We start from the raw sequence: 72,089 nt of genomic DNA, 5'->3' as shown, positions 1-72,089 counted from the left end.
GGTGAGGTTGCGGAGAAAGGGGAACCCTCCTACACTGCTGGTGGGAATGTAAATTAGTTCAACCATTGTGGAAAGCAATATGGAGGTTCCTCAAAATGCTCAAAATAGACTTACCATTTGACCCAGGAATTCCACTTCTAGGATTTTACCTTAAGGATGTAGCACTCCAGTTTGAAAAAGACAGATGCACCCCTATGTTTATCGCTGCACTATTTACAAAAGCCAAGAAATGGAAGCTACCTAAGTGTCCATCAGTAGATGAATGGATAAAGAAGATGTGGTACATATACACAATGCACTATTATTCAGCCTTAAGAAGAAAACAAATCCTACCATTTGCAACAACATGGTTGGCGCTTGAGGGTATTATGCTCAGTTAAATAAGCCAAGCAGACAAAGACAAATACCAAATGATTTCACTCATCTGTGGAGTATAAGAACAAAATTAAAACTGAAGGAACAAAACAGCAGCAGAATCACAGAACCCAAGAATGGACTAACAGTTACCAAAGGGAAAGAGACTGGGGAGAATGGGAGGGTAGGGAGGGATAAGGGCGGGGAAGAAGAAAGGGGGTATTATGATTAGCATGTATAATGTTGGGGGTTGGGGGAAAGGGGAGGGCTTTGCAGCACAGAGAAGACAAGTAGTGATTCTGCAACATCTTACTGTGCTGATGGACAGTGACTGTAATGGGGTTTGTGTGGGGGACTTGGGGTAGGGGAGAGCCTAGTAAAAATAATGTTCTTCAAAAAAATTAATTAATAAAAAAAAAAATTCACTGAAAGGGTAGATCTTGTGTTTATATATCACAAAATAATTGTTAATGAGGTGAGAAGAAACTTTCAGAAGTGATGGATCTGTTTACAGCATAGATGATTTCATTGATGTACATTTACCTCCAAACTCATCAAGTTGTACACATTAAATATGTATAGAAATTTTTGTCGACCATACTTAGGTAAAATGGTTTAATAATGATAAAATGAACTCTGATTATCTGAGTGGGCTCTAAATCCAACTGTAGAGAAGTGGAGGGAGATTTCATGTACAGAATAGGACAACCCAGGGTGACCATGGAGGCAGAGACCCAGGTGCGGCAGCCGTTGGAGATGCAGACGGAAGCTGGAAGCGGCAAGGAATAAATTCTCCACAGCTTTCAAAGGGAGCAAAGACCCACCACAACTTAACTTCAGCACAGTGAAACTGATTGCAGACTCCTGGCCTCCAGAGCTGTGACAGAATAAATTTCTATTGTTTTAAGCCATCAACTTTGTGATAATTTGTTACAGCACATGCAGGAAACTAACACAGTAACAATACACTTTAATAAAAATATGCGTCACAAAAAAATGGAATACTTGATCTGTTGTAAAGAAGAAAAGAAAGGAGAAATAAATGTGGAACAGACAAGATCAAGATTTACATGCAAACATATAAGCAGCCTGTTTCCTGGGGAAAACATGAGTCTTCACAAATTTTGCCCCATTCTTGGTAATGGCATGCCCTGGGAAACAGCTACCTAGAACATCAGCTCTTCATTCTATGCTTTTCTCCTCCTTAAATAGTGGCCCCTCTAACCTTCGTTATCTAAGCAACCCTCTAATGATTAATATATGCCAATTATATATGGTGCCATAATGCGTTTTTCATATAAGCAATCAACACTAAAGTTGCAAATTTTATTATTCAAGAAAACCTCCTTGAAATAGAGGTATTCAAATGGAATTTAAATCTTTGTGTATTTTCCCAAGTTAATGAATAAGCTAAATAAATTTATAGGATGAACATCAAGACTAATTAATAAACAGATATCAGTTACCAAGATGACTAATTTTATTTATTCCAGAAAAACAATTCATGTTAACACTGTTATTCAAGAAGTTTTTTTTCCATAAGAATATTTTGAGTTACTGGAAACAAATGAAATTATTCAACAAGTTAAATAATGAGCTTTGAGGCATACACTTGATAGAGAAGAGTGGGGGAGTTTCAAGATGACCTACAGGTTTAATCCCTTCTTACATGAAAATCTAAGAAGCTGAGATACATTGTAAGCCAAAAGATAATTTGAATTGTCAATAAAAAGTGAAACAATATAATCAGCAACTTACTAATCAGCTAAATGCACTATGGATTTATAAAGACATCACATTGAAAGTCAGATATGCAAAGTATTTATACTTACATTATCCTATTATAAAACTCAGTCACATGTTGACTTAAGGTTTGTTAACTTTATGGTCTTTAAATATTCAAAACCAGCCACTTGGAATGTTATTTAAATCTCACTCTCATGCTGTCAGGACCTATCTTTCAGGAATTTATTGAAGAATATTGAGACAAATAACTTCTCTGATTTTATTAGCCTTATTATATGAAGATTCAGAAATGGTACCACTTTTGAGAAAGACAGGGGAATAGTGGGGAAAACAGTAATTGTGTTTTAAAGTTAATGTGATTCAAAATAAATCCTGAATCAACTCAGTTATTACCTTTCTCTATAAAATGTTTCTTAGTCTTTAGGTAGACTTATCAATTCTGTTTCATATGTTTCATGATATATGTACCTTTATAATAAAATTTATTATTAATATTGCAGTTTAATTTTTTGTATACCATATACCATGAATGGTCAGTTTTTGAGACTGGCTTAACAATATTTTTGTGTTCAAAGCTATATGATTCTTTAACATGAAATCCTCACTAGCAGACAAAAAAGACTAAGTTCATTTTATTAACTTAAAAATAATCTCAGCAGTATGGCTAATCCTTTCATTAGATGATTTTAAAATTGGATGCATTTTTTAATGCCACAAACATAGTATGCAATTCACTGTCTTTTCTCCCTTTTTTAATTATAGGACCAAAAATCTTCATCCTAATTATCTATTGTGCTTATTTACTCATTTAATGAGGGCATAAATTATGTTTATCCTTTTGTTCTTAGATTACCAATATCATCCAGGATAAAGAGTAAAATATAAAATCATATAATGAGACAGTTATCCAGTTCCCGTATTCCTGTGTGGATACTTTATTCTCCTACTGTTCTAAAGCAATATGGTGAATATAAAACAAATCCTTAAAAATGTCCTCTCTCTTCTTGAAATTCCTTAACCACACGCATTCAGAAGATAAATATTTTACTTCTCTAGTCATAATGATAAAGTAATTAATATACTGTATGTGGATGGCATTATTTAAGATAGAATGTCAATTTCAATTTGAAAGTTGAAATATGAATAAAACATACAAAGATACTACTTAATTTTAAAGACAACATTGGATTATATATCAAACAAGATAATTCATCCTCTATGTCAGTTGCCAAACTAATTCTTTTAATTTAATATTTCCAACTAAATTATATTTGATATTTATGCTATTATGTTTATCATTATATATAATGTGTATATCACTTATTGTGTATATATGATATATACATAATATTCAATACTTATGCTATTAAACTGGATTGTAGAGTTTTAATTTATAATACAAATGGTTCTTACATTCTATGAATTTTTAATATGGTCTATCATCAATATCAAATAATTGTCTGATAAAAACTTCCTTATAGATGACTACAAACTGAACAAAAACTCTGTTGATAAAATGATTTACATTATTTTTTATATTTAAACTTGGACCAAAGGAAAATGCTTTATATAATTTTATTCATTAGTATATAAAATAAGTTTAGTTATGATTTAGCCATACTAATAATACTTTTTATATTAGTAGAGTCAATGAAAATTGGTCTTGAGAAACTCTTTCTCCCTAATGATGAAAGATTGATAGGCCATAAAGTACTTCCTTGACTCTGAAAAATTTGTAGATATGTCAGCCTATTTTCTTTTTATTAGAAAATTTTGGAAACAATTATCTTTATATATTATTGAAACACATAAAATATATTGAATGTTATTTTCAACATAGCAATAGAAAAACAGAAAGAACAGATATCAAAAAAACACAGGACTAATGATGTAAAAATTCAAAGAATCATTCATGAGATGAATACAGTTCCTTAAGCCTATTCTGTAATTTGCCAGTAAATTTGGTGCTTTCATTCGTTGATTGAAGATATATTATAATGAAGGTTTCTTCCAACCTTATGAAAAATTCAGCATTAAAAAAAATGAAACAAAAATCCCAGTGCACTATACTTCATAGCTGAGTTTCTTTACTTCTCTCTCCTTTCTTATAGTGGCGAGCATTACATTTTTTTCATCTGTTATATATCATGAAAAAAATGCTTCTATTTCTAAGTTTCAGTAATTTTCATAAAACATATTTTTTTAAAAAACCAAGTCAATTACAGACCTCTTCTTTTTGTTTACCTTATCAGATTCTCTTAATGTACTTACCATTATAGTTGAGAGGTACTTTCATAACGTCAATCTGTTTATATAGCAGTGTCTTCACTGCTTTGACATACCTGTGAAATGTCATTTAAAAATGTCTACCATGTATTATTTATAACTACATGCATATATCTCAGCTTAACAGTTAAATGTGTAATGAGTAGATAAAGAAGTAAATTGCAAATGGAAAGAATTTTTCATCCAAATTTTGTAGTACTGTTGAACTAGACAAGGAAATATTTTTATGTTCAAAATTGTGATATTTGTGTGAACATATTGTTTAAAAAGTTATTATTTATGTTCTATGATAATTTTATACCAAGAAATAAGAGAATTTCAGTTCAACTTATATAAGAACAGCTTATACTTCTAACAATTTATTTAAAGAGTCCAGAAACCATCCTTTGCTTTCTCAAAAAAAAATCTCTGAAAAAGTTAATGTTAATGTCAGGACTAGCTTTATGGCTTACTGCAATTCAATTTTCAATCCAGTTGTTTATTCCCTTATCCATTGCTGTCTATTTTATACCTGGTAGAATGTTACAATTAATATAGCTGATAAATGTTCAGTGTTTGTTATGTGCAGGCATTTTATGTGGGTAATCTAATTTAATTTAATCACTACATCAACTCATTTTGATTAGGATTGCACAGCCAGTACGAGCAGTTGTATTACCCCATGGACTCTTATTCCACAAGGTGCTTTGCACAGTTTCTCCCATTTTTAGATCTTTAGGATCAGAATGACAATGACTTTAGTCATTGACAGACACTGGTATATGAACAGATTGACAGTATGAAAGTACCTCTCAACTATAGTGATTTTTAAACACATTTAGAAAATCAAAAAGGGTAAAAGAAAAAGAGCTCTGTAATTGACTTGATTTTTTAAAAATCTCTGATCAGTGGCAGAGCAGGAAGCATGGGTCCTCATGCAAATAAAAAGCCTTTTATAAAGTTGCCTTACATTATGAACTTAATATGTTCCAAAGTAGACTGAATTATCTGATGATAGTATTTTAAAGACTATTTCATTACATAAACATTTGTGCTATAATGCATAAAATAAAAACATTTCAAGTGAGTTCATCCAAGATTTGTTCTTGAAAGCACGCTGTGTGAGTTTGCAGGCTGAGAAATGGTTGAACTTATTTGGAACCTGATAACAGATGAACTACAAACCTGAAATTTTCTATAATCCTGGGGTAAAGCATAATGTTCACAATTATATAAAAATACCCTTCATAAGTTAGAAATAATTGATGGACTATATACTGTGACAATCTCAATCAAAGTAAGCTCGTTGGTGATGCCTTTAACAAAACATTGAGAGGCCCTTAGAGACACTGAAGACACCAATCTAAGGGATTCCTAAAGGAGGCAGATCATCACTAGGTTTGGCAGGGGTGCATAGCAAGATAATCATTTTCAAAGCACAATCAAGAAGAAATGAATTGAGCCTAATCCCCGGGCTGCATATATTCCAGATCAGCTAGTACTATTTTAATAACCTGTTAGAGAAAATATTTTAAAATGTTACTTCCTTTAGTTAGCTCATTATAAAAGCATCCCTCACACATTAACTTTATAAGAGGCGAGAAGCCAGAATGTACACTGCATGTGAAGCAGTGGGGGAGGAATTAATCTATGCCATCTATTAAATAACTACTTAAAACCTATTTTTAATTGTATTTTGTAGTTTTACCTGAATATCAGTACAGTGTATATTTTTAAGGAAAGGAGTCCACAAACACAAGAAAGAACAAATGCCAAGAAAATCTGTTTCATACCTTGTAAATCTTTACTTAACCCTTTTCTTGTTTAGTTTTTCCAAGCTTTCCTTTTTCCCATGTCTTTTCTGTCTACTAGAGTTTTCTCCTTTCTCCAATGATGATACCCCAGTTTTGTTCTTTTTCTGCCTAGACATCAATAATAGGTTATAATCAATAAGTTGGTCTGTAGTCCTGTGGTCTATAAACCACTTGCTTAATCTTATTATTTTACAAAGAAAGCCAACCTATGTTATTGTTGCATTTTATTTTCTTCAGTGGCACATGACATATTTCTCCATCACTGGAGAAATAAATTGTTCTTATTCTCAACTTTAAAACTAATTGGGGAAATAGAGCATGGGTGAATGTACCTCTGGCATATTACTATTAATCTGTTATTTTAAAATCCTAATGTTATTTAAAAAATAAAAAGTGTTCCTTTGCATGAGAGTTAAAGGCAAAAAATGGTATTGGATGTCAGGGAAAAATCAATCCTTTTAAGGTAGAACAAGGAGTAGATGATAGATACCAGTAGAGTTCATTCATTCCTTTTTTCATTAAAAAAAATTGAATTAAGCATGTAACATGTACCACACTCCACTCAAGTTTCCAGGAAAATACCTTGAGTGTCAAGACAAACATTGTCTCTGCCCCCATAAAACTTAAAAGTTGCTGAAATTTAGAGACATGGGAAACATACATGCAAAGTAGAGGATAGAGAACAAAAAAAATGTAGAGAAATGAGGAGGCAAACTCATTATTTGGAGTGCACTACTACTACTACTAATAATAATAATAATAAAGCAGTTGTGTACTTCCAAACTTCCACATAATGTGCTTAATCAAAATAAGACTGCAGAGAGTTAACCAGGGAAGACTCTAAAATAAAAAGCTTAAATCATACAAATTTTGTATAGGCCATGGGGAGGTGTTGATAGTTTTTCAACAAAGCATTGACATAGCAAATAAGTTTTGAGGAAAATGAGCAGCATATAGGATGAACACAAAGAAAGGTTGGAAAGGGAAAAGTTAGAATAACAGCAGGATACCTGGTGATTAACTCCTACATAATTAATAGACACATTCCCAGAGAAAAGTCTGCACACCAGTGATTATAGCAAGTTTGTTAATAATTGCTAAAACCTGAAACCAAACGATCCTTCAAACTGTGAATGAACAAACTGTGGTGCATTTATGTAATAGACTCAGTGATGAAAAGGAATGAAATAATGACACATTAAAATTTAAAAAGGAAATAATGACATTTCAAAATATGCTAAGTTAATGTAAAGAGACATACAAGGCCATATATATTCTATAATTACATTTACACGACATTGTGCAAAAGGCAAAAATATAAGGATAGAAAACATCAATGGTTGTGAAGGGCTGGGAGTGTGAAAAGGGATTTGATTATAAAGACATGAGGCTCTTTTGGGGGATAAATATTCTCTATCTTAATTCTGCCGGGAGTTTGTATGATTTTGTTCATTTGTCAAAGTTCCTAGAATTGTATACATAAATGGAACGCAAGTTACTGTACCTAAGTTTTAATTCATAAAAAAAAAAATTCCATGAGTAGGCATTGTAGAATGGTGGATGGTGACTATGGGCCCTTTGGGGAAAGACCTCCAACTGTTAGTATCTACTGGGAATGAATAGATTTAGATGTGTCTTTTGAACAGTCAAAAGCTTTTACAGCTTAAAATAATTAACTTCCTTATGCTTCAGTTTTCTAATCCATAAATTAAAAATACAAACATTCCTTCATTCATCTACTATTTATTGGTCTTTTGCTATTGTAAGACATGTTTTTATACTGGGAACAAATCAGTAAGAACATGACTAGATCCCTAATTGTTAGAAACTTGGGACTTTTCCTCTTGGAACTCTCTTTGTATTGGGAAAGGTGATAGAAAGTAAAATAATAGTAAGAGTCCTAATTAATAGAATTGTTAAGGTTAATAATTATTATATATTTAACTTTAGAAAGATGTATAAACATAGCACATATTAAGTGCAGATATCAATGACAAATCTTCCAATATCAGGACAAAGTAGAATATAAGCTATCTTCATTCTGTGAGATGAGTGACACAAAGGGCTGGATAGGGACTGGAGGCAGTCTCAGTTGACAGTAAGTGAATGTATTATTTCTCGTGTCTTCAGTTTTCTTCACGCCTTTGTTTCTGAGTACAAACTCCTGGCTTAATGCCTCCAGCTCTTCTTATAGGGTGAAATTATATCACGAGGTGGCAGTAGGTGTGAGGGCAGGATCTAGGAGTGCTACGGCTTCTTACACAGGTTTTCAGTCTGCCCTTCTCTTTTCAGCCACACCTCCTTCCCACTTACCCGATTTTTGAAACCTTTCCAAATTCTGTGATATGTGAACTAGTGTTTTCAGGGGCCCCGTTCTCCCAGCTTGGATTGCTCTGCTAAATTTGTGACCATTTGTTGTCTTGTCTCCTTTATTTTCATTTTAGGTTTATGATATTTTTTTCCCTTTACTATTACTTAAGTGATACAAACCCTTCTAAATCCTTGTAAATTAAAGTACTTAGAAGGTATATGAGTTCACTGGGGCTGCAATAGCAGAGTACTGCAGTCTAGGTGCTTAAGTGATAAAAATATTTTTTCTCACAATTTTGGAGACTAGAAGTATGAGATGAAGATGTTGGCAGAATTGGTTTCTCCTGAAGCCTCTCTCCTCGGCTTGAACTTGGCCATCTTCTGCCTGTCCTCACGAGGACTGACCTCTATATGTCAATCCTAAGCTCCTCTTCTTATAAGGACAGCAGTCATATTGGATTAGGGCCAACAGTATGACTGCATTTTAATTTAATTACCTCTTTAAAGACATTATCTCCAAATACAGTCACATTCTGAGGGACTGGAATTAGGACTTCAACATAGGAATTTTGAAGAGAGACATATCAACCCATTAAAGGAAGAATATGAAATCAGTTATTTCTATCAAGGAAACTTTACTCAACATTTTATATATTTTATGCTACCAACTATATGTAAGTAAGAAAATAAACACACCATTTAAGACTGATCGAGTAAAGAGAGCCAGACATTTTTTTAATTAGATTGGATTTCTCATATAACCTAAAAATAGCTATGTTCCTTATAAACTCAAAGAACTTTGTAACAAATTTAATCCTAAAATATGAATCTGAATGATCTGCACTTGAGATTAATGTCACTAGCTCTCTAAAGTTTTATAGATAACACTGAATTATGGAAACTAACAATCTTAAATAAGTATTTCTTAAGTGAATAAATGAGTAAACAACCTAGAATATCTGTGCTATTTTGAGCAATAAATTTTGTCTAGATTATATTTAAACATGCTAATTAACCCACAAATAATTACATGTTTGCCTTCTCTTTGTGTCAGAACCCCTTTAAAATAACATTAAGGTAGTTTTTAAAGAGACAAATGTTTAGGATAAAACAAATCGATAGGATATATTGATGTATATTCAATTATATATTTGGAAGTCAGAAAGGGCATGGATTGTGCCAGGGTAGATTCTTCTCTAGAGAAACTAGATATTCAAATTAAAAACTCTACTGTTAGTGACACTTGTGTGTTTTACAAAAATGTTGCCAACTTTTTCCCATGCCACCCTAGATATGTGGTTCTCAACTAGGGACAATGTTGCCCAAAGGTGATATTTTAGAAAGTCTGGAGATATTTTTGATTGTCACAAGTGAGAGGGTGCTACTGATATCCAATGAGCAGACACTATGGACAGTTTAAACATCTTAAATTTACAGGACAGCCCCATAACATGTTTGGTTTAAATGTCAGCAATGCTGCTGCTCAGAAATCCTATGTTAAATAAATCCCACCACTTCATGTCAAATTTGAATTGGCTTATAGTGCTTTACTATTAAATATAAATTTAGTGTTTGAAGGAAGCTATATAAAAGCAATGAAAACAATTTTCAAAAATCAGTACTACAGAGAATATAATAACTCCGGATATTATTGTCTTAATGGGGTTAGGAGTGTGTCTTGCTGATGGGTTTCAGCCCCAGGCAGGTTCACTATGGATTCAGGGAGACTGAGGAATGACAATGGAACTGTTCTTGGGGTGAAAGGGTTTATTACCTGGCTTGTTCTACTGGCAGTAGGTCAAGCACTAGAACTACATCTGCATCCAGCTGTCTGCAGGTCTGTAATCCTCCTTCATCTCTGCCTCCACCCAAGGCACTGGGCAGATCTCTTTATACAGTGACTCAGTCAGTAATAGCTTATTGCCTACTGGTGTGGAAGCAGTGGCCTAGCAGCAGGCCAGTTACATTATCAAGTAGTTAGGGTTCAGGTGAGGATCCTGGCTATAGGAAACTTCACTTTATCCACAGAATTATTAATAATGCCCTCCTTCCCTACCAATATCAAACTAATTGAGTAATAATTCTGATAGTTGGAAAACAGAAGATTGAAATGTCATCTTTATGACTGTCAGTAAAGTGAAGGCACCTGTGGCCAGGATTCTCAGCTGGGCCTGGTTGGCTAGTTCACTACACACGTGTGGGCAATACATCATTATCAACTCTATACTCTATATAAAGAACCCTGTTCAGTGCTCTGCATGACAGGGTGGCACAGCTGCAAGGATGCAGGAGAGCAGAGCAGAGGCTGGAGTGGTGGCAGCCCAGAGGACAGAGACTGAGACAGCTGTGGGGGTAGAGAAGCCCAGAGGCAGAGACTGGCTTGCTGCATGCATACTCACTCTGAGTTGACAGGATTCTAGTGATTGACCTGCCACCATGGGAATAAAGTTGGGTATAACCCTTTCACCCCAAGAACATTCTACTATCATTTCTTTAGTCACATTGAATCCATTGTGAACTTAACTGGGGCTGAAACCCAAGGGCAAATGACTAAAAGAATGAAACCATCCCTGGACACTTCAACTTAGAACTACAAGTAAGTGTGTTTCTAAATATGAGATCTCAGAATTACCCAGACATGACAATAGAGAACAGGTCCTCATCCAATATCCCTTCACCCCTGCCTCCAAGGGGCCGAGCTTGCACCTGGAACACAACTATGCATGACTTAGTCATCCTGCTTCCAAGAAACAGGAAAAAGGAGGGCACATAGTTATTCATGCTTATTTTCTCCTTCAAAACTCACCATTAGGTTTTCACAACTCACCTGCCTTGGATTACATATTTTTTAAAGGCTGAAAGAGATCAGGTGTGTTAGGCTAAAAGTATCCTTCTACACAAAAGAAACCACCAAAGATGGGAAATGAACATTCTCTCAGGCACAGAAAACAGAAAAAAGCATTAAGCAAAAATGTAATATAGACAAATTAGAAGATGTGGGTATTTAGAAAACAAAAATAACCTAGAATGAAACTTCTAAGAAAAGTTATTAAGAATAAAAAATACAAATATGAACTAAAAGCAATCACTAGAATGATTAAAAGATAGAGTCAAAGAAATGCCAAATGAAATAATGTTCCCAAAATATGGAAAACCTAGAGACTTAAGATAAAAAAAATTGGGCGATACATTCAGGAAACTTAACAGGCAGTTATCTGCACCAGAGAGAACAGAGACCTGAAGTGTGGAATTAATCTAAGATATAAGAACTCTCTGAATAGCAAGTGTTTCTAATGAAAAGACTGACCAAGTGAGGACAGAAAACAAAAATTAATCTATTTTAGGAAACTTTATTTTTAAATTTCATAATTTCAGGAAAAAGAGGAAATTCTGCTATGTAACAAAATTGAACAATGTTATTGCAAATTATTATATGTATAAGTGAGTGTGTATGTATATATATATATAAAACATTTCTGTGTATATGCATATATATGTGTATATATATATAACATACATATATGTCATACACATGCATAGTAAAGGTGGTAGGGAAGAGCTTAATACTAAACTACTGTAATAGTGAGTCAACACAATACATCTAAAATTAAAATATCAAGTAATTGTAATAGGAGGGCAAAACAAAGTTAAAGATCTCAAAAAGATGAAACAGATTATTTCTGGGAATCTACATAATAGGAATCAGAAAGTTGAGGAAGAAGACTGCTGTTTTTTTATTGTAAGCTTTCAGAAATATGTTAAAGGAAAAAAATATATATACATATATAATTTTTTAAATTACAAGATATTTATGTTTCAGAATGGCTTAAAGATGATGGCATGACAGGTGAGATAGAAACCTCCTCCCCAAACCATATATAATATGAAAATATAGCAAATACAACAAATCCTGCAAGACCAACAGGAAAGAATGCTGCAACAGACTGTATATATCTAGGGAAAAAGCAGACCTCACAGAAAAGGGTATGATCTGGTGGGCCCCAAGCCCTTCCCCCATCCCAGCTCACCAGTGGGAGGAAGAGAAACAGAGTGGAGAGGGGGTGGAGGGCTAGGACTGCTGAACACTCAATGCTGGGGTTTTGCTCTAGGGGCAAGAACCTACATTACATGGTGCTCTGGTAATTAGTGGGGTTGGAAAGCTAAGACAGGTGGAATACTTGGAGAGACAGGGATCCCAGGTGCTTGTGGAGAACAGATACCTATAATTAACTGCTCTAGAAAAAAATAAAGACAGATACTCTGAGAGACTTCCCAACAGTGAGAGGGCTGCTAAAGGGGAAAGGACTGCACACAGCTTGCTGCTCAGGAGAAAGGGAAGACAGACAAAATTGTCCAGCCACAATCAGCCCAGCAGATTGGGAACTTTCAGGAGCATCAGGCACTCCATCCCCCTGGCTGGCTAAGCAGTCCAGAGGCCCCTAACCACAATACACATTCTACCGCTCTGTCCTACTGACTGGCATTGGCTCACAAATCTGCTGCCCCTAGCCACTGTGACATGGCAGCCAGAGGGTGATCCTGCCTAAGGCAGCTACAATATTGAGAGAACTGTGTGACCAATCCAAATGGAATAATATTCACACTATAGGGGTAAGAGAAGAAGAAGAAAGAGAAAAAGTGAGAGAAAGTGTCATTGAGGAGGTAATTGCTGAAAACCTCCACAAACTGGTGAAAGAGATAGTGTCTCAGGCCATGGAAGTGCACAGATCTCACAACACAAGTGACCCAAGGAAGAAAACACCAAAATATATAATAACTAAAATAGCAAATAACAAGCATTAGGACAAAATATTAAAAGCAGCCAGAGAGAGAAAAAAGATCACATACAAAGGAAAACCCATCAGGCTATCATCAGACTTCTCAGCAGAAATTTTACAGGCCAGAAGGGACCAGCATGATATACTTAATGCAATTAAAAAGAAGGGCCTTGAACCAAGAATATTCTACCTGGCAATATAATCAATTGAACTTGAAGGAAGAATTAAACAATTTCCAGATGAGCAAAAGTTGAGGAATTTCCCTCCCACAAACCATCTCTACAGTGCATTTTGAATGGACTACTATACATGGAAGTGTACCTAAGGCTAAATAACTGTTACCAGAGAAAATAAAACTGCAATAAAGGAAGTAGACCAATTAATTACTAAGGAAATGCAAAATTAAATCAACTACCTGCAAAGACAGTCAGTGGATACACAAAGAGTACAGAATATGACACCTAACATATGAAGAGTGGAGGAGGAAAAAAAGAAGGATAAAAAGAAAAAAGAACCCTTAGATTTTGTTTGAAATAGCATTCTAAGTGAGTTAAGTTAGACTGTTATATAGTGAAGAAGATACCCTTGAACCTTTAGTAACCATGATTCTAAAGCCTGCAAAGGAATAAGTACATATCTATTGAAATCAGCCTATTGCATATCAACTGAATGCAATAATCAAAAGACATAGAGTCACTGAATGGATAAAAAAAGAGAACCCACCTATATTCTGCCTATAAGAGACTCACTTAAACCCAAAGACAAACACAGACTAAAAGTGAAGGGATGGAAAAATGTATTTCATGCAGCTAATACGGAGAAAAAGCAGGAGTTGTGGAACTTTTATCAAACAGACTTCAAAACAAAGAAAGTAAGAGACAAGGACATTACATAATGATAAAGGAGTCAGATCAACAAGAGGATATAACCACTATAAATGTCTACGTACCCAACACAGGATGACCTACGTATGTGAAACAAATAAAGGTGAAAATAGAGCACAGTGCATTCACTTTAGGAGAGTTTAACACCCTACTCACTCCAAAGGACAGATCAACCAGACAGAAAGTAAGTAAGGAGACAGGGGCACTGAACAACACATTAGAACTGATGGACCTAACAGGCATCTACAGAACACCCAATTCAAAAGCAGCAGGGTACACAGTCTTCTCAAGTTTACATGAAACATTTTCAAGAATAGATCATATATTAATCCACAAGATGAGCCACAGTAAAGAAGGATTGGAATTATACCAAACAGCTTCTCAGACCACAAAGGTATGAAACTAAAAATAAATTATGCAAAGAAAACAGAAAAGCCCACAAGCACATGGAGGCTTAACAACATGCTCCTAAATAATCAATGGATCAATGACCAAATAAAAACAAAGATCAAGAAATATAGAGGCAAATGACAACAATAACACAACACCACAAAATCTGTGGGATGCCGCGAAGGCCATTCTAAAGGGAAGTGTATTGCAATACAGGCCTACCTCAGGAGAGAACATTCCCATATGAACACTTTACACTCACAATTAATGAAACTAGAAATACAGGAATATATGAATCCCAAAGTCAGTAGAAAGAGGGACATAATAAAGATTAGAGCAGAAATAAATAAAATTGAGAAGAATAAAATAATAGAAAGAATCAATGAAAGAAGGAGCTGGTACTTCAAGAAAATTAACAAAATAGATAAACCCTTAGAAATTCTTATCAATAAAAAGAGAGTCTACACACATAAACAGAATCATAAATGAGAATGGAAAAATTGCTATGGACACCACAGAAATAAAAAAGATTATTAGAGAACACTATAAAAAATTATATGCTAACAAACTGGGTAACCTAGAAGAAATGGACAACTTTCTAGAAAAATACAACCTCCCAAGGCTAACCCAGGAAGAAACAAAATATCTGAGCAGACTAATTACCAGCAACAAAATTGAATTGGTAAATAAAAAACTACTTAAAACAAAATTCCTGGACCAGATGGCTTCACTGCTGAATTTTATCAAACATTTACTGAAGACCTAATCTGCATCATCCTTAACATTTTCCAAAAAGTAGAAGAGGAGGAAATACTTCCACTCATTCTATGAGGCCAGCATCACTCTAATACCAAAACCAGGCAAAAACATACAAACAAGAAAATTATAGACCAATATCCCTGACAAACATAGATGCAAAAATTCTCAACGGAATATTAGCAAACCAAATTAGAAAATATAACAAAAAGATCATCCATCATGATCAAGTAGTATTTAATCCAGGAATTCAAGGATGTTACAGTATTCAAAAATCCATCAACATTGTACATCTCATTAAACATGAATGACAAAAATCACATGATCATCTCCATAGATGCTGAAAAAGCATTTGACAGTATTCAACATCCATTCATGATAAAAACTCTCAACAAAATGGGTATAGAGGGCAAGTACCCCCAATATAATAAAGGTCATATATGACAAATCCACAGCCAACATCATACATAACAGTGAGTAGCTGACAGGTTTTCCTTTAAGATTGGAAATGAGACAAGGATGCCCACTCTCCCCACTTTTATTCAACACAGTACTGGAGGTCCTAACCACAGCAGTCAGACAACACAAAGAAATAAAAGGCACCCAGACTGGTAAGGAAGAATTTAAACTGTCACTGTTTATGGATGACATGATATTGAACAGAAAAATCCCTGAAGAAACCACCCCAAAACTACTAGAACTAATATTGGAATTCAGCAAAGTGGCAGGATACAAAATCAATACATATAAATCTGTTGCATTTCTCTATATTAATGGTGACCTAGCAGAAAGAGAAATCAGGAAAACAATTCCATTCACAAATACATCGAAAAAAATACCTAGGAATAAATCTAACAAAGGAAGTGAAAGACCTATACCCACCCTGAAAATGACAAGACACTCATGATAGAAATTAAGGACACCAATAAATAAAAATATAACCCCTGCTAATAGATAAGAAGAATTAATATTGTCAAAATGGCCATCCTGCCTAAAGCAATCTGCAGATTAAATGCAATTTCTTTCAAAATACTTCAATCAACTAGAACAAATAGTTCTAAAATTCTTATGGAACCACAAACGACCCCAATAGCCAAAGCAGTCCTGAAAAGGAAGAATAAAGCTGAGCAATTATGGTTCCCAACTTCAAGCTCTACTACAAAGCCACAGTAATCAAGACAATACTGGCAGAAAAACAGACCCATAGATCAATGGAACAGAATTAAGAGCCCAGATATAAATCCAAGCATATATGGTTGATTAATACATGATAAAGTAGCCACGGATATACAATGCAGAAATGATAGCCTCTTCAACAACTGGTTTTGGCAAAATGGGACAGCTACATGAAAGATAATGAAAATGGATTACTAACTCCATACACAAAACTAAACTCGAAATGAATCAAGGACCTGAATGTAAGTCATGAAGTCATAAAACTCTTAGAAGACAACATAGGCAAACATCTCCTGAATATAAGCATGAGCAACTTCTTCCTGAACACATCTCCTAGGGCAAGGGAAACAAAAGCAAAATGAACAAATGGAACTACATCAAAATATAAATCTTTGGTACAACAATGGACACCATCAGTAGAACAAAAAGGCATTCTACAATATGGGAGAATATATTCATAAATGACATATCTGACAAGGAGTTCACATCCAAAATATATAAAATATTCACATGCCTCAACACCCAAAAAGCTAATAACCTGATTAAAAAATGGGTGGAGGATATGAACAGACACTTCTCCAAAGAAGAAATTCTAATGGCCAATAGACACATGGGAAGATGCTCCACATCACCTATCATCAGGAAAATGCAAATTAAAACCACAATGACATATCACCTTATACCACTTACAATGGCTAACACTACAAAGACAAAGAACAACAAATATTGCTGGAGATGTGGAGAAAGGGGAACCCTCCTACATTGCTGGTGGGGATGTAAACTAATTCAACCATTGTGGTAAGCAATATGGAGGATCCTCAAAAAACAAAAGTATAAATACCGTTTGACCCAGGAATTCTACTCCTAGAAATTTACCCAAAGTAAAAAAGATCTCAGATTCAAAAAGACATATGCACCCCTATGTTTACTGCAGCACTGTTTACAATAGCCAAGACATGGAAGCAACCTAAGTGTCCATCAGTAGCTAAATGTATAAAGAAAAGGTGGTACATATACACAATGGAATATTATTCAGCCGTAAGAAAACAAATCCTACCGTGTGCAGCAACATGGATGGAGCTAGAAGGTATTATGCTCAGTGAAATAAACTAGGCAGAGAAAGACAAGTACCAAATGATTTCCCACATTTGTGGAGTATACAAGGCAAAAATGAAGGAACAAAAAGCACCAGACTCACAAACTCGAAGAAGGGACCAACAGTTATCAAAGGGGAACGATGGTGGAGGTTGGACTAGAAGGGAGGGAAAAGGCGATTTATGGGTATTATGACTGGCAGCTATGGTGTGCGGGTGGTCATGGGGAAGACAGTGTAGCACAGAAAAGACAAGTAGTCACTCTGTAGCATCTTACTATGCTGAGGTACAGTGACTGAAGTGGTGTGTGGGGGGGACTTGATAATATGGGTGAATATAGTAACCACAATGTTTTTCATGTGAAACCTTCATAAGATTGTACATTAGTGATACCTTAATAAAAAAATAAAATTAAAATTAAAAAAGGTATTTATCTTTGTTTTGTTAGTTGATTATATGCAAGTAACATATATACAATTGTACAGCCATTTTCGAGGTAGTGTGGCAGTTTTGTAAAAAGCTAAACAGTCTTTCTGTAAAATCCAACAATCATGCTCTTAAATATTTACACAAATGAATTGAAAATTTAAGTACACCCGATAATCTGAAACTACTGTTTGTAGAATTTATTCATAATAATCAAAACATGGAAGCAACCAAGATGTTCTTTAATAGGTAAGGGGATAAACAAACTGGTATATGTGGTACATCCATACAATTGAATATTATTAAGAGAAGGAAGAAGATGATCTATCAAACAATGAAAAGACATGAAGGAACCTTAAATGCATATTGCTAAGTAAAAGAAACCAGTCTGAAAGAGATACATACTGTAGATTCCAATTTATGATATTCTTTAAAAGGTAAAACTATTTTTCAGGGTTTCAAAAGGAGGATGGGAGGGGTGAACACATGGACCACAGGAGATTTTAGGGCAGGGAAGCTCTTCATGTCAGACTGTGATGGTGGATACAGGCACTTGTCAAAACCCACAGAATGCACAACACAAAGAGTGAACCCTAACACAAACCATGGACAACTGGTAATAATGATGGATCAATATTGGTACATCAATAGCACCAAATACACCACTGTAATGCAAGATTTTAATAATAGGAGAAACGTGTGAAAGAAAAGTGGTAGTATAGTGAAACTTTCTGCTCAAATTTCTAGATACCTAAAACTTCTCTAAAAATGAAGTTTATTAATTTTTTTAAACTTCACTGTTTAATTTCTACATATGTGGGATTTTCCTATTATGACATATTATATCCACTCATTTTTAATCTTTAATTGATAAGTTGGAACTAAATATTACACACTAATATTAATCATGATAATCACTCACAAATTTTATGGCTCTGAAATATATGAAGTGTTAGTTGTATGGGAGAAACCACAGCTGATTAAAGGAGGTTCACATGTAAAAACGAAATATGGGGTTATCAGGATTACCAACAATATAGTCGACTTGCAGGTGCTCTCTGTTAACGCATGACACTTTTTTAGTAAGTAATTAAAAGATATCCATTGACTTTCATGTAAACTTTACTATATAACTATTGTGGTGATAAAAATCTGTTACTGTTGTCAAAAATTATTAGCCGTTCAAACAAGTTAGTCATTGTTTTCCTACTGTGAGTTTAGTAATGTTAAAACAAACTATATTACCCCTTTCAGTCTGTGACATTATAAAGCACAACATCATATTTCCTTGTTTACTCCTGAAAATTACGGAGAGAGTTAGGTAAAATACAATTTTCTCTTACAATGAGTATAAATAATATAATGCCAATCCTCTACTTAACCCTCATCTAAGTTGAGGCATTCTTGGCAATAATGAAGGTTTTTAACATATCTGCATTTTAATTTAGTATCCAAGACTGTTTTCTTTGAGATAACTAGCCTCCAGGAAGAACATTGTATGAATGTCCTGGTGGCTCTCTACTATACTATGCTCTCATTGAGATATTCTAGGTACGCTCCACATATCAGTAAGTTCCTCAGAAAAGACACAATTTCACATATTACTCAAAAATGCTGAGTTTAGGTTTGTATCATTCTGGATGGAGAATTTTGAGACACGGCCAATAAAGTATTTGTATTGGTTTCTGAGATATTTGTTTGGTCTTGGTATTAGTTTGAATTCAAGTTTGGTGGTTCTCCCACTTTCTCATATTCACCTAAAACCAGGCCCTGGTACCATTGACAGAAGGAATAATGTTTTACTGTCAAATTCAGTACCTGGATGGGCTCAGATTCAATGGTAATTCTTTTTTTTTAATAATATTTGATAGTTCTTGTTTTGTGATTCATTCAACTGAACATTCAGGGAACAGCTGTTCAAGAAAAGGAACTTCCTTTTTGGCAAAGATTACAGGTTCCACATTTTTTTGTTGAGCAAGTTGACAGTTTTGAGATCGCTTATCAGATGAGTCAGCAAATCAGGGAACAAAGCATCTGTCGCTAAGGAGCAGAAAGTTTCTAACTGATATTCTCTCTTAAAACAGTCACCTTAAAACTGAATATGAGAAAAATCTGTCATGGACAAATTTCAAGGCCATTTCATGTATAATCAATGTTTATTGAACACTGTGGCTTCAAAGTTTGTAGAATGTCTCCTGGATGTTTTCACAGTGTATACCAAATCTGTGAATTTATGTAGCATGTGAAATAGCGTATATTATTTTTCCTCCCTTTCACTTCCATCACAATTGTAATAAAGTTTATTTTTATTAGACATAAGCATTTTGTTGCACCTACAATGTCATAATTAATACTTTTCATAAGAAAAATCTGAACTATCGTAAAAATGAATAAAGAAAAAGTACAGCCCAGAAAGACCAACTCTTGATGTATACATATAAAACATTGACCAACATACTAAGGAGTCTGGACAGGTAAAACAAACATGTTAGATGACATGGTGTTGAGGCCATTGGAACCCTGGAAATTAGGGAGATAAATGTTGATTTACATTTTACAATTAAATGAACATGTCAGGCACTTTATAAGAATTGTGAAGTATGATTTCCCAGTATTAAAATAGCCATGTTTATTATATTTCCACATAAAACCAATGTAATTTTATGTTAATTTTTCATATACTGTATTTCATTATGCTGGTTTCAAACATTTAGAAAGTTCTGGAAAAGTATAATTTCAATAAAACCCACTGCATTAACTAAATGTTTATGTTCTAGAAAGATTTCACTGTTTCATGTTTGGGTTTTTCAAAACATCTATAGAAAAGACATTAGTGAAAATGTAAGAAAATGTCCATCTTATATCCATCTTATTTTAATCCTGGATGAAACTAATTTATTCACAGAACTGACACACAGAAAGCACAGGAAAGCAAATAAGGTAGAAGAATGCCAATTAGAACATGATTATATGTGCTTCAACTCACTTCACATTTTTTGGTAGTGTTGAAATTTCCAGGTTAAGGAATTACCATTACTCATTACCACACTGCCATATTTCTCTCAAAGAGATAATATTTCTGATTCCCAGTATTTATAATTCAATCAAGTAGGTAAGTGGTTAATAGAAGCACTGTCAAAAATTGAAACCATTTATAATATTAATAATTTCACAAGTTCAGGAATTTGTACTATCCAGTATCAGCTTGTGAGGTAGGATAACTTATGTAAGTGCAATATAACTCTTTGGTAAGTTTTCGGGGCTCAGGAAGATATAGATTGATGGCATTTGGTGCTAAGTTCCAAACTCAGCACTTACAAGATATTTCTTAAATCTTTCTTACACTTTCTGTTGAGTCAATTGCCAAAAAAAAAAATCTGTCCTTAGAGTAATTGAAAACTGCTCTAGATCGTCACTGAAAGATATACAGCCATACACTTTGAGAATAGTAAAAGACATTTTTATTTTTTAGTAACAACTGCATTAAACCATGAAAATAAATGATTTGTCAACTGTTGACAAGTAGATAATTGGTGCAGTTTGTTCAACTAAAATTATGTCTATATTTTAGATTTTCTGCAAGATTAAAAATATTAATGCAGTAAGTCATGTTCCAGTGGAAATTTGATAGCTGTACAGTGTATTCTAAAGTCTAGTCAAACATTGTTTTGCTTCATTGCTATATATTGTCTGTTAAAAGCAAAAATCTCATAGCCCAGCAGTACTGACAGGACAACATATGATTTATTTGACCATGGCTTGGGAACCATTTGATAAGAGTACTATGTATTTCACTATGTTGGCTTCAAACATTTAGAAAGTAGTCTGAAAGTAAAATTTCAATAAAACCCGCTGCATTAACTAAATGTTTATGCTCCAGAAAGATTTCACTGTTTCATGTTTGGGATTTTTCAAAACATCAATAGAAAAGACACTAGTAAAAATGGGCTCCAAAACTAGTATAATTTCACTAACATACAAATGTATGTTAAACTACAAATATAGTAATATAAAATTTATTTTTGGGTCCTGCAAGTTATTGTAAGTCCTTAAATGTCTACAGGATAGTCCAAGGAATGTAACTAGGAGAAATCTGGGAGTCAGATAATGCTAATTGTTACAAATTCTGACAACCGATTACAAATAAGAATTCAACAAATGTAATTTTGATTCTTGTATTACATGCGATATGTGTGGGTGTGTGTATATATGTATAATGTGGATAGATATAAAATATTGTATATACATAAACACCCATATAAATTCATATTTTATATCAGACCAAAATATGTGAGAGAATGTTAAAGACTTTATTTAGTATTTTTGTATTTTTACAAATTAAAACATGACTTTTCAAAATTATATAAAATGATATAAAGTAGAAAATAGCTTACATACATCAAAGGACATTAAAGAAAATATATGTTATACTAACACATTTTTCAGTCACAAGGATTGCAAGTACCCTGTTATGAAAAACTACTCAAAGCTGACAAACTAAAAGGCAAAGAATAATGAAAAATATTTTAAAATATGGTTTTAATTGATAATGATATTATATTAATTAACCATGGTTGTTGCATCAATTATATTGCAAATGTATATCCAATGAAGATTGCTAAATAAAATTTGCATTTATTTCCTAAAAGAGCATATGAAACATAAGTAGATATAGCTATGTTCATATAAATTACATATGGTCATCATTTTAAGTAACAACATATAAATATACAAATATAAAAAAATAATTTTAATGCATTTCGGAATTATAGGACTAAATTGGTAAGAATCAGCATAGTGAGATAAATAGTTTGCCAAAAATAAATTTATCCATCTGTATTTAACAGATATGTGAATTCAAACAACTTAATAAAATAATTTTAATTAAATTATTAATTTGCTTTAAATGTTTATAAACCCAAGCTATTACTATTTAGAGGAAGTACCCCTACATCTGTGTTGGCTCATGTATATTTTGTGCTTCTGAATATAATTAATTATTTTGTTTTTATTTTGATTATGTAAAGGAAAATCTAATTGTAATTAGAACTTGTTTTTGTCTAATTGCAGATTTTTGAGACAAGTTATCTAAAATATTACCTCCAAAGACAAAAAATTCTTAATTTGTTGTGGACACTTTACTTTCAAAATTCCAAGCTATTATGAGAAAATGATCAGCATATTAAAAAGAGCATTAATTTATATATTCAGATTCATCTGGCTAGATTAAAAAAGATGTTGGTCTAAATGTGTGTATGGACTCATTTTTCATAAACTTATTATTTTATAAAATATAGCATTCTTTATTCAAAATTTTAGAATTTTCCATGAACCATGTAAATGTGCTTTGGTTTCTTGTCACTCAATTGTAATATCTAAAACAATATAATATCTAAAACTATGCATTCAGCGTGTGTCAGAAACACTTAGCATTAAAGAAAATTAGACTTATATGTGTACGCACAGCAAAACAATACCTAGACTATAAAAATTATAGTGCAAAGTGACCTTAAATGATAATAGTTCTTTGACCTTTCTTTTATCTTTCATTGCTGTTGAAACATTAAAAAAAAAACTCTAGCTGCTGGACAAATACATACAGAGAAATTTAAAAAATGAAAATAAAAGTTGGTACAACTAATAGACATTTAGGACAATACAATGTTAAATATTAGAGACACTGAGAATCATAGTGTTATTTTCCCCATTAAAAATTGTTTTTTCATGTTTTAGGTTGAGTTTGAACAAAGGTCTCCTTCTTTTCTCACCATGTGATTTATAATACCCAGTGAGCATCTTTCTATGATTTGATAAATAATTCCTTTCTAAGTTTGGATAAACTTTCATCATTTTATTCTTTGCAGTTTTAATGTCATGAAATAGCTCTCAGTTGCTTTAATCGGAAGTTTTTGCCAGTGTCATTTTTTCTGGAGTATCTTCATTCTTTTTGTCATAATCACTTTTCTTATTTGTGTTGATCACATTGCCTAGATTAAGTTTATCTGTCTGCAAATCTATAAAATCTCTGTTATGGCAACCTTATTGATAGTTTTCATGTACAATTCAATTTAAATTTTACTTTCAGCATTACCACTTTAATTTGCTGCAGTTTCATCTTTGTGGGACAGTTCTCTCTCTTGGTTATCCAGTTTTGTAAAATGTCACATGGGTTATTACTGGATCACAAGTGCTAATTTATTATAAATGCTGACTCTGAGAGAGCTCTCTGTGTGAGAGATGAATAATGTATGAATAGTAACCAAATACTGACCAACTTTGATGGAAGAAATGTGACTGGCCACTGATCATGGTGTGCATCTGTTATTTATTTAGTGATTTGTGGAATGAAGACCTAGCAGCTAAGTTTATGTTGTATGCAATTACACATGAATGATATACAATGGTAACAAACTTTGTATCATGTTTTGAAGGAATGGGGTCATTTAATCAAGCTATGTAACAGAAATTTGTGCTTCTAAGAACTGTGTATAGGGAGAACTACTGTATGACAGTGTGCAACTGGAAATAAATTTGCCGTAAGATGGAGATAATAAAAATAAACTGATTATTCAAGATGGTAGAAATAGTTCAACAATGCAGTCAGAGAAAAATGACAAATATAAGGATTTGAGTACAATGATATGTATAAGCTTGGTTCATAATTGAAAAAAGAGCTTAACCATCCAGAATATCTTTGATAGAAAAACTATTGCATCTATTAAGCATACTTCTATGTGAGTGTTTTGAAGCCATTTGCAGAATTAAATATTTATTTTCTATATTGATAATAAATTGATACAAATTAAACAAATAATAGTTAATATACCAAGATTCAGAATAATGTCTATAGTAAAATCTTAGTTTTATAAGAAATGAAAAGGGGCGTCTATCTAACATTGTCTCTCTTTGGCTATCTAACTAGTCTATCTAATTTTCTATAGCACATGGGAGGATAACTCACATTGTTTAACAATGGTTTACCAGGTGTTTTGCCAGGAGAGTGTGAGGTAGAGTGCATATAATAAAAAAAAAATGTAGGCTTTTGTAATTTCAAATATCTAGTAGTTTAAAAACTGGGAAGAAATAATCATTAGGTGTACTCAATGGAAAACTACCTTAATCTAATACGATTGCCGTATTTCCATGGGAACTGGTTTAGGCTGCCTGGGATGCTATGGTAAAATACCATGGACTGGACAGCTTAAACAACAGACATTTGTTTCTCACAATTTTGGAGGTTTGGAAGAACAAGATTAAGGTTCCCAAAGATTCCGTTCTTGGTGCAGACCCTCTCCCCACCTTGTAGTCAGCCACCTTCTCACATGGCCTTTCCTCAGTAGTTATCATGAAGAGAGATTTTTTTCTCTCACTTCTTCATATAAAGGTACAAATGCCATCATGAGGTTTTCCTTCTCATGATATAATCAGAACCTAATTACTTCCTATCCACCTCACCTCCAAATGCCATCACCTTGTGGAAAAGGGCTTCAGCATATGAATTTTGAAAAACAGAAACATTCAGTCCATAACAGAAAGAAATTTACTTTTCAACAGACTGTCCAAGAAAATTAAGTGTGTCTATATCAGTTAAAGTCATTAGTTTGCACCAGGCACCAACATAAAATAGAGTTAGAATCAGTGTGAAACCAGTCTTGATATAGGTGAATAATATGTTGAGACTGATGGAAAGATGACATGTCAACACTGTCAAGGGTGCTCTTCACTGTAGTTGGATAAATCAACCAAGATTTACTGGCATAAGAGATGAAGAGAAGGAAGTTAGTTGATTCAAGATAAACAGCTAAATGATCTACAGTATTTGCTAGGATAAATAATACTGCAAACTTTCAGATTTCAAAAAATCTTCACCTACAGGAAATGAGCTCAGATGATAACACTTGAGTGAATCAGGGTCACATTAGTTTTTTGATCTTCCTGATTCAAGCGCCACCTCACAGAAATAAGGCTGGAAAAGTTTGGTAAAAAGCCTATTCTACATAAATTTATTTAGATAATATTCAATGTGAACATAGGATTTGATGGAAAGATAGAGTTAATTGTTATTATCAATCAACTATAAAAAATTCAAAAGAGTAAGAGTCTATCTGGGGTTGTCTGAGTATAGTAAATGTAATCACAAAGATCCTTGAAAGCGAAAGAAGGATTGGGAAGTGAAACAGAGATGTGAGTACAGCAAACACCATAGTGATGCAGTGTGATTAGGAAACATCACTGCTGGCTTTAAAGATGGGGAAGGGGATGAAAAGTCAAGGATGCAGGATGCAAGAAGCATCTGGAAGCTAGAAACGACAAAGAAACATTCTCCCATAGGGCCTCCAGAAAAGAACAAAACTCTGCCCACGCCTTCATGTTAGTCTAAAGCTTCATGTTGGTCTTATAAAATTGCAAAATAATAAAATTATGTTGTTTTAAGTCACTAAGTCTGTGGCACTTTGTTATAGCAGCAATGGGAAACAAATGTATTCTTCCTTCTGGATAAAACTAAAGATATGTAGCCATATCAGGAATATATTCACTTTTAAAGTAACCCATATGAAAGTTTTTAAATGGTACTATTTATTTTGCTGGAAATAAAATATCAATCTGTACATTATAATTGCCTCAAGTATAAAGGATAATATGGAATGAAGTTTGAAGAATATTCTGTTACTGAAACCAAATAAATCAGCCAGATAATCATGATTTCATAAAAACTGATGGAATTTATATGAAATCTTTAAATTTATTTTAATTTCACTTAAAGTGTATGATCTTAGTTTCCATTTTGTTCATAGCAGCTACATATATAGCTAGGTGATTAATAATTGGAAATGCTGTTAAATCTGAAATTTCTGCAAGATAATATTTACATTAGATATGTTATATATTTTCTATCATTTTGGGATAATTGCAAAGAGTTATTTATTTATTTTTTTTATTTTGCTCCATTTCTTCCCTGCCCATAACCTGTCTATGGTGGGAGGGAATATGATTTAAAGGTACATCTTGTCAAGAGGATCATCATCTTATCATGTTTTATATTACAGTAGGTGTCAGTAATTATATTAATGGCTACTATTTACATTGTGGTCAGTCACTGAAAAAACCCTTAGTCAGTGACAATGGGCAGGAAGGAATGGGCATAAAGAAGTTATTATTTATTTTTAAGTATCCACAGAAACCATTCTGGTATACTCATTTCAAAGACTATCCCTCAAAGGCCTCTTATCCTTCAAAGCTGGTGAGATCAGTAGAGACTGACTAATTGTCAAAAATATAAAGTCATCTAGTAATTTTTATACCTCAAATAATACAGAAGATGTCACACAGGAGGATTTTTATATTTTTAAGTGGGTTTTATTTGTTATATATTCATTAAAAGTACATTTAGCCTTTTCTAGTACGTGCAGACACAATAAATATTACAGATATTTCTGGGAATAAAATTATGAAGCTATTATCATCTATATAATCTTTATCAAGTAACAGTTAAAAAAATTAGAATGTATCCAATAAAACATACATATTAATCAACTTTTGCACAGCAAGTATTGAGAATTGTGAATTAGACCAGATTCTTACCCTCTAAGCAAGTGTCAGGGAGGAAAAACTTTTCCTCATACCCTCTTAGGTTTTAAAAAGAGAGGCCTGAAAATTAAGATAACAAAAGACAGATTAAAAGGAGAAAGAAAGCATAAAATTTTATTAATATTTTATGTTTATAGAAATTCATAGAAAAGAGGTGAAAGACAAGCAGGTAGACTCGGGGCTTATATAACATTTTAAAAAAGGAAAGGGAGTTTAAGCTTCAAAGGATGATAAGTTATGGGGAAGTGACTAGGAAATATATGGGGGAACTAATGGAAGATAAAGGTCATTTTGTCTGTACTTTAGTAAGGTCCCTTCATGCAAACTCATCTGTGTGTCCACTTTTAATCTCCATTGGTGATTTCTCTTCTCTTCCTGATACAAGAGCAATATATTCAGGTAGGGAAATTTACATCCTGTTTTAGGTAGATAAGGAGATGGCAGAGAACTCTCCCTGTACCTGTTGATTCAAAATTGCCTTCAGCTCAAATAATCCTTTTACAAAAGTGAGATATTTTGGGGTGGCATATTTTGTACCCCTTCATAAGGCATTGCACTGAGCCCTAGACATATGGTGTGACACCTAATTCTTTCAGTAACCCTATCAAATGAGTATCATAGTTACCCTCATTTTAAAGACTCAGAGTCTTAGAAACTTTTCCAACTCATACTGTAGTATAATCGACAGAGTTAATATTTGAACTCAGATTTGTCTGATGTGAAATTTTGTGCTCTTTAGTCAGATACTTCATTAAGTAGGAATTAGGCTTGTAGAAAGAGATGGAAAATGTATTCCAAGAGGAGGAAATAGCTTGTAAAATGACTCAGATATAACAGATAACATGGAGAAACATACAGCTGGATGTTAGAGTATAAATCACAGAAATGAAAAGAGATGAAGCTGGAGAAATAACCAGGGGTCAGCTAATGAACTGTTTTAATAAATCTGGACTATATCCAAGGAATTTAAGCTGAGAGATGATTAGAGAGAAAATTACATTGAAAACTCACTCTACTGGAATGCAGAAAAGACCCAAATGGGAAAAGCCTAGAGGCAGAGAGGCCAGTATAAGGATCTGCATATCAAAATGATATGGTCTAGGAGAGGAAGGTTAAAAGACCTCAGAGTGGGATGGCAAGGAGAAACCCTCCTAACATGTACACACCAAGAAAGCAACTACAGCAAATACAGCTAAACCTGAAAATGACCTGAGGACTGTAGAACAGATCATCTATAGCTGGTCTGTAGAGCGGTGAAGGAGAGAGGACCACACTGATAAGGGTAAAGGGGCAGAGCCACAATCAGTGTGCATCCAAGCCCTTCCCCTATCTCAGCCCACAAGTGAGAGGGAAAGCAACAAGTAGGAGAGGATAAAGGTGCAGGTATCCAGCACATCTGGCCCTGGAGATCTGCTCCAGGAATACAAGTCCTCATTGCACTGGGCTCTGGTAATTAATGGGTCTGGATATCAGAGAAAGTTGGAGCATTCTGGAGGGCCAAGACTCCTGTTGTTTGTGGAGGACAGGCATGTTTCATTGGTCCCACAGAGACCCAATACAGAGGTGTCAGTTTGAAAGATTTACCAGCAACAGCAAGTGTGTCAGAGGAGTGGGAGTTGGCGGGACCTTCCTCTGGAGGAGAAAGGGCAAGTGGACAACACTTTTCTGGCCCCTTCAGTACAAGTGACCAGGAGCTTATGGGATCCAGCTTAAAAATACAGCATCTTCGTTGCTGGTGGATCACCCTGAAGAGGTGCTTCCCTGCATACCTTCCCCACCCATACTGCTCAGCCCAGAAGCAGCCCAGTTTTGCTGACTGGCAGGCAGAGAGTGGACATTAATCTCCTGGCTTTCCCGGGACTTTCAGGAGCCAGATCTGAAACTCTCCATCTCCCTCACTGGTGGCTCTTCCCAAGTGGTACTTCTATACATACATACCCCACCTGAATCCTCAGCCCAGCAGTGGTCCACATTTTCCTGCCTGGCAGGCAGAGGGTGGACTACACTTTTCCTGATTCTTCCAGACCTCCTTAGCATAGCTGTCCAGATACTTGCAGGAGTCAGATTTAAAAATCTTCAACCATACCATTGGCTTAACCCCAAGGCTCCAGAACATGCCCGCACTGCCAGGCACACTCAGCCTAGGAGAGGTCCACCATTGCTGATCTGAAGGCAAAGGACAGCCCCAGCCACAATGAATCCCATCATAAATGCCTCATGTCACAGAAAGGGCACACAGATGTGAGCTATAGGAGTAGCCATTGCTGGCACACAAGCAGAAAGATGGGCCCCACTACATCCCACCAATAACAACTGCAAATCAGCCCCAAAAGGGTTCCAGGCATTGGTGAGCAGACTCTTAAGCTGCTTGGCACCAAAGGATGCTGCTTCCATAAGGCCATTACTTTCAAGACTTAGCTGATATATCTACTACAAAGAGCAAAACACAGAAAAACAGACAAAATGAAGAGGAAGGGGAATATGTTCCAAACAAAAGAACAAGATAAAACACCATAAAAATAGCTAAATGAAACAGAGATTGGCAATCTTCTTGATAAATAATTCAAAGTAAGAGTCATAAAGATGCTCACTGAATTGGGGACCAGAACTGAGGGTCTAAGTAAGAACTTCAACAAAAATATAAAAAGTATGAAAAAAGGTCAATCAGATAAAGAATACGACAACTGTAATGAAAAATACAATACAGAGAATGACTAGCAAACTTCTGGAAGCAGAAGAAAGAATCACTGTGATGGAAGATAAAGAATGCAAGAATAACCAGCTGAGGAAGAGAGAAAAGAGAATTTTCTAAAAATGAGAAGATGCTAAGAGAGCTGTGTGACAACTCTAAATTATCATAGTAGGGACCCAGAAGAAGACAGAGAAAAAGGAGTAAAAATTATCTTTGAAGAAATAATAGCTGAAAACTTCCCCAATATGGGGAGGAAATAGGCACCTGGATCCTGGAACTGCAGAGAACCACTAACAAGATGAACTGCACAAGACAACACCAAGACATGGAGTAATTAAAATGGCAAATATTAAAGATAAAAAGACTCTTAAAAGCAACTAGACAGAGGCAGACAGTTAGATATAAGGGAAACTCCATAAGCCTATTTCTCAGCAGAAATTTTACAAGCCAGAAAAGAGTGGCAGGAAATATTGAATGTATTAAAAGGGAAGAAGCCACAACCAAGAAATCTCTACCCAGCAAGGTTGTCATTCAGATTTGAAGCAGAAATCAAAACTTTCCAAGATAAAAGAAGGTTAAAAGAACTCAGCACCACTAAGCTGGCTTTATGGAATATGTTAAAGGAACTTTTTTAAAAGGAAATGATCTTAAGTCTAAAAACCTACAATAAAGATAGCAAATTACTTACAAGTATGAAGTTCAAAAACAAAATTATTAAAATGAACTGTATACAAAACTAGACAAGTAATATACAAAAAATGTAGATTATGACATATTTACATAAAGTTTATAGAAGGAAGATGAATTTAAAAAGTAGAAGTTTTAGACTGGGGTTGAAATAAAGCTACAATCAACTTAACAGAGACTATTATATTTAGGAAACTACCTATGAATTTTTTGGTAATCACAAACCTAAAGTTTATAATAGATACACAAAAATTATAAACATAAATTAATTCAGTAATAAGAGTATAAGAGAGGAAGAAAGGAATAGAGAGGAACAACAACAAGAAAAAAAAACAGAAAACAATAAAATAGCAAGAAGTATATAACTATCAATAATTACCTTAAATGTAAATGGATTGAATGCACCAATCAAAAGACATAGGGTGGCAGAATGAATAAAGAAACTCATTTATATGCTCCTCTAGGACTCATTTCAGATATAAAGACATACATTGAATGTGAAGAGACTGAAAGAGATGTTTCATGCAAGTAATAGGAATAAAAAAGCAAGAGTAGCAGTACTTGGACAAAACAGACATCAAAACAAAGAAATTAACAAGACACAGAAAGGACATTATGTAATAATAAAGGGATCAGTCCAAAATGCAGCCAACATAGGCCCATCTAAATTATAAAGCAAAGACCAATAGACCTAAAGGGAGAAATACACAGCGACACTATTACATTAGGGTATGTTAACAGCCCACTTACATCAATGGATAGATCAGCCAGACAGAAAATAAATAAGAAAACAGAGGCATTAGTGACACATTAGACCAGATGGTCTTATCAGATATAAACAGAATGATGCAACAAAGAGCAGCAGGATATATATTTTTCTCATGGGCACATGGAAGATTCTCTAGAACTGATCACATATTAGAATACAAAATGAGAATCAATAAATTAAAAAATATTTGAAATTTTATGACACATCTTTTCAACCCACAATGCTATGAAGCTAGAAATCAATTACATGAAGAAAATAAACAAACATAAAAAAACCCACACAAACATTTATGGATGCTAAACAACATGCTTATAATCAAAGGATCAATGAATAAATCAAAGAGGAAATCAAACAATACAAGGAGACAAATGAAAACAGAAACAGAAGGTTAAAATAAGAGGGATGCATCAAAAGTGGTTCTTAAAGGAAAATACGTAGCAATACAGGCAACCTCAAGAAATAAGAAAAAATTACAAATACAAATAAATAATATAAACTTGCAACTAAAGGAGCTAGAAAATGAGAACAAAGTCCAATCAGAGCAAAAATATATAAAATTGAGAATAGAAAAACAATCAATCAATGAAATCAAGAGCTGGTTCTTTGAGAAAATAAAATATACAAACTCCTAGCCAGAGTTAACAAAATAAAAAAAGAGAGAGAGACAAAGAAAGAACACAAATCAACAAAATCAAAAATGGGATGTTACAACTGACAAATACAAATTTAAAGTTATAGAAGAGTTCTTTGAAAATTATATGCCAATTATTGGACAATCTAGAAGAAATGGACAAATTTCTAGAAAAGTACAATTGTTCCTAGACTGACCCAGGAAGAAGTAGAACTTCTGAAGAGACTGACTACCAGTAAAGAGATTGAACTGTTAATCAGAAACTCCCAACAAACAGAAATATTAGAACCATATGGTTCCACAACTGAATCTTATGAAATACTTAAAGGAGAATTAACATCTGTTCTTCTTAGATTATTCCAAAATAATAGAAGAAAAGGATAATTTATGAAGCCAGCTTCACACAAATATGAAAACCAGAAAAGAAAATACAAAAAAAGAAAATTACAAACTGATATCCCTGATGAACATAGATGCAAAAATTATCAACAAAATATTAGAAAACTGAATTAAAAATACATCAAAATGATCATCCATTATGACCAAGTGGAACCTATTCCAGGGATGCAAACTTGGTACAATATTCACAAACAATGTGATACAACACATTAACAAACGTAAGGATACAAGCCATATGATCATCTCAATAGATGCTGAAAAATCATTTGATAAAAAAACATCAGTTCATGATAAAAACACAAAAAAGTGGGTATAGAGGGAACATACTACTTCATAATAAAGGTCATATATGACAAACCCATAGCTAACATCTTACTCAATGGTGAAAAGCTGAAAGCTTTTCCTCTAAGATTAGGAATAAGACAAGGATGTGCACTCTCACACTTTTATTCAACATAGTACTAGATTTCCTAGCCACATAATTAAGCAAAGATAAAGAGATAAAAAGCACCCACATTGGTAAAAAAAAAAAAGTAAAACTATCACTACTTGCAGATGACATGATACTATACAGAGAAAACCATAAAGATTCCACCAAAAATCTATTAGAACTAATAACTGGGTGCAGCAAAACTCCAGGATATAAAATAAAAGTACAGGGATTTTCTCAAGATGGCAGCGTGAGTAGGGTGGTGGAAATCTCCTCCCAAAACCATATATATTTTGGAAAATACAGCAAATACAACTATTCCTGAAAGAGAGACCAGAAAATACAGTACAACAGCCAGGCTACATCTACATTTGTGAGAACTCAGCATCTCACAAAAAGGGTAAGATACAAAGCCACAACCCAGCAGGACCCAAGCACACCTCCACCACCCCAGCTCACCAGCAGAAGGAAAATAATCAGAGTGGGGAGGGAGTGGAAGCACAGGACTGCTAATTAACCAGCCCTAGTAATCTTCATGGGGAGCACAGACACACATTGCATGGTGTACTGAATATTAGAGAAATTTAAATGTAAATCTGAGACTAAGACTGTGAACAGATCCCCACACCTGGTTGCCCTGGGACAAAAGAAAAGTGGGATTTTTTAAAGTCTTAAAGGGACAAGGGATTAACAGGTGGATAAAATCATCCTGGCACACTCAGCCCAGCAGGCTGGGAATCTTAAGGAATTTCAGGCACCCTAACCCCCTGGGTGACAATGCAGCTCCAGAGCCCCTCACTGCAATAAGCATCCTGCTGTTCATTCCCCCCAACCAGCACTGTAAGCAAACCAGCTGACCCACCATTGCTGCAGACCAACTGGGAGCAGCCCCACCCACAGCAACCACACAGAGTCTTCTCCCAGCATGCAACTAACCAGTCCAGACCCAGAGGCTGCCCCCAATGTGCAGGGGGCACAGGAAGAGGAAGCCCAGCACAGGAAGAGGAAGCCAGCGCAAAGTTCAGAAGGCATGAAGTGGTGCCGTTCTTGTAGGAGAACACACGCTGTGCACCTGCGACACCCAGCAGTGCCCTAGGCCACCCCGAGGGCTGGCCCACCCATGGCAGCTCAGGGGATTAACCCAGTGGCTGCTCCCAGTGTGTGGGTAAACAGCACAGCCAGGGGAGAAGGGAAAGGTTAACAGCAAGCAGGAAGGGACTTTGTTCTCCCAGCTGACACATGCCAGTTGCTGGTGATCACTTCTATTACCATGAAAAGGCAAAAGAACCTGGTCCAGTCCAAAAATCACTCAAATGCCAGAGAGAGGTACTGGTGAGACTGATTTAACCAATATTCCTGAAAAAGAATTCAAAACAAAAGTCATAACCATGCTGATGGAGCTGCAGAGAAATATGTAAGAGGTAAGGGGTGAAATCTAGAGGAAGATAACATAAATGAAACAAACAATAGAAGGATTTAAGAGCAGACGGGAAGAGGTGCAAAAGACTGTTAATGCAATAGAAATCAGAGAAAAGTAATACAGAGAAACTGAGGTAGAGAGAGATAAAAGGATCTATAGAAATGAAAGAATATTAAGGGAACTGTGAGACCAATCCAAACAGAACAATATTTGCATTATAGGTGTACCAGAAGAAGAAGAAGAGAGAGAAAAAGGATAGAAAAAGTCTTTGAAGAAATAATTGATAAAGACTTGACTAAGCTGGGGAAGGAAGTAGTCTCTCAGAACATGGAAACCCACAGAACTCCCAACACAAGGGACCCAAGGAGGACAACATCAAGACATATAATAATTAAAATGACAAAGACAAAAGAGAAGGACACGGTATTAAAAGCAGCCAGAGAGAGAAAAAAGATCACCAACAAATCTTATGGATTCATGAGACTATCATCAACTTCTCAACAGAAACCTTACAGGCCAGAAGAGAAAGGCATGATATATTTAATGCAATGAAACAGAGTGGCCTTGAACCAAGAATACTGTATCCAGCACAATTATTATTTAAATTTGAGGGGGAGATTAAACAATTACCAGATAAGCAAAAGTTGAGGGAATTTACTCCCACAAACCACCCCTACAGTGTATTTTAAAGGGACTGCTATAGATGGAAGTGCTCCTAAGGCTAAGTAGCTGTCACCAGATAAAATAAAACCACAGTAAAGAAAATAGGCCAATTAATTACTAAGCAAATGCAAAATTAAATCAACTACCCACAAAGTCAGTCAAGTAATGCATAAAGAGTACAGAATATAACACCTGATATATAAAGAATGGAGGAGGAAGAAAAGGAAGTGAGAAAAATAAATAACATTTAGAATGTGTTTATAATAGCATACTAAGTGAGTTGAAGTAGACTGTTAGATAGTAAAGAAGCCACCCTTGAACCTTTGGTAACCATGAATCTAAAGTCTTCAATTCCAAGAAATATGTATGTATCAAAAATCACCATAAATATAAATGAACAGAACACACCAATCAAAAGATACAGAGTTACCTAATGGATAAAAAACAAGACCCATCTGTTTTCTTCTTATGGCTGAATAATATTCCATTGTGTATATGTACCACATCTTCTTTATCCATTCATCTACAACATGGATGGAGCTAGAGGGTATTATGCTCAGTGAAATAAGCTAAGCAGAGAAAGATAAATACCAAATGATTTCACTCATATGTGGAGTATAAGAACAAAGAAAAACTGAAGGAACAAAACAGCAGCAGAATCACAGAACCCAAGAAGGGACTAACAGCTACCAAAGGGAAAGGGCCTGGGGAGAATGGGAGAGTAGGGAGGATTAAGGGTGGGGAAGAAGATAGGGGGTATTATGATTAGCATGTATAATGTGGGGAGGGCAGAGGGAGGGCTGTGCAACACAGAGAAGACAAGTGGTCATTCTACAGCATCTTACTACGCAGATGGACAGTAACTGTGAAGGGGTATATGGGGGGACTTGGTGAAGGATAGAGCCTAGTAAACATAATGTTCTTCATGTAATTGTAGATTAATGGTAACAAAAAACAAACAAACAAAAAACAGGACCCATCTATATTGCTGCCTACAAGAAACTCACTTCAAACCCAAAGACATACACAGTCAAAAAGTGAAGAGATGGAAAATGACATTTCATGCAAACAATAGGGAGAAAAAAGCAGGAGATACAGTACCAATATTAGACAAAATAGACTTCAAAACAAAGAAAGTAACAAGAGACAAAGAAGTACATTACATAATGATAAAGGGATCCATCCAACAAGAGGATATAACCATTACAAAACCTATACACCCAACATAGGAGCACCTACAAATGTTAAACAAATACTAACAGAATTAAAGGGGAAAATATGCCATGCATTCACTTCAGGAGACTTCAACACACCACTCACTCCAAAGGACAGATCAACCAGACAGAAAATAAGGAAGGAGACAGAGGCACTGAACAACACATTAGAACAGATGGACATAACAGACATCTATAGAACACTCCACCCATAAGCAGCAGGATACACATTCTTCTTAAGGGCACATGGAACATTGTCAGGAACAGATGATATATTAGGCCACAAAAAGTGCATCAGCAAATTCAAAAGAATTGAAATTGTACCAACTAGCTCCTCAGACCACAAAGGTATAAAACTAGAAATAAATTATGCAAGGAAAACAAAAAAGCCCACAAACACATGGAGGTTTAACAACATGCTCCTAAATCAATGGATCAATGATGAAATAAAAACACAGATCAAGCAATATATGGAGATGAATGAACACAATAACTCCACACTGCAAATTTTGTGATATGCAGTGAAGGCTGTGCTAAGAGGGAAGTATATTGCAATACAGGTTTATCTCAGGAAAGAAAAACAATCCCATATAAACATTCTAAACTCACAATTAGTGTAACTAGGAAAAGAAGAACAAATGAGGCACAAAGTCACTAGAAAGAGGGACATAATAAGCATCAGAGCAGAAATAAATAAAATTGAGAAGAATAAAACAATATAAAAAATCACTACAGACACCAGAGAAATTCAAAGAATTACTAGAGAATACTATGAAATATTGTATGGTAACGAATTTGATAACCTAGAAGGAATTTAAAACTTACTAGAAAAATACAACCTTCCAAGGCCGTTGGTGAAAGAAACAGAAAATCTGAATAGACAAATTACTAGCAATGAAATTGAATTAATAATCAAAAACCTACCTAAGAATAAAATTCCTGTACCAGATGGCTTCAACACTGAATTTTATCAAACATTTAGCAAAGACCTAATACCCATCTTCTTTCAAGTTTTCCAAAAATTAGAAGAGGATGGAATACTTGCAAAATCATTTTATGAAGCTAGCAACACTCTAATACAAAAACCAGGCAAAGACACCACAAACAAGAAATTTACAGTATCCCTGATGAACATAGGTGCAAAAATATTCAACAAAATATTAGCAAACTGAATTCAAAAATACATTAAAAAGATCACCCATCACGATTAAGTAGATTGTATCCCAGGTATGCAAAACTGGTACAATATTTGAAAAATCTATCAACATCATACACCACATCAACAAAAAGGACAAAAATCACATGATCATCTCCATAGATCCTGTTTGACAAAATTCAACATCCATTCATGATACATTTCCTTGGGTAAGGGAAGGAATAATAAAAATGAACAAGTGGGACTAGAACAAACTAAAAAGCTTCTGTACAGCAGAGGACACCAATATAAAAAAGGCAGCCTACAGTATGGGAGAAAATATTCATAAATGATATCTGACGGTGGGTTGACATTAAAAATATATAAAGAATTCTACAACTCAACAGCAGAAAATCAAATAACCCCATTAAATATTGGGCGGGCGACCTTAACAAACATTTGTCCAAAAGAGAAATACAGATGGCCAACAGACAAATGGAAAGATGTTCCACATCGCTTAACATTAGGCAAAATGCAAATCAAAACCACAATAAGGTAAGATCTCATACCACTTAGAATGGCCAGTACCCTAAAGAGAAGAAATAACAAGTGTTATCAAGGATGTTAGAGACAAGAACCCTCTTTCAATGTTGGTTGGAATGTAAACTGGTGCAGCTTTTATGAAAACAGTATGGAAATTCCTCAAAAACTAAAAAATAGAAATACCATATGACCCAGTAATTCCACTTCTAGAAGTTCAACCAAAGAAAACAAAATACCTGATTCAAAAATATATAGGCACCCTTATGTTTGTTTCCAAATTATTTATATTAACCAAGATATAGAAGCAACCAAAATGTCCATCAATAAATGAGTGGATAAAGAAGAAGTGGTACATATCAACAATGGGCTACTACTTGGCCATAAAAAGAAAGAATCCCTACCATCCGCAACAACATAGATGGATCTAGAGGTTATTATTATAAGTGAAACAAGCCACGTGGAGAAAGGCAAATTCCCTATGATTTCATTTGTTTGTGGAATCTCAGAATAAAACAAAATGAGTGTAATAACAGTAAACTCATAGACACTGAGAAAAGCCTGGCAGTTTCATGGGGTGAGTTTGGGATGGGTGGCTGGGGAGGATGAGGGCAATGAAGGGGCACAAATTTCTCAATCATAATAAAGCTGGTTATGGAAATGGTAGTACAGCATGGAGAATATAGCCAATGGTTCTGTAACATCTTTCTAGGTTGAAAGACAGTAACTGCACCAGTTAGGGTGAGTATTTAATAATGTGTGTAACTGTTAAACCACTGTGTTGTATACTTGAATCTTACATAAGGTTGTGTATCAAATATACTTCATTAAAAAAATAAAAAAACACAAAACAAAAATGAATAAAACAGCAATTGACTCAGACACTGAGAAGTGACTAGTGGTTACCATGTAGGGTTGGGTTGGGGGATGAGTAAAAAAGTGAGTGGGATAAAAAGAAACAAAATGTCAATCATAATATAAATTTAGTCACTGGAATGAGAGTATAGCATAAAGAGTGTAGACAATATTTATGGAGCATCTTTCTATATTGACAGATGGTAACCATCGTTGGGGTGAGCATTTAATAATATATATAAAATGGCCAAATCACTATTTTGTATACTTGAAACCAATAGAATTTTGTATATCAATCATACTTCGATTAAAAAAATCAAAATAAAAACCAGCAAACAAAAATGTTATGGTCCAATTGGGAGATATTGGTGGCCTGAAATAGTCACATGGGATGGCAGGAAGTAACTTGATTATAGAAGCAAAAAAAAGCAGGAAAGATAGTGTCTAATGAATACTTGGAAAGTTTGAGATTGGGAAAAAGAAGTTATCTGATTTTTGATGTATGATTTATGAAGATATTGAGTGAACCAAAAAGAGCATTTAGAGGAAAAAAATGAAAGAAGGTTCCAACTACTAAATTTGAGATGCCTTTGTAAAATCCAGTGACAGTAGACCAGTCGGTAAATCTCTGGCCCTCCGGTGAGGGATATAAATGTGTAACTCAGGAACATAAAGATTGTAAATGAGACTTGGGAATAGATGAGATCACTCACATTATGTTTATAGAGTGAGGGAAAAAAGTTTCTGTACATAGGAAAGCATGCATGGCTCACAGCAAACCAGAGAATGAGTGACAGATAGAAATTAATTGGCTATTTCTTGAGAAAATGCAGTGATTTCTAAAGTGAAGAAAAGTAAGAATTTCTAAAGAATTGCTCAAATTTATCATGATGATGAAATGATCATTAGTCATTTAGATTTAATAATATGAAAGTGACAGTAGTAGGTCAGTGGTAGAGACGTATAGGAAAAAAGAGAGTATAGAGAGCTGAAAATCCCATTGGAGAATAGTATGTTTTTTTATGTGTTTGTTATATGTGTTTGTCCACTTTTCACCACTAGGAGTAAGCTCTGTGAATTCAGGGTTTTTTTTTTATCACTGTATCACTATCACATACAATAATATAATTATAAAGATTTTGTTGAATAAATAAGTTAATTGATTACTTTCTTTTAAAATAAAGATACCTTCTTTCAGAAAAATTACAATATAAACTACAAATATTTAATAAAATATTCTAAAAGAAAATCAATTAAAATAATCACTTAAATCTTTCTGAAAGACTAAATAATATTGAATCAATTTTCTTTCCCTTACGAGGTACTGAGATTAAAACATGCCACAAATTTTATTACATACTGAGATCTTTTCTTTTAGGCAATAGCTTTTTAATGATTGCTTGCTCTTTTTTAGTTTCCAAAAAGGCATCAATAAAGAGAAGTTTATTTAACACTTTTAGACAACACTTTCTAGGGTAATGTTAGCTGAATTCTAATGGGAAAATGTCAAGACAAGAGGACACATTTTGATTTGGGTTTCAAGATATCTTGAATATATATTCAATATTGCCACATATTTAAAACTTTGATGGATACTGTTTTCGTGACTTGATTACCACAAGAACCCAGGTGAAACAAAAAGTGGGAGGTTTGTTTATAAAAGTTTTAACATATTTACTAGTCAAGACCTTCAAAAAACTTAGTTACATTTCGTTTTTCTCTAAAAACTGACATACCAGTGAGACTATATTGATGTTGACAGATCAGGGTACTGAATATATTTATGGGAAGAATTGTTGCATTAACTAAACAAGCTGGTGCACCAAGAATACCCTATGGGCATTTATATTCAATTTCTGCAACATTTCCAAGGGCAAACCACCCAATATGGTCTTTCCATGAAAACTATGTAGCATTGAATATTGGCAAATAACAATATAACCTCTGCAGAAACTTGCATGGAAAAAATATCTTTGGGGGATAGTAATAACTTGCTATTATTTGCAGTAAATTTTTATTTTCTATTTGCATTTTGCCAAACTCTGCTTACTTGTCCAGCATTTGACAATGCTTTTCAAAATAAGATGTGTTTATTTAAAAATATTGGTCTTAACACAATAGCATACATAGAACTTTATTTAAATAACCATTGGCTTATTGGTTTTCTTCACCTATTTTCTGCATACTTTATTTTGCAGGTATTAAGGATCAAATTTATTCAAAGCAGTCTTTCTATTTGACCTATATTTACTATACCTTATTTCTTCTCATTTACTTTCACTTTTCATATGGTAGAATATTATATGTGACTTGAAGGAAGATGTATTATACTGGATTACCATCAACCGTCTTTTCAAACATCTATCAATCTTTGGTAATAGTCATTTCTACTATGCCCTTCAAATAGAATCCACAAACATATTTTAGAAAAATTATAGTTTATTCCTTCCCATTTTATTGCAGTAACTCATAAATTTCCCACTGTAATTACTTATTTTTGTTCCTAATTTTATTCTACTGAAATTGAGTATAGACCAACTATTTGTCTTTCATGTACATACATTGGGGTTTGCATAAAAGAAAACACCTAATCTGGTTTCAAACATCTAAACTAGTTAATTGGGCTGCTTATTGATTGAAATAGAACAAGAAATACATTAGTATCTACAGTTTAAATACTAGACCTGAACAGACCTCCACGACCTTATTTTCCCCAATCTCTTATCTTCTAAGTAGAGCAGGCGTCAGAATATATCCTTCCTAACATGAGAGGACTACACCTCCCCTCTAACCATACCAAAGTCATAGAATTTAGAGTCCAGTTGTAAAAGGAAAAGGAAAATGCCATCGAAGTGTAGTCACTACTATGGTCCATGAGGCAACATAAGAATATGGTAAATAATAAGAGCTCAGTAAAAAAGAAATGAACTAAATGCTAAGATAAAACCTTAGTACATACCTTAAAAGTAGATATATTATTTCTTTTTGATATAAAAAGAGGTTGGAAGTTTTCACTCTATTCTCTAAACAATGGAAAATATGAACAAACTGGAAATTCAGTAATTCTTTGTAGATATAACAATAATAAAGGTCATCTCTGACTGAAGACTGTAGAGACAGAGATTCATGAATACAGAAAATAAGAGCTTATAGAGAAAAGCCACAGCTGGCAGGTTTCATGTCAGAGGCTTGTATAAACATTTAAATTGCAATTGTCTAATTGCTGGAGACTGAGTTTGAGTTAGGATTAGAGATGAAAAAATATGTAGTGTCAAGCTTTAGTGTATAACTGTTAACATTAATGATTTTTACTTCCTATAGGGTCACCAGGTTCTCAGGGTGAAGATAAAGAAAATTTCCACAGCATTTTAGCAGCTGGAGAGGAAAGGCTATTTTAAGTAAACTTAGAGCATGCTTTTCTCCTTAAAAAAGGCCAGTCCTCAAGAGAAACTACTTTACCTCAGCCTAATTGATGTAAGGGAAAGGAAATGTCTTGAAATCCTCTAGTCTTTAACAGAAAGGATGGGAAATATCAATTCCAGCTTCTACCTGACTTCTTGTCTCATCTAACTGGGAAGTGGGGAATCTGAGAAGCTTCTGTAGGGCATAACCAAGAGGTGTACATACACTAAAATACTGAAATCTGTTTCTATAGCATTATAGACTGCTTCTTCCCCCTCCACACTTTACCACCACATAAACAAGACACCTGATGAAAGAGGATTGCAGCTGAAAAGAAGTGGAAGACTTGGACTCTGCTTAAGAAGTAATCTCTCCAGGGAAATCTACCAACAATTTAGGAGACAAAACCGCATCATTAGAGGAGATTTTAGCATTTAACTCCTAGAGGTACAGCAAACAAATGAACAAAGGCAATGTTTCCCAGCCATGTAAAAATAAAATTCACCTAAAGGCTCCAGTTTCCTTAACTAAACACATTATGTTCAGCTTTCAGCAATGGATTATAAGACTTATTAACATACAAAAAAATAAAATTTGAAGAAACGGAAAAAGCTCCAGAAATAGATATATGTGGCTGCAAAGATGTGGGAATTGTCAGGTAACAATTTCAATCAACTGCAATCAATAGAATGTTGAAAACTCAATAAGAAAAATAGAAATAAAAATATCTAATTGTGAGGAAGTTGGGGTTCCTATTGGGGGACGAGGATTCTCAATGAACTTAAAGCATTGGATGATGTAACTGGCCTGTTGCTAGGATACCACATCCACACATCCACACCTTTAGGCAAAAAGCTATTGGTGGAGCCAAGATGGCAGCGTGAGTAGAGCAGCAGAAATCTCCTCCCAAAACCACATATATTTATGAAAATATAACAAAGACAACTCTTCGTAGAATAGAGACCAGAGGACCCAGGACAACATCCAGACCACATCCACACCTGCAAGTATCCAGCACCTCCTGAAGGATGTAAGATACAAGCCCCGGCCCGGTGGGACACGAGCGCCCATCCCCCCAGCTCCCGGCAGGATAAGAATAGGCAGAGCGGGAGGGAGACGGAGCCCAGGACTGCTGAACACCCAGCCCCAGTCATCCAGACAAAGAGCACAGACACAGTGCATGCATGGGGTCCTGGATACTAGGGAAACAGGGCAGCAAGACCTGTGAGAGGGACCCTGAGGCCAGCGGCTAGGGACAAAGAAAAGTGAGCGGATTTTTTTTTAATTATTTAATAATTTTTTTTTTTTAATGGCGAGTGCTTTTTGGAAGTCTAAAAGGGACAGGGACCCCAAAACCAGATGGAAGCATCCCGGGACACTTAGTCCAGTGGCAGGGAATCTGGGGGTCTCTGGGCACTCTAAACCCCTGGGCAGCAGGGAGCACGGAGGCCCCTCACGGAGATAAATAGCCTCCCGGTCACTCCCCCTCCAATGGGGCTCCACCATATCGGAGTTGCATCCCGAGCCAGGCCACGCCCACAGCAACAGCAGAGATAAACTCCATAGCAGCCAGGCAAGAATCAGAAGCCCTGTCTATGAGCAGCTGCCCAGCACAAGCCACTAGAGGTCGCTGTTCTCCCAGGAGAGGAGGGCCACAAACCAACAAGAAGGGAAGTTCTTCCAGTCGTCACTCGTCCCAGCTCTGCAAACTATTTCCATCGCCATGAAAAGGCAAAATTACAGGCAAACCAAGGTAACAGAGACAAAATCAGAGGAGACAGACCTAACCAGTCTTCTTGAAAAAGAATTCAAAATAAAAATCATAAACATGCTGACAGAGATGCAGAGAAATATGCAAGAGCTAAGGGATGAGGTCCAGAGGGAGACCACAGATGCCAGGAAGGAGATTACTGAAGTGAAACAAACTCTGGAAGGATTTATAAGCAGAATGGATAAGATGCAAGAGGCCATTGATGGAATAGAAACTAGAGAACAGGAAAGCATAAAAGCTGGCATAGAGGGAGATAAAAGGATCTCCAAGAATGAAACAATATTAAGAGAACTGTGTGACCAATCCAAAAGGAACAATATCCGTATTATAGGGGTACCAGAAGAAGAAGAGATAGAAAAAGGGATAGAAAGTGTCTTTGAAGAAATAATTGCTGAAAACTTCCCCAAACTGGGGGAGGACATAATCGAACAGACCACAGAAATACACAGAAATCCTAACAGAAAGGAGCCAAGGAGGACAACACCAAGAAACATAATAATTAAAATGGCAAAGATCAAGGACAAGGACAGAGTTTTAAAGGCAGCTAGAGAGAAAAGGGTCACCTATAAAGGAAAACCCATCAGGCTACCATCAGACTTCTCGACAGAAACCTTACAGGCCAGAAGAGAATGACATGATATATTTAATGCAATGAAACAGAAGGGCCTTGAACCAAGGATACTGTATCCAGCACGATAATTATTTAAATATGATGGAGGAATTAAACAATTCCCAGACAAGCAAAAGTTGAGGGAATTTGCCTCCCACAAACCACCTCTATAGGGTATTTTAGAGGGACTGTTCTAGATTGGAGCACTCCTAAAACTAAACAGATGTCACCAGAGAAAATAAAATCACAGCAAAGAAAGCAGACCAAACAAATACTAACTAAAGGCAAAAAAATAAAATCAACTACCCACTAAAAGCAGTTAAAGGAAACATGAAAGAGCACAGATTGAAACAACCAAAATACAAAGAATGGAGGAAGAGGAATAAGAAGGGAGAGAAGAAAAGAATCTCCTGACAGTGTATATAGCAGCTCAATAAGTGAGCTAAGTTAGGCATTAAGATACTAAAGAGGCTAACCTTGAACCTTTGGTAAACACGAATCTAAACCCTGCAATGGCAATACGTACAAATCTTTCAATAGTCACCCTAAATGTAAATGGACTGAATGAACCTGTCAAAAGACACAGAGTAATAGAATGGATAGAAAAGCAAGACCCATCTATATGCTGCTTACAAGAAACTCACCTCAAACCCAAAGACATGCGACTAAAACACAAGGGATGGAAAAACATATTTCAGGCAAACAACAGAGAGAAGAAAGCAGGGGTTACAGTACTAATATCAGACAAAATAGACTTCAAAACAAAGAAAGTACCAAGAGATAAAGAAGGACATTACATAATGATAAAGCGATATAGATATAACCATTCTAAATATATATGCACCCAACACAGGAGCACCAGAAAAAGTGAAACAAATATTTAAAGAACTAAAGGGGGAAATAGGCTGCAATGCATTCATTTTAGGAGACTTCAACACACCACTCAGCCCAAAGGTTAGATCCACTGGGCAGAAAATAAGTAAGAACATGGAGGCACTGAACAACACAGGAGAACAGATGGACCTAATAGACTTCGATAGATCTCTACATCCAAAAGCAACAGGATATACATTCTTATCAAGTGCACATGGAACATTCTCCAGAATAGACCACATACTAGGCCACAAAAAGAGCCTCAGTAAATTCCAAATGATTGACATTCTACCAACCAACTTTTCAGACCACAAAAGTATAAAACTAGAAATAAATTATACAAAGAAAACAAAAAGGCTCACAAACACAAGGAGGCTTAACAACATGCTCCTAAATAATCAATGGATCAACGAACAAATTAAAATAGAGATCAAGGAATATATGGAAACAAATGACAAAAACAACACAAAGCCCCAACTTCTGTGGGATGCAGCGAAAGCAGTCTTAAGAGGAAAGTATACGACGAACCAGGCACATTTGAAGAAGGAAGAACATTCCCAAATGAATAGTCTAACATCACAATTATTGAAACTGGAAAAAGAAGAACAAATGAGACCTAAGGTCAGCAGAAGGAGGGACATAATAAAGATCAGAGAATAAATGAACCAAATTGAGAAGAATAAAGCAATAGCAAAAATAAATGAAACCAAGAGCTGGTTCTTAGAGAAAATAAACAAAATAGATAAGCCTCTAGCCATATTTATTAAGAGAAAAAGAGAATCAACACAAATCAAGAGAATCAGAAATGAGAACGGAAAAATTACGAAAGATTTCACAGAAATACAAAGAATTATTAAAGACTACTATGAAAACCTATATGCCAACAAACTGGAAAACCTAGAAGAAATGGACAACTTCCTAGAAAAATACAACCTTCCAAGACGGACCAAGGAAGAAATACAAGGTTAAGCAAACCAATTACGAGCAAAGAAATAGAAACAGTAATCAAAAAACTACGCAATAACAAAACCCCCAGGCCGGATGGATTTACCTCGAAATTTTATCAGACACAGAGAGAAGACATAATACCAATTCTCCTTAAAGTTTTCCAAAAAATAGAAGAGGCGGGAATACTCCCAAACTCATTCTATGAAGCCAACATCATCCTAATACCAAAACCAGGCAAAGACCCCACCAAAAAAGAAAATTACAGACCAATATCCTTGATGAATGTAGATGCAAAAATACTCAACAAAATATTAGCAAACCAAATTCAAAAAGACATCAAGAGGATCATACACCATGACCAAGTGGGATTCATCCCAGGGATGCAAGGATGGTACAACACTCGAAAATCCATCAACATCATCCACCACATCAACAAAAAGAAAGACAAAAACCACATGATCATCTCCATAGATGCTGAAAAAGCATTTCACAAAATTCAACATCCATTCATGATAAAAACTCTCAGCAAAATGGGTATAGAGGGCAAGTACCTCAACATAATAAAAGCCATATACGATACACTAACAACCAACATCATACTGAACAGCGAGAAGCTGAAAGCTTTTCCTCTGAGATCGGGAACAAGACAAGGATGTCCATTCTCCACACTGTTATTCAACATAGTACTGGAGGTCCTAGCCATGGCACTCAGACAAAACAAAGAAATACAAGGAATCCAGACTGGTAAAGATAAAGTTAAACTGTCACTATTTGCAGATGACATGTTATTGTGCATAAAAAACCCTAAAGACTGCACTCCAAAACTACTAGAACTGATATGGGAATACATCCAAGTTGCAGGATACAAAATGAACACACAGAAATCTGTGGCTTTCCTATACACTAACAATGAGCCAATAGAAAGAGAAATCAGGAAAACAACTCCATTCACAATTGCATCAAAAAGATTAAAATACCTAGGAATAAACCTAACCAAGGAAGTGAAAGACCTATACCCTGAAAACTACAAGTCACTCTTAAGAGAAATTAAAGGGGACACTAACAAATGGAAACTCATCCAATGCTCATGGCTAGGAAGAATTAAGATCGTCAAAATGGCCATCCTGCCCAAAGCAATATACAAATGTGATTCAATCCCTATCAAATTACCAGCAACATTCTTCAATGAACTGGAACAAATAGTTCAAAAATTCATATGGAAACACCAAAGACCCTGAATAGCCAAGGCAATCCTGAGAAAGAAGAATAAAGTAGGGGGGATCACTCCCCAACTTCAAGGTCTGCTACAAAGCCATAGAAATCAAGACAATTTGGTACTGGCACAAGAACAGAGCCACAGACCAGTGGAACAGATTAGAGACTCCAGATATTAATCCAAACATATATGGTCAATTAATATTTGATAAAGGAGCCATGGACATACAATGGGGAAATGACAGTGTCTCTTAACAGATGGTGCTGACAAAACTGGACAGCTACATGTAGGAAAATGAAACTGGAACATTGTCTTACCACATACACAAAAGTAAACTTAAAATGGATCAAAAACCTGAATATAAGTCATGAAACCATCACACTCTTATAAAAAAACATAGGCAAAAATCTCTTAGACATAAACATGAGTGACCTCTTCTTGAACATATCTCCCTGGGCAAGGAAAACAAAAGCAAAAATGAACAAGTGGGACTATATTAAGCTCAAAAGCTTCTGTACAGCAAAAGACACCATTAATAGATCAAAAATCTACCCTACAGTGTGGGACAATATGTTTGTAGATGACAGATCCGATAAAGGCTTGACGTCCAAAATATATAAAGAGCTCACCCACCTCAACAAACAAACAACAAATAATCCAATTAAAAAATGGGCAGAGGAACTGAACAGACAGTTCTCCAAAAAAGAAATACAGATGGCCAACAGACACATGAAAAGATGCTCCACATTGCTAATTATCAGAGAAATGCAAATTAAAACCACAATGAGGTATCACCTCACACCAGTAAGGATGGCTACCATAAAAAAGACAAACAACAAATGTTGGCAAGGTTGTGGAGAAAGGGGAACCCTCCTACATTGCTGGTGGGAATGTAAATTAGTTCAACCATTGTGGAAAGCAGTATGGAGGTTCCTCAAAATGCTCCAAATAGACTTACCATTTGACACAGTAATTCCACTCCTAGGAATTTACCCTAAGAATGCTGCACTGAAGTTTGAAAAAGACAGATACACCACTTTGTTTATCGCAGCACTATTTACAATAGCCAAGATATGGAAGCAACCTAAGTGTCCATCAGTAGATGAATGGATAAAGAAGATGTGGTACATATACACAATGGAATATTACTCAGCCATAAGAAGAAAACAAATCCTACCATTTGCAACAACATGGATGGAGCTAGAGGGTGTTGTTCTCAGAGAAATAAGGAAAGTGGAGAAAGAGAAATACCAAATGATTTCACTCATGTGTGGAGTATAAGAACAAAGGAAAACTGAAGGAACAAAACAGCAGCAGAATCACAGAACGCAAGAATGGACTAACAGGTACCAAAGGGAAAGGGACTGTGAAGGATGGGTGGGTAGGGAGGGGTAAGGGGGGGGAGAAGATAGGGGGTATCATGATTAGCATGCATAATGGGGGGTGTGAGAGTGGGAGAAAGGGGAGGGCTGTACAACACAGAGAAGACAAGTAGTGATTCTAAAACATTTTGCTACGCTGATGGACAGTGACTGTAAAGGGGTTTGTGGGGAGGGACCTGGTATAGGGGAGAGCCTTGTAAACATAATATTCTTCACATAGATTAATGATAACAAAAAAAAGAAAAAATGAAAAGGGGGATTACTCCCTGATAGGATAAAACTAAGTGTAAATCAATGATTAATGCATGCTTTCAATATTCTTAATTTTGATCATTTAAAGGGTGTCAGATGATCAGCTATGGAAGTACATTTTTCTGATAATATTCCATTCTCTTAAAAAAAAATGCAGTTCCTGTGTAGTGATCTCCAATAAGTTCTTCACAATGGTATAAAGGGCATATGAAAGTGTGGGCAAAGGGTTTGCTTGTCTTTATACAGAGGATCAAAGCGTAATTTGGCTCCACAGAAAACGAATTAAGATATGATATGAAGAAGAACTTCCAACATCAACATTCTCTGGAAGAGACATTCCAGAAGATGATCATCAAAAAACTTCAACAAAGATCCTTGCACTGTTGCAGTTGTAGCTGCATTCAACCCACCGGATCCTGGACTTGCCATTGGAATGAAGAAGGAGATATCTAAGCTGGCCTGTGCATACAGTAAAACAATCAAATTTGACTGAATCTATACTGTCGGAACTCAACCAAGATTTAGGAGAAGTGCAAGTTGCAGCACTCCAAAATCTTGCGACTATAGACTATCTACTGTTATAAGAACATATGGGATGTGAACAGTTCCCAGGAATGTGTTGTTTTTATTTGTCTGATTGTTCTCAAACTATTCAAATTCAGTTAGACAATATCCATCATATCATTGATAAGTTTTCACAAATGCCCAGGTTGCCTAACTGGTTTTCTTGGTTTCACTGGATATGGCTGGTAATTGTAGGTCTGCTTTGGTTATGTAGCTGTATTCCTATTATGTTAATGTGTGTGCACGATTTAATTAGTTGTTTAAAACCTATTCATGCTTATGTTACTCTACAAGAAGATATGTCAAAGAAATAATCAATCTTCCCATGTTTTCTTCCATCTGCTACTTCTATAGCTTTTCTTCTTCCTTCCTAATTGCAACCCTTAAGTAGAATTCGTGCCTCATATCGAAAGTACCGAGTATCATAATTCTTCCTAGTGGTAAAGATACCTCAAGACAAATGCTGGGCATAGAAGCCGCAGGGCATAAATATGCAAAGAAGTAAAAAGCTAACCTTTTCAAACAATATGGCTTCTCTCTCACTTACCAACTTTACATTTCCTTGTATGGCCCAGAAGATGACTGGTTAGCCAGAGACGGGTAAGATTCCTCAAGGGAGGAACAACCTAAGACAGGCACAGTCGCAGGGGGCCATCAGGTGAGAAATTGGGGATCAACAGAGGTGAGGCTTAGAACCTCAACCCCCCTGTTTTGAGAGAAATCTTCTGCATTCGTGGATGTTTTGTTGCCCTTGTCCAGTTTTGATTAATACTCAGTCTATAGGCACACACCTGATCATCTACATTTGCCCTCTTACAGCACTAAACTATGTTTTCTACCTTTATCTTGCATCTACCTACCACTTCAGCATTTTATTAAAATAATAATAATAATAATAATAATAGTAAGGGAGAAATGTGGGATTCACATATAAATCAAGTATAAAAATCAAACAAATATTCATATTTGACCTGATTGTTTATAGTTCATGATGCGTGATCAAAACCGAAAGTTTCTATGATGACTGCCCTTGCACTGTTCACCATGTAAGAACTTATTCATATGTAAGAATTTGTTCTCCATGTAAGAACTTGTTCGTTATTCTTCAGAAGATTGGAGACTGTTGAGAATTAGGCTTGGGGTTGATTAAAGATTGTGCATTGAGTCTCATATACAGAATTTTATTGTTGTTAACAACCATTTAATCAATAAATATGAGAGATGCCCTCTCAAAAAAAAAAGAAAAGCTATTATTGCACTACATAGAGAGCACAGCCCAGTACTCTGTGCGGAGGCAGAGATGCTTGTGCTCAACCTACCACCAGAGAACAAGCCGGGTAATAAACCCTTTCACCCCAAATAACGTTTTGCTGTCAATTTCTTTTGTCATATTGAATCCATAGCGAACTTGCCCAGGGCTGAAACCCATTGGCAAGACAACTGTAGAATTCAGCAGGGTTTATTGACCAAGGAAAAAGACAGGCTGCCCTTATGGGAGGGGTGCTTCAGTGGGCTGCCCCTGTGAATGGGGAGACAGTGGGTATCTGGTCTGAGGTGGCTGGACTCCTAGAGGACGAGGCCGCACTCCATGACAGGAGGCAAGTGAGGTGACACCTGAGGCAGTAGGAGTAGCATTTAGTATAATAAGCAGGTCTTTTGAGAATCAGAGTGCCCATGAGGCAGTGGGGACTGTGGGTTGGCTGCGTCTCACAGTATTAGAAAAGTCTGCAGAGGAGAAGGAAATGCTTCGGAAAGGGACTCAAGAAATGGCAGCACAAGAATGCAAGCTGCAAACTTCTATGGATTCCCTGAAGGAGGAAATAGCATTGATGTGAGAGGAGGCAGCAGAGAATGCTGGCAGCATGGTGCCACTGAAGAAGGAAAAGTTTCCTTACAGAATAAGATGGAAGTGCTGACAGGTGCTCTGCAGGAGGAAGAGGCCATCAAGGAAAAAGACGAACTCCTGAAGGAAGCACAGGTAGAGGTGGCATGAGAACATCTGCTGTGATTCATTGAGGTGAAGGTAAGAGAGCTGCTGAAGACTGAGCTAGCATTGCTGGGAGGCACAGAGGAAAAGGTAAAGGTTGTAGCAGAGGAGGCACTCGGGGGAGAGGAGAGAAAGGTGCCAGCAGCCCCAGAAATGGAGGAGCTGGGGAGGGATGAAGGGGTGGTGCCGGAGGCACTGGCGCCTCCTGTATTGAAAGCATGCCCAGTGGTTGTAAATAAAATAAAGTCCCAGCAGCTAAAAGTTCCCCAAGGAGAGGAGCAGCCCCCTCCCCAGGTCGTGGAGCACCCTCTGGTCCACCCCTGTACTCAGGCTGAGCTGCTGGATTTGGGCTCCCAGTTTAGGCAGAAGCCCTCGGAGTTGATATCACCTTTGGCTCCTGTGTCTGTGGGATTAGGGATGGATGGAGTTTTTCTGTTGGGATCAGAAATGGAAAGCTGGCTTCCCTGGCAGTGCAGCCTGCCTTGAGGCAGTAATTACAAAATGCACATCAGACCCCAAGGAGTCACTTCCTCCTTGATTGGCTTATGGCTGCACTTCATGCTGTGTAGCCCAATCTGGGTGATCTGCCATCCTCTTCTGTTAGTTGGCAGACATATGCTGAGCTCCAAGCGGTGCTACGAGTGCTAGGCATAAAAAATGTCATCTATACTCCAGAGAATTGTTTCCCAGATGAAGAAATTTTCATTACTGGGATGAGAAACGTTTTGCTTCAAATGGCTCCCACATCCCTCTTTGGGTCTCTAGTGGACATTCTTTCCCCTCACTTAGGGCATCCCATAAGCAAGGTGACACATACAGTAATGGATTTAGGAGAGGCTGAAGCAATGAGAACACAGAGATAAATAAGGTCTGTTACTCACAAGAAGAATTTAAAGAGCCCATGAAGGTTATGAGGACCAAGATGTGAATTGATATAATATGGGCCGGAGCAGATGGAAGGAAATTATATGGGAAGACAAATAGGATCTTAGTAGAGCTATGGCAATAACTGAAACCAGAGCAGCAGTTCCAGCAATTAAGACCAAAGAGGAAGAGGTCAGAGACAGAGTCATAAGTCTGGCCTGTGTGTTTGCAAGACTTCCTGCTGGAGAGCGAGCCAACCTCACTCAAGTCCACATAAGAAGATGACTGGGGAACAGTTTGACTGAGGGGTAGGTCAAGGAATCTTCCCTAAGAGACTGGGGGGGACTGGAGGTCACATGTTGAAATAGCTATCCATTGGTCCCCAGTGAACATACAACATGGTGGACATAGGGGTTGAATGTTCACTGATTCATGGTAAACCTGAGCAGTTCCCAGGGACCCCCCACTATCATAGATGGATATGGGAGTAAGGTTAACAGAGTGACACAAGCCCAAATCCCGTTTAGAATAGGGCTTCTACTCCCAAAAGTTTATACTGTGTACATATCTCCTATCCCTGAGTATATATTGGGGATTGATATCCTGCAGGGTCTAAGGTTGCAGACCACTGCCAGTGAGTTCAGACTGAGAGTACGTGTGGTAAAGGCAGTTTTGGGGGGACATGCTAGGCAACCACCCATAACTTTGCCTGTGCCTCAGCAGGTGACTAATATAAAACAATACAAACTGCCTGGAGGGCATAAAGAGATTGGAGAAACTCTCCAGGAGCTGGAAAAGGTGGGTATTACAAAACTCACCCATAGTCCTTTCAATTCCCCAGTGTGGCCAGTAAAAAAGCCAGAGGGCTCCTGGCATATGACTGTGAATTACAGAGAACTGAATAGTCATACCCCGTATGTATGCCACTGCCCCCTCTATTGCAGGTTTAATGGATACCCTCAGCCATGAACTAGGAACATACCATTATGTGATAGATTTTTCTAATGCCTTCTTTTCCATTGACATTGAGCAGAAAATTCAGGAACAGTTTGCCTTCATGTGGGAAGGATAGCAATGTACTTTCACCATCCTTCCACAGGGGTACAACACAGCTCCACCATCTGTCAATGACTTGTATCCCAGGACTTGACTACATGGGAGAAACCACCAACTGTGCAGCTGTACCATAATATTGATGATGTCATGCTCATATCCGATTCTCTTTCAGATCTAGAAGGTGCAGCACCTAGACTGCTGCAACATTTACAGGAGAAAGGATGGGCTGTGTACAGTACCAAGGTTCAGGGACCCGGTTTGTCTGTCAAATTCTTGGGAGTCGTCTGGTCAGGTAAGACCAAAGTTATACCAGAAGCAGTTACAGATAATGTCCAGACCTTTCCTCCCCCTACAACTGCAGCACTGCCACAGGAGATTTTGGGTCTTCTAGGCTACTGGAGAGTGATTATCCTGCACTTGGCACAAATTCTGAAGCCCTTATACTGGTTGGTATGAAAGGGTGCCAGGTGGGACTAGGATGAGACATGTGCATCTGCCTTTACTACAGCAAAATAGGCAGTCAAGGCCATGCAGGCCTTCAGTGTGATAGACCCATCAAGGCCCTGTGAGCTGGATGTTCATGTCACTGAAGATGGTTATGACTAGGGTCTCTGGCAGCGGCTTGAATGAACTTGCCAACCTGTTGGATTCTGGTCACAACTCTTGAAAGGGCCAGAGGCACAATACACTTTGATAGAAAAACAATTGGCTGCTGTGTATCACGTTTTGCTGGCTACAGAACCTATCACTGGAATGGCCCCGATAAAGGTAATAACCACCTCTACCATGTTGTGGTGGGTACGAGACTATACCCAAAAGCCAAGGAGTGGTGTGGCACAAACGCCCACACTGGCCAAAATGGCTGCTTGCCTATAGCAGTGTAGTGCCCTATCTAGTAGCCCCTTGAGTGAAGAACTCCAATGCTTATTGGGGCTGGTGACATATACTGCTGAAAAGCAGGAAGAACTTGCTTTTGAACCATTAGTAACAGAGAGTCCCTTTCAGGAGGGAAGAGCCCCTATACCTGAAGATGCATAGTACAGAGACAGCTGCAGCCATGGGATGCTCCCAAAATGGAGGGTCATAGCTTTCAATCCTAAGACTGAGACAATATGGATGGAAGATGGTGAGGGGAAGGCTTGTGATCAGCAAGCAGCCATCCCCTATAGTTGTCTGCACTGATAGCTGGGCTGTCTATTGGGGCTTGACCCTGTAGCTACCAACTTGGTACCATGCCAACTGGCTGGTACATCACCAACCCCTTTGGGGGCAAGAATTGTGGCAAGACTTATGGTCAGACTAAAATAATTACAGTATACCATGTTACAGGTCATTTGCTACTGGCATCCCCAGGAAATGATGAAGCAGATAAATTGGCCCAGATACGTTGGTTAGAAGGAAAGCCTACCTCTTATGTAGCCCAATTGTTACATAAGTGTTTGTTACATATGGGGCAAAAGACAATGTGGGCTGTAGCCCATCAGTGGGGCTTGACTTTGACCTTTGAAAAAGTTAGTAAACCCTGGCAGGAGTGTGTTGTGTGCTCAAAAAGGGTCTTTTTTCCACAGCAACATGGGACAGTAGTAAGGGGCCTATACCCCTCATGAGGTGGCAGACTATTGGGCCTCTACCTGTGTCAGAAGGATATAGGTATGCCATGACTTGTGTAGACACGGCTTCTGGAATTCTGGTTGCTTTTCCTACCCAATGTGCAGACCAGCAGATGACCAAAAGAGGTCTGGAGCATCTCTTTGCTGCCTATAGCCGACCACAGGTAATTGAGAGTGATCAGGGCACCCATTTTACTGGACATACACTGCAAGAATGTGTGCGACAACTGGGAATCAAATTGAAGTCTCATGTGCCATAGAATCCTACCACAGCAGGCATGATATAGAGACAAAATGGCTTGTTAAAATCCAGACAAAAGTCAGATGCCAATAGTCTGTGGGGATGGTCAGTCTGCTTATGGACCGTGCTATGGCGTTTGAACAAGAGACCCCAAAAGGGAGCCCTGAACCCCATAGATATGTTAACACATATGGCTGCCTCCCCTATACAACTGCAAGTACAAACCAAGAAAGAATCTCTGAAGCCGAGGTTCAGCCACCAGAATAATACATTGTTGCCAGCACAAACTGCACTGAATCCCAGAGACTTCACTGAGTGGACATGGCCTTGAAACTTTTGACACATGGACCAATGATGGCTGGCTCTCCTGGCACCTTGGGGACAAGGCCTGGAAGCTGGCCTCCTGTGTATTCCTGGAATAACAGCAGAGTGGCCCCCAAAGGTCACAGTAGTATATTCTGAATTGCCAGAAGGTAGGAGCATCTTACTGGGGAGTTTTGTTTTATCATTATGGCCAGTGAATGCACCTCCAGTAGCACTATATATAGACCCTTCAGTAACCCCCATGGGGAGAGGAGTATGGTATACTAGACCTGGAAGGGAACCCCTTTCTACAACAGTCCTATCACAGGACCACTCTCTTGCATGCATCTTACCAGATGGACAAGATTTGCCTATGTTGGTGTCATTAAAACATGTGTCTTATCGCCCCTAAGGTCTTTGTGGATTAGGAACTTCCTCTGTCTTGAGGATTATTATAATTTCTGTTACCTATATCAAAATCTTGTATCTTGATTTTTGTTATTATCTCTAAGTAGTTGTTCTCCTCTGTTGCTGTTATGGAATCTGATTACAGAGCTCCAGCTTTCTCACACAGGCACCATAGCAGAAGACTGAAAGTTTGTAGATTGTAAGGCGAGAATCCTGGAGGAGTGGAGTGTGCATAAGTTGGGGTTCCTATGGCCAGGAAGCTCACTGAACTTAAACCACCTGATGATATAGCTGGCCTGTTGCCAGGCTAGTGCTTCCACACCTTTAGACAACAATAAGCTATTATTGTGCTACATAGAGAGCTCGGCCCAGTGCTCTGAGAGGAGGCAGAGACACTAGTGCTCGAACTACCACCAGGAGAACAAGCAGGGTAATAAACCCTTTCACCCTAAAGAACATTTTGTGGTCAATTTCTTTGGTCACATTGAATCCATAGTGAACGTGCTGTAACCCATTGGCAAGACACCAATATAGGAAAGAAACAGGCTAGGTTATATATAAGGACTAAGTTAATAATGAGAGTATATTATATAGTTGTGTGACATCAAATTTTAAAATCTACAGTCAATGGACAATTTTCCAGCAAAGTAAACTATTAGCTGTAGAAGAGGTATATATTTGAATGCACTACAAAGAATATTAAATAAGTTAATGAGGCCATATTAATTTATAACTTAATTTAAAATCAGTCACACACCCCAAGGTGACTGGAATTTTTCTAAGTCATAAAACATGGAAGAGATAGCTCTAAATTTCTTAATATTAAGGCCTGATTGAGATAATACAAATTGTGAAACAGAAAAAGAACATTAAATTTAATGCAAAAATTGTAGATAAAATATTAACACTTTAAATCAGCAAAGGAAAGAAAGAATATTAGACCATAAAAAAGTAGTTAGTTTTAAAATGCAGAAATAACATACATAAAACAACCATCAGCATAGTTCATTACAATTACAAAGAAAGAGAAAATCAGATATAATTTTCTCTATTTAAATGACAACATAGGGCTAATTAAAATTTAGCACCATTTAAATTCACATGACAAACATTTGTAGAAAAATATTTTTCATATAGAAGACCTTTCAAAAATTCCTACCTGAATATCACATAGAATCATGGAATGCCAAAATAAATTTTCCTAAAATGAAGAAGAATCCAGAACCATAAGCTTTAACCACTATTAGTATTCACTATAATTTTTTTACCATTAATCTACAATTACATGAGGAGCACTATGTTTACTAGACTCACTCCTTCACCAAGTCCCCCCCCACACACAATATTAGTCACTGTCCTTTAGTGTACTAAAATGCTGTAAAATCACTACTTGTCTTCTCTGTGTTGCACAGCCTTCCCCGTGCTCCCATCCCCAAATTATACATGTTAATCGTAAGGCCCCCTTTCTTCTTACCCCCTTCTCGTTCCCTTCCCACCCATCCTCCCCAGTCCCTTTCCCTTTGGTAACTGTTAGTCTATTCTTGGGTTCTGTGATTCTACTGCTGTTTTATTCCTTCAGGTTTTCCTTTGTTCTTACATTCCACATATGAGTGAAATCATTTGGTACTTGTCTTTCTCTGCCTGTCTTATTTCACTGAGCATAATACCCTCTAGCTCCATCCATGTTGTTGCAAAAGGTAGGATTTGTTTTCTTCTTATGGATGAATAATATTCCATTTTGTATATGTACCACCTCTTCTTTATCCATTCATCTACTGATGGACACTTAGGTTGCTTCCATTTCTTGGCTATTGTAAATAGTGCTGTGATTAACATAGGGGTGCATCTGTCTTTTTCAAACTGGGCTGCTGCATTCTTAGGGTAAATTCCTAAAAGAGGGATTCCTGGGTCAAATGGTATTTTTATTTTGAGCTTTTTGAGGAACATCCATACAGCTTTCCACAATGGATGCACTAATTTACATTCCCACCAGCAATGTAGGAGGGTTCCCCTTTCTCCACAACCTCGCCAACATTTGTTGTTGTTTGTCTTTTGGATGGTGGTGATCCTTACTGGTGTGAGGTGATATCTCATTGTGGTTTTAATTTGCATTTCTCTGATGACTAGCGATGTGGAGCATCTTTTCATGAGTCTGTTGGCCATCTGAATTTCTTATTTGGAGAACTGTCTGTTCAGTTCCTCTGCCCATTTTTTAATTGGATTATTCGTTTTTTGTTTGTTGAGGTGCATGTGCTCTTTATATATTTTAGATATCAACCCTTTATCGGATCTATCATTTATGAATACATTCTCCCATACTGTAGGATGTCTTTTGTTCTATTGATGGTGTCCTTTGCAGTACAGAAGCTTTTCAACTTGATATAGTCCCACGTCTCCATTTTTGCTTTTGTTTCCCTTGCCCAGAGAGATATGTTCATGAAGAAGTCACTCATGTTTATGTCCAAAATATTTTTGACTATGTTTTCTTCTAAGAGTTTTATGGTTTCATGACTTACATTCATGTCTTTGATCCTTTTAGAATTTACTATTGTGTATGGGGTTAGACAGTAATCCAGTTTCATTCTCTTACATGTAGCTGTCCAGTTTTGCCAACACCACCTGTTGAAGAGACTGTCATTTCCCCATTGTATGTCCATGGCTCCTTTATCGTATATTAATTGACCATGTATGTTTGGGTTAATGTTTGGAGCCTCTATTCTGTTCCATTGGTCTGTGGCTCTGTTCTTGTGCCAGTACCAAATTGTCTTGATTACTGTGGCTTTGTAGTAGTCCTTGTAGTTGGGGAGTGAGATTTCCCCCACTTTATTCTTCTTTCTCAGGATTGCTTTGGCTATTTGGGGCCTTTGGTGGTTCCATATGAATTTTTGAACTATTTGTTCCAGTTCAGTGTAGAATGCTGTTGGTAATTTGGTAGGGATTACATTGAATCTGTAGATTGCTTTGGGCAGGATGGCCATTTTTGACAATATTAATTCTTCCTACCCAAGAGCATGGGATGAGTTTCCATTTGTTAGTGTCCTCTTTAATTTCTCTTAAGAGTGTCTTGTAGTTTTCAGGGTATAGTTCTTTCACTTCCTTGGTTAGGTTTATTCCTAGGTATTTTATTCTTTTTGATGCTATTGTGAATGGAATTGTCTTCCTGTTTTCTCTTTCTATTAGTTCATTGTTAGTGTATAGGAAAGTCTCAGATTTCTGTGCATTGATTTTGTATCGTGCATCTTTGCTGTATTCTGATATTAGTTCTAGTAGTTTTGGAGTGGTGTTTTTAGTGTTTTTTATGTACAATATCATGTCATCTGCAAATAGTGACATTTTGACTTCTTTAACTATCTGGATTCCTTGTATTTCTTTCTTTTGTCTAATTGCCATGACTAGAACCTCCAGTACCTTGTTGTATAACAGTGGGGAGAGTGGGCATCCTTGTCTTGCTCCCGCTTTTAGAGGAAGAGCTTCTTGCTGTTCAGTATGATGTTGGCTGTGAGCTTTTCTTATATGGCCTTTATTATGTTGCAGTACTTGCCCTCTATACCCATTTTATTGAGAGTTTTTATCATGAATGGATGTTGAATTTTGTCAAATGCTTTTTCAGCATCTATGGAGAGGATCATGTGATTTTTGTCCTTCTTTTTGTTGATGTGGTGGACGATGTTGATGGATTTTCGAATGTATTACCATCCTTGCATCTCTGAGATGAATCCCACTTGGTCGTGGTGTATGAACCTCTTGATGTATTTTTTAATTTAGTTTGCTAATATTTTATTGAGTATTTTTGAATTTATGTTCATCCTGTAATTTTCTTTTTTGGTGGGGTCTTTGCCTGGTTTTGGTATTACGGTGATGCTGGCTTCACAGAATGAGTCTGGAAGTATTCCCTCCTTTTCTATGATTTGGGAAATTTTAAGTAGAATGGGTATTACATCTACTCTAAATGTCTGATAAAATACAGTGATGAAGCCATCTAGTCTGGCTTTTTTCTTCTGCAGTTTTTTGATTACCAATTCAATTATATTGCTGATAATTGGTGTGTTCAGATTTCCTGTTTCTTCCTGTGTTAATCTTGAAAGGTTGTATTTTTCAAGAAAGTTGTCCATTTTCTTCTAGGATATCCAGTTTGTAGCATATAATTTTTTGTAGTATTCTCTTATATTTCTTTGTATTTCTGTAGTGTCTGTAGTGATTTTTCCTTTCTCATTTCTGATTCTGTTTATGTGTATAGATTCCCCTTTTTTCTTGATAAGTCTGGCTAGGGGTTTATCTATTTTGTTTATTTTCTCAAAGAACCAACTCTTGCTTCATTAACAATTTCTATTGTTTTAGTCTTCTCAATTTTATTTATTTCCACTCTGATCTTTTTTATGTTCTCCTTGTACTAACTTTGGGTCTCATTTGTTCTTCTTTTTCTATTTTCAGTAATTTTGGATTTAGACAGTTTATTTGGGATTGTTCTTCCTTCTTTGAATAGGCCTGGATTGCTATACACCTTCCTTGTAGACCTGCCTTTGCTGCCTCCCACAGAATTTGGAGTGTTGCTGTGTTGTTTTCACTTATCTCCATATATTGCTTGATCTGTTTTAATTTGGTCATTGACCCATTGATTAGGAGCATGTTGTTAAGTCTCCATATGATTTGTGAGCCTTTTGGTTTTCTTTGTACAATTCATTTCTATTTTTAAAGCTTTGTATCTGAGAATTTGGTTGGTAGAATTTTAGTGTTTTTTGAGGCTTTTTTGTGGCCTAGTGTGTGGTCTATTCTGGAAAATGATCCATGTTCACTTGAGAAGAATGTGTATTCTGTTGCTTTTGGGTGGACAGTTCTGTAGATGTCTGTTAGGTCCATCTTGTCCAATGTGTTGTTCTGTGCCTTTTGTCCTTATTTATTTTCTGTCTGATTGATATATCTGTTGGAGTGAATGTTGTGTTGAAGTCTCCTAAAATGAAAGCATTCCATTATATTTCTCCCTTTAATTCTGTTAGTATCTGTTTCACATATGTATGTGCTACTGTGTTAGGTACATAGATATTTAAAATGGTTATATCCTCTTGTTTGACTGACCCCTTTATCATTATGCAAAGTCGTTCTTTGTCTCTTGTTCCTTTCTTTGTTTTGAAGTCTATTTTGTCTGATACAAGTAATGCAACGCCTGATTTTTTCTATTGTTTGCATGAAATGTCTACTTCGATCCCTTTACTTTTAGTCTGTGTATGTCTTTGGATTTGAGGTGAGTCTCTTGTAGGCAACATGGAGATGGGTCTTACTTTTTTACCCATTATGTAACTCTGTGTCTTGATTATTGCATTCAGTCCATTTCATTTAGGGTGATTGCTGATAGATATGTACGTATTGCCCATGCGGGCTTTGTATTTGTGGTTACCAAAGGTTCAAGGGTGGCTTCATTACTCTCTAGCAGTCCACCTTACCTTACTTATTACATTATAAAACAGTCTGATGGTTCTTTTTTCTCTCCTTTGTTTTCCTTCTCCACTCTTTATATGTTAGTTTTCATATTCTGTATTCTTTGCATTTCCCTTGACTGACTTTGTGGGTAGCTGATTTTATTTTGCATTTGGTTAGTATTTAGTTTGGTGTGGTTTTATTCTCTGGTAAGAGATATTTTTTCTTAGGCACACTTCCATCTACAGCAGTCTCTTTAAAATAGAGTGTAGAGATGGTTTGTGGGAGGTAAATTCCCTCAACTTTTGCTTATCTAGGAATTGTTTAATCCCTCCTTTAAATTTAAATGATAATCTTGCTGGGTGGAGCATTCTTGGTTCGAGGTCTCTCTGTTTCATTGCACTGAATATATCATGCCACTCCCTTCTTGACTGTAAGGTTTCTGCTGAGAAGTCTGATGACAGCCTGATGGGTTTTCCTTTGTAGCTCACTTTTTTTAAATCTACCTGGCTGCTTTTAATACTCTGTCCTTGTCTCTGATCTTTGCCATTTTAATTATTATATGTCTCGGTGTTGACCTTATTGGGTCCCTTGTGTTGGGAGATCTGTGGAGTTCCATGGCCAGACTATTTCCTTCCCCAGATTGGGGAAGTTTTCAGCAATTATTTCTTCAATGGTACTTTCTATCCCCTTTTCTCTCTCTTTCTTCTTGCCATATCCCAATATTGCAAATATTGTTCTGTTTGGGTTGGTCACTCAGTTCTCTAAATATTCTTTCATTTCTAGAGATCTTTTTTTTTCTGCCTGCCTCAGCTTCTCTGTATTCCTGTTTTCTGATTTCTATTCCATTAACTGTCTCCTCCAACTCATCTAATCTGATTTTAGTGCCCCCCATTGTTTCATTTCAGTTATCTCCATTCTGATTTCATCCCTTAGCTCTTGAATATTTTTCTGTAGCTCCATCAACATGCTTATGACTTTTATTTTGAAATCTTTTTCAGGAAGATTGGTGATTTCAGTCTCACCAAGCCCTCTTTCTGGTTTGAGGGATTTTGGATTGAACAAGGTTCTTCTGCCTTTACATAGTCCTGGGGTGATGGGAGTGGTTGCCGGTGATTTGCCCAGGTGTCAGCTGGGAGGACAAAGTCCCTTCCTGCTTGTCAGTCACCATGCCTGTCTCCACTCTGTGCTGGTTAACTGCATGCTGGGAGCAGCCTCTTAGTTAATCCCCTGGGTGGGGCAGCCCTTAGGATGGCCTGGGAGATGGTGTGGGTTGCAGGTGAGTGGCATGAGTGTCTGCCACTAGGACAAAGCCCTTTAGTGACTCCTGGTCTGGGCCTGTCTCAGCTTTTCTGCAGGTTAACCACATGCTGGGAGTAGACTCTTATTTAATCCCCTTAGCTGCCATTGGTGGGGCAGCCCTCAGGATGGCCTAGGGAAATGGCATGGGTTGCAGGCAAGCGTCACGTGTCTGCCACGAGGACAAAGCCCTTTCATGACTCCTGGTCTTATCCTGTCTCTGCTGTCTCTGCAGGTTAACCACGTGCAGAGAGCAGTCCCTGTGTCTGGGCTGGTTAGCTGGGTGCAAGGAGAAGTTTCTGTGTTAAGCTATGTAGTTGCTGTAGGTGGTGTAGCCGTCTGACTGGCCTGCAATGATGGGGACAGCCGGTTTGCATATAGGTGCTGGCAGGGAGGAAGGAGTGGCAGGTTTATTATCATGGTGAGCGGCCTCAGGGCAGCGTTTTCAACCAGGGAAATAGGGCACCTGAAGCTCCTGAAAGTTCCCACCCTGCTGGGCTGAGTGTGCCAAGACGATTTTGACCAACTTCCCTTCCTCTACACCATTGCCCTTTTAAAACTTTTAAAGCATATGCTTTTCTTTTGGCCCAGGGCAGCTGGTTGCAGGAACCTGTTTGCAGTCTTAGTCTCACACATTGCTTTTCTGCCCTTTCAATCTCCAGAGCACCATTGAATGTGGGTCTGTGCTCCTGGGGTAGATTTCTAGGGCTGGGTATTTAGTATTCCTGTGCTTCCACTCCCTATCTGCTCTAATTCTTTTCCTCCCACTGGGGTCGGGGGAGTGCTCGTGTCCCTCTGGGTCACGGCTTTCTACTGTACCTTTTTCTGTGCGATGCTGACTTCTCCTAGAACACACTGGCTGCTGTACTCTTACTTCTGGTAACTGTTTTAGGAATAGTTGTCTTTGCTGTATTTTCAAAATATATGTGGTTTGTGGAGGAAATTCCCTCCACACTACTCATGCTGCCATCTTTTCCCCTCCCTCTCTGCATTCATATATTTTTTATCCTTTTCTTTCCTAACATGAAAAGAGGTTTCAAGAAGAGAACAGAGGTCTCTCTCCTTCCATAACTGTCTAAAGGCTCTTGCTCTCCTTCTCTAATCAAGAAGGTCACCAAGGTGATCTAGTCACACTAATTGAGCAACTAGTCTCTTAACTAATGAACTCTTTTAAAGTTTCTATTCTGCTGAATCTCCCTGACCTTATATCAAATACTTTCATTAGCTTTGAATGAGAAATGTACTTCTGTTAAGACCCAACATTTTACTTTTATAGCAAATCTCTTTATTTCCCCTTTTTTATAATGATACTCCTTAAAGTGCTCAATTTTTTTCTCTTATACATATCACAAATTAAATTGGATTAAACAGCTTTCAACTGCACAAAAATTACTTTCAAAATAGTCTTACTAGGAGATCAGCCTTTTGAATGTGTTTGAGAAACCACCTTTAGTCTCAACCAAAATCTGTGGTTTATGTAAAAGAATCCCTATTCCCTTTAACTGGTCATTTTCCTACACTGGCAATATAAACTAGGTGACTGCTATGTAATACAATTATTAAATACCTGATTTTCAAGTAAATTCACTAAGTCATAGCTGTTACTTATCTAACATTTGCAAGTAATATCCTATACTTTCTACTTAGTTTCATTACATTAAAATGTTTTAAATGGCTACTTACCCCTGATCCAACACCTATTGGCAGTGATTAAATTGTGTAGGAGAGAGAAAATCATTTTTACAATGTGGCCATTTACTCGAGCAATATTTATAAAAATGTGTTCTACAGAGCATATATCTAACAATTGTTTTACAAGAAATGATTCCTAAGGAAAATGACTTTTAAACACTGCCAATTATATTCTCCTCCACGAAAATGATTTAGTATGTTAAAGGCTCTGAGAATGCCTGCAATAAGGAAAAGTATTTTACTTGGCTCAACCTGGAAATTCCCAGACTTACTTATGCAAAAAGTTATGATGAAACCTTTCTTTTTGAAAGCACATATTAAAATATTTATGGAATGTTTTGGAATATTTTATGGAATATGTATGAGATGTTATTCTAAAATATCTCCATATATTAGCATTTTAAGTGAATTTTCTTAATGGGTCTTGAGCTAAGAATATAGGATTCTCATCTTTAAGCTTTCCTATTTCATCCTTTCCTATTCATAATACTTTTCCCATTTAAAATCTGAAATGGGTTTATCTGAATGATGAAGCAATTACATCCTAATGATCTGACTGAAAAGTGAGATGGAAAAGTGATTATTAAGCATTTTAATACTCTTTAGAGAGAAACTATCTGTGCATCTTAGTGAGTGGTTATTTCCAAAATATCAATATAAAGAAATAGAGAACGTGATATTCTGTATCATTTCCTTCAAGTAGTTATTTATTTTTATATTTGTTTTCTGTTCGTATTTCTGTGATGAGGTGTCCACTTTTATCTGTATAGTCAATTGATCAGGGAATATGACTCTATCATAAACTCAAGAGCTAAATCCTGATTAGTCAAATCTTGACAATACAGTTCCCTTAGCTGATAATTAATTTGAGGTGGCTGGTGTATCCTTTCTTCCAATCAAATTGAGGTGAAGTTGTTGAGAAGTCTTAGAAAGATTTCCTCATTTATAAAAAGATACACATGGGAAGAAATTAGCTCCACAAGCTATTTTTGTATCCTGAAGTATTAAGTGTATGACTTACTCATGAAGGATCTGACAGAACAGTGGCATAAGCCGCAGGCATAAAACGACAGTGATGAAGCATGAAATTCAGCTTCCAGAAACCAACGAAACATCCATGAGATGACACGTCAGTAAGCACAGAGAAAGTCTTGTAGGGATGGTGGCGAGAGAGCCCTCCAGGAAATGGTATCACTGTCTGTGGCATTTAATCCCATTTTGTCAGCTTCCCCTGTTCAGCTAAGTTTTGGTATATCAAATTCCTCATAATATGTAAGTTTAGGATCTCGTTCCAAATACCTGGGACCATTTGCAACTCTCTAATAATAGTATTTAATAAAATGTGATGTGTCAATTAATAAACATCTCATTTGAATGTTATATTTTATAATATTAAACGAATAGACATACATATGATGGCTAGTACCTTTTCTTAAAGTCACAACTTACATTTTGTTTCTTTGCAACTGGAGTGACATTAGGTATTTCTGAGACTTGAGACGGATAAAACTTGGTATTTTTATATCCTAACTCAGTCTTCTAAGTTGAGTATATATTTAGCAAATCTTTATTGAATTTTGTCAAAATTGTAGGTTTGGAGCAATATTCTTGCAATATAAAAGTTAATTCACAAACATCTAACAAAAGATAAATTACTTCTAGTTAAGTGAAATATTGCTATTTACAGCTAGGTGTGAAGAATGGAAATGATTGCAATCTCCGAGCTTGATGTATGGGTGAAGTGTAACAGTATTTGAAAGAAATTGCCCCTCCCTCCCATAGTATCCCCATTTTAAGTACATGTGAACTATGTAAGAATTTTTTGCAGGAAAAATAAATTTTGAGAATCAAAATTATTATTTTATTGTGAAAAATCTTGAACACTATATATTTAGACTGCTTAAAAAGCAATGAGAAAAAATTTTAATTGTGAGTAAAGGAAGATAGAATCCTATGCAATTTTAGGTCAAAGTGGAGAAAAAGTGAAAGCAAGGAAATTGAATTCATTTTTACTTATGCTTTCTTCCATAAAGCTCAGTATCTCAAATAAGTAAAGATTGGGTAAGTACTATGTCTCCAAGAAAAATTTATTAGGAATCAAGTGAACGTAAAGGCCAGATATACATAATTAAACTGGATGCTATGTAAATCCTGAATTTGCATATTCAAGTTCAAATGACTGGCAATACAAGATTTTTCTTAAATGAAAAATCTCAGAAAGCCAGATGGTCCTGAATAGATCAGTTGAGGTTATTCAAAGTATTGAACATATTACCAAGATATAAACTGAGGGAAGTTACTTTACCTTATAGAAATTACTTTTGCTGAAAATAACAACTTTATGAATTTTAAAATATTTATTTGAAAAAATCTAAATGCATCTTTTCTTCTGAAGTTATCACACTTTATTTACTCTTTGCTTACAAATGTGCATTTGAAGAGATGCACACTGATGGATCAATTAAATAGTGATCATGTGTTTAGAATGTTCTTTTACACTGAATAAATATAAAGAAACTTTTTTTGGCTTCCAGACTTTCTCTATGAATATGTCAGAGAATGGCTTAGAATTGAGGTGCAGTATTCTTAATTTTGTAGAAAATGCTTCCTTGTTGTTATGTAGTTGATTGTCCATTATCATTTACATTAATATTATTTTCCATTCTAGTGTATTAAAAATTGTCCTTAACAATTAACATTAATTAAAATGAAAATCTTCTTAATGTATTATGCATTTTGAGCAATAAACATAAAATTCACTAAGCCCTTCTTCCTTACATATGTGTCTAATAATGGTTTGCCATTCTAAACAAGTCATTTATTAGAAAAATAAGGTTCAGAGTTTTATTTACTCTAATCAGTTGTATCTCAGTGATATTAAATGGAGATGTGTAATACAAAAAATAATAAATTGCTAACAACTCATCTTTCTTTATCCTGAGTATATGTCCCACCAACTTTAAATCTTGTTTCACATTTTCTTTCCTTTTATTACTGAAGTATAATTGATACACAATATTTTGTTGGTTTCAAGTATACAACATAGTGATTCAACAGTTATCCATATTAAGTCCTCATCCCAACCAGTGCAGTTAATATGTCAATAGAGAAAGATGTTACAGAATCATTGACTATATTCCCCATACTGCATTTCCATCCCCACAACCAATTTATAATATGATTGAGATTTTTGTGTATGATATACTATAATTTGTGGGTTTTTTCTGATAGATTGTAACTTTAAATAATATATCTAAATTTGGTCTCTTCACTGCTTTCAATGATAGTATTTATTAAGTTAGCTTTACAAAGCAGTATTTTCTGTTTCTTGTTGAATGTTGTGATTAGTTTTTAAAGAGGGTTATTAGTTTTATTAAAAGATAACTCTAAATCTTGGCAGTAAACTCTACTCTGATACCTATCTTCAATTTAAAATTCAACCTGGTGCATACTTTACTGTTTCTTTCAATAGTTGCTAGTTTTTCCAATATGCTATATAATTTATTATTGGTATCATTTTGGATTACTTGGAGGACTTAAAACTAAATTTTCAGTTGCTTAAAACATCAAAATTTTACTCGTTTGGTGCACATGCACATCATTTGTCACAAGGACTTGATCATCATTGCCTCCCAGAGACCTCGGCTCATAGAGGCTCCACCATAGCACATGCTTTTATGATAGGAGAGGCAGAAAAAAGGAAATGTGGTGACTAGTAATAAGAGCTTCTACCCAAATACTTCACATATAATGTCTTATAAGGAATGCCTGAGTTCCAGTGAATATAAAGAGTGATCTCAGATCGTCTTCAGTAGGAAAGAATAGGACACTTATGAAGTCTTAAAGATAATCAGTCTAAAAATATTCATATTAAACTTATACTTCTTTCTGTACACAAAAGATAACTGCTCTCTTTCTCAAGAGCAGACTAAAAACTTCCATCTAATAACAGTTTCAAATGCAAAGACTTGTTGTGGTATTGCTTGGTTCAGACAACTTTTAATTTAGAAGATACTTTTTTTTTAACCTGTTAAATAACTGAACAGAGTTGGAATAACTATAATGAACATCCCTATAAAGGTAAAAACAGAGTCATAGCCATTGTTTGTAGCTTTTGTAAAATTACCCTGGATGACACCGTGGTAGACGGTAAGGTTGTTATTTGGTAAGAGTGTTTTGGTAAAACGTCACTGAGCACTTTCTGAACATAGCTATTGTCAAGGGCTTGGAGCACAGTGAGGGGACAAGAAACCTAAGATCTCTCCGAGCTCTCAAAGGACAAAGATGAGGGTAAAATGAATTTACCTGTAAGTTTTCTTCACTGCTTACATTTACAATTAAATTTTGCATTAGTTATGTTTTATTTTATCATAGTTCAGCAAGTCATCCTTGAGTCAATGATTTGTTTTTAGGAATTGGAGCTGTGATGCATGATGATAATATTAACAAAGTGAAAATTTAACAGGTAGTCATAATAGCATGTTAATGATGTGATAAAATGATATGCTGAGATGAAATGCATTGTGTTAACATATGCTAAACAAAAGGGTTAACAGTCATTGTAACACATATACAATCCCTAGACTAGTGATTTCGGTTAATTAAATTTAATGAATGGACACACTGTTTTTTAGACGTCTTAAATGTGAAAAAAACATTTTTGTTTCAATTGTATTTTACCATCAATAACACAAATTGCCTCAGGAATATGTTTGAAACCAGAAGATCACAACAGTAGTGTGTGGATTCTATTTATTGAGCATTCTTTGACACTCCCCAGTATTTTATTGAGGTAGAATTTAACAATGTCTCTTCTGGTTTAAACTTTTTGGTAGCAAAAAAAAATCAATGCCATTGACTTAACCCTTAATCAAATTTACTTCAATATTAAAAATGTTAAAGAACAAATCACTTATATTTGAAAAGGCAGCTATTTCTATGATTAGACCTAATCAAATAATCAATGGGTATTCCTGATTCAATAGAGTTAGTTTATTTCCTGTGTCTTATTGATGAATTCTGCCAATAGAGCCAGGCTTTCTTCTTGTTTGTTTATTTTAACCATAATTTAGGTCCTATTATAATACCTAGTACCTGGAAAAGTCAATAGATATGAAAATGATAAAAATATTCCAAAATAGATTAATTGGATTAAAACTCACATAAAATTATTTTAATTTCATTTTTGCATGATTTATTTTTATTAAATGTTTAACTTACTTATCAAGAAACATTTTATAATAAATGAGAAATAAACACAGCAGATAGAATAAAACTTAGTAATGGAAATACTTATTCTTCTTTATAAATGTGGTAGGTCAAATACCTCAAATATAAATTTATTCTGTTAATTTAATTAGATCTTTAATTAGTTTATATATTGCCTGACAGAAAAACATTGTATTGTCAAATATTTTCTAAAAAGAAGCCATACATTAGGATATCAAACTTCTTTATGTTTCAGCTATTACTGTCTTTCCATTAGTGGAAATAATATGTTGTGAACTTAATCTCTTATTTTTTCTATTTCAATGTCTCAAATTGAAATGAGTGGCAAATTCTCTCTTTGAAACATTTCCCACCTTAATCCAATATTATTACATATGAATTTTTTTTCTCTTTTTATGTTATCATTAATATATAATCACATGAGCAACATTGTAGTTACTTGATTGCCCCCAGTATCAAGTCCCCACCACATACCCCATTACAGTCACAGTTCAACAGCATAGTAAGATGCTATAGAATCACTACTTGTCTTCCCTGTGTTATATTGCCTTCCCTGTGCCCTCCCTACATTATGTGTGCTAATCGTAATGCCCCTTATTTTATGTCTCCCTCCCTTCGACCCACCCTTCCCAGTCCCTCTCCCTTTGGTAACTATCAATCCATTCTTGGGTCCTGTGAGTCTGCTGGTGTTTTGTTCCTTCAGTTTGTACTTTGTTGTTATACTCCACAGATTAGTGAAATCATTTGGTACTTGTCTTTCTACACCTGGCTTATTTCACTGAGCATAATACCCTCTAGCTCCATCCATGTTGCTGCAAATGGTAGGATTTGTTTTCCTCTTATGGCTGAATAATATTTCATTGTGTATATGTACCACATCTTCTTTATCCAGTCATCTACTGATAGAGGTTCTACCATTTCTTGGCTATTGTAAATAGTGCTGTGATAAACATAGGAGTGGATATGTCTTTTTTAAACTGGGCTCCTACATTCTTAGGGTAACTTCCTAGGAGTGGAATTCCTAGGTCAAATGATATTTCTATTTTTAGTTTTTCAAAGAACCTCCATACTGCTTTCTATAATGGTTTAACTAATTTACATTCCCACCAGCAGTGTAGGAGGGTTCCCCTTTCTCCATATTGTTGCCAGCATTTGTTGTTGTTTGTCTTTTGAATATTGGCCATCCTAACGTGTGAGGTGATATCTCATTGCTGTTTAATTTGCATTTCCCTGATGATTAGCTATGTGGAACATCAATTCATGTGCCTCCTGGCCACCTGAAATTCTTTGGAGAAGTGTCCATCCAGATCCTCTGCCCATGTTTTAATCAGATTATTGGCTGTTTGGTTGTGGAGGCATGTGAGCTTTTTATATATTTTGGATGTCAACCCCTTGTCATATGTCATTTATGAATATATTCTCCCATACTGCAGGATGTCTTTCTGTTCTGCTGATGGTGTCCTTTGTCATACAGAAGCCTTTTAATTTGATACAGTCCCACTTAATTTTTCCTTTTGTGTACCTTGTCTACCTTGCCTGGGTAGACATGTCCATGAAAAAGTTGCTTATGTTTATATTCAAGAGAGTTTTGCCTATGTTTTCTTCTAAGAGTTTTATGGTTTCTTTACATTCAGGTATTTGGTCCATTTTGAGTTTAATTTTGTGTACGGAGTTAGACAGTAATCCCGTTTCATTCTCTTACATATACCTGTCCAGTTTTGCCAACATAAGCTGTTGTTGTCATTTCCCCAGTGTATATCCATGGCTCCTTTATCATATATTAATTGACCATATATGCTTGGGTTAATATCTGGACTCTTTATTTTGTTCCATTGATCTATGGGTCTTTTCTTGTGCCAATACCAAATTATCCTGATTAATGTGACTTTGGAGTAGAGCTTGAAGTTGGGGAGCATAATAACCCCTGCTTTATTCTTCCTTCTCAGGATTGCTT

Source organism: Manis pentadactyla, chromosome 19, assembly GCF_030020395.1.
Source record: "Manis pentadactyla isolate mManPen7 chromosome 19, mManPen7.hap1, whole genome shotgun sequence".
NCBI lineage: Eukaryota > Metazoa > Chordata > Mammalia > Pholidota > Manidae > Manis > Manis pentadactyla.
Note: the sequence above shows the minus strand (reverse complement) of the source record.